The following is a 68,132-nucleotide window of genomic DNA, read 5'->3' as shown; positions in this document are numbered from 1 at the left end:
GGGTATCTGACACCTCTGGCCTCCATGGGTACCAGTACTCATGTGCACATACCCACACGTAGACACATACAACCATACATACATAAAAATGTCTCAATGTGTATATAACACAACATGTAATTAGTCTTAAAATGTTAACGAAATAGTTTGTGTTCCGTCTCTCATGTCTTTCAAATTGAGTATGTACTTTATACACACAGCACATTGCAATTCAGATAAGCCCCACTGGACCGGTGAGACAGCTCAGTGGGTAAAGGTGCTTGCTACCAAGACTCACGACCTGAATTCCATCCCCGGGCCCCACACCGTGGAGGAAGAAAACTGACTCTACAAGTTGTCATTCGACCTTCACAAATGCACCAAGGCACACACACACCTCCCCACACACAAACACACAAATAAACATTAGAATATTAAACAGAGACAGATACACCCCTTTTCAGGTACTCCAGAGCTATATGTAGCTAGTGACTGCCACACCAGGCGATCTAGACACACACCCCTGCCCCCTTTTAACCGGAAGCTCAGAGAGCAACCCTGTCTTTCATTCTAATTTCAATTCTCACAAGTTCAAAGTTATAAGTCAGCGATATCTGTGGGGCTTTGGGGGGGTTGTCTTTGTAACCTATTACTAATGACTGTAACGGTCCTGTGTCATCCCTGTGCATACAAAGATGCCAGTCTCCCATGATCTAGCAGTCATTCAATCATGAAACTTCCAATAACACGTGCGCGTTTCCCTTCAGGTGCTGACGATGGCACATCCCTTTAAAGAGAGAATTTCCTGCCCTTTCTGCGCACGTTATCTGGAAATGCCTGTGTACTTGAAATGTGGATATATGTGCTGCCTCCAATGCACTGACTCCCTAGAGAAAAATCCAGAGGGGGAGGGCATACTGTGCCCCAATTGCTCTATTGTCTCTTTGAAGGAAGACATTCTACCTGCTGCCCAAATGGAGCGCCTGACTACCAAGATCAGAAGATTAGAGCCGCTGCTGAATTGTATTCTAAAAATGAACTCCAGAATGAAGCTATTTCAAGGTAAGAAGTCTTAAGAAACAACTCCAGACCCATAAGGCACTCTGGGGAAATCAACTTTCCAATATCTCCCCATTAAATTTTGAACATTAACTAAGGCCAGGAATTTCAAATTTCATTCTTTCCCAAAACACAGCAGGCTCTCACTTCTTATGGGTCGAGATTAGAGCTAAGTGGGAAAATTGTCTACCTCTGCCTCCCAAATGCTGAGATTAAATACTGTGCTCCTAAGAGTTTTATAGGTGTGTGTATCTACATCTGTATATGCATATATGTGTACATACACACATATAAATATGTACATGAGTGTTTGCCTGCATGTATGTATGTTCATCACATTCATGCAGTGCTCATGGAAACCAGAAGAGGACGCTGGGTTCCCTGAACCTGGAGTTACAGGTGATTGTGAGCTGGCATCTGGGTGCTCAAAACTGAATATGGGTCCTCTGAAGAGCAACAACTGCTCTTTACCAGCCCATCCTTCTGGATTGTTTGTTTGATTGACTGACTGACTGACTGACTGACTGACTGACTGACTGATTCAGAGTTTCTCTGTGTTAACAGCTCTGGTTCTCTTAGAATTCGCTTTGTAGACCGGGCTGGCCTCGAACTCACAGAGATCCGCCTGCCTCTGCCTCCCGCTCGAGTGCTGGGAATAAAGGCGTGCGCCACCAACGCCCGGCTGGAAGATAGCTTTTCAAATTTGATAATCTATAAATTTACCTGACCATCCGGCTCAAGGCAGATTTTGCTTCTGGAGCAGCAGATTTTCCTGAGATTGTCAACAGGGACACAATACAGGTGGTGTTGATTGGCAAAAGCCCGAGTCAGGAAGGAAATAGGGCCTCTGTCTGACCTCGAGACCCAGGATTTGAGGTGCTCAAAAGCCCCCAGGTGAGTCTGATGTATAGAGCACTGTAGGCAACCACTGTGATGGATAAATCATCTTGGCACTCAGAGCCCCCCAGGAGAGTGATGAAAGTCGTCTGATGATAGCTCAAGCAGATTTAGGTCCAGTTACATAGGGACTCCAGACCTCATGGCTATACCATGTGCTTTCAACCCCAGAGCTGCAGGAAGTATTGCCTGGTTCCACATCACAAGTTAGCTCTGCATTATCGATGTTACCTGGTTTTGTTTCCTTTTTTGGTTGTTTGGGGTTTTTTTTTTTTGTCTTATTTTTTCTTTTATGTAAATAACATTTTTTCACTTGTTTTTACATACCCACTGCAGTTTCCCCTCCCTCCTCTCCCTCCTCCTATCCCTCCCTTCCCATCTACGCATCTGCCCCCTCCCCTACCTTTCAGAAAGGAGCAGGCCTCCCATGGGCTTGAACAAAGCTAGCTAAACTGGCCAGCAAGCCCTGAAGAAATCTGGCTGTCTTCACCTACCTGGATTATGAAAGTGCAGCAGCTGCCACACCTGGCATTTTTATATTCTGGGACTTTAATTCAAGTCCTTGGGGTTGGGCTTGCAAGGCAAAAACGTTATCAACTGTAGCCATATTTATATACATGTATGTATGTATGTATACATTCTAGACATATTTTTTCATATATATATATGGAAAAATGTCTAGAATGCAACTACCAGGGCTGGTGAGGTACCTCAGCAGATAAGAGCTCTTGTGTCAAGCCTGATAACCTGAGTTTGATTCTCCAACACCCACCTGGTAGAAAGAGAGAGCCAGCTCCTTCAAGATGTCCTCTGACCTCCACATACATCGTTTTGGTACGCATACACACACATGAATAATGTAAAACAAAATTTAAAGAATCCGATTAAATAGATGACTGCAAGGAAAAGATTAGTATTCTCCTATTCTACAATAAGTATTGTATCTTCTACCCTTCCAATATTAATTCAACAAGTGCGGTGTTGGTGGCGCACGCCTTTGATCCCAGCACTCGGGAGGTAGAGGCAGGAGGATCTCTGTGATTGAGGCCAGCTTGGTCTGCAGGGTGAGTTCCAAAACAGTCTCCAAAGCTACACAGAGAAACCCTATCACGAAAAAACAATCAATTAAACAAAGTAAATATTATACAAGTCCAGTACTCAACAGTGTAGAAATTTCCTATTGTGATTTAGAGAAACATTTTGTGGCAACTGCTTTTGCTCTACATCACCTAATTAGGGAGGTCTTAAATTTTTCCACAAAAGGTGATCTTTTTTAGAGTGGAGTTAAATAAAAGTGAGGTATATGAGTCTCAACAATAAATGTGAAAGGCAGAGTCCATGTTGCGTGTTTACTGAACTACTGGATTTTCTCTACACAGTGAATATGACCTTGGATACGGACACAGCCCACAAGCACCTCATCATCTCTGATGATCTGAGGAGTGTCTACTGTGGGTCTAAGAAGCAGAACCGGAAAAAATCTGCAGAGAGATTCAAAATCTCCACCTGCGTCCTGGGCTCCTCACGGTTCACTTCCGGCCGCCATTACTGGGAGGTAGTGGTGGGAACCAGCAAAGAATGGGATATAGGCGTTTGCAAAGAGTCAGTTAATCGGAAAAAGCCAATTAACCTGACGGAAAAACACGGATTCTGGACTGTGGGTGTGAGAGATGGAGAGGTCTATGCTGCCTGCACTGAACCCTTGACCCAGCTCATCGTGAACGCTCGGTTGCACAGGGTGGGGATTTTCCTTGACCTAGTAAGGAAGAGCATTTCCTTCTGGGACCTCAGCGATGGGTCCCACATCTTTACATTCTTTCAAATTCCTGACACGGATCCACTTCGCCCATTTTTTGCTCCAGCAAACTCGTATCCAGATGATCAAGAAGAAGTCCTCACTATCTGCCCTGTGTCGAATCCAGGCATTTTTAGGCGTCCAGTTAACCCCTAACAAGGAAAATGACCCTCGAATATGAAAGCTCCTATGGGAAAGTGCTGTCAACTCACAACCATGGCTGAGAATTGTTGTGTTTAGTACACACAGGGCACAAAGGCATCATGTATTCAAATTAGTTAGAGACATTTTCATCTTTTTAATATAAAGTATCATCATGGTTGTTTGGTTTGGAATTTGCTTAAATTGCTGTTCCCATTCATATATTGTGAACTTTTAGATGAACCTTGAATGTTTTTCTTTTTATTTGCTATAACAATAGTGTTGTGGAATAAATAATTAAAATTTTAGATTTGACCAACCAAGCAGGCTGATTGATTTTTCTGAAGAACAAGGAAATAAGACTGATACATCAGCAGCAAAAAAGAAATATTTATATATGCTGCCTCACCCAATAGCTTTTAACATCACAAATTCATCTCGCATACACATTTAATATTCGCTACGGGTAAAGATATGTATTTATAAAAATGCTAATTTTAAAATCATTTGCCCTCGGGGCTGGAATGGATTATGTGCTTGCCAATCATGAGTTAAATCCCCGGAGCTCACATAAAGGAGATCATAGGGTGGAGGGGCGACACTGAGGGTTGATGGCTCAGTGGTTAAGAGCACTTGCTGCTCTTCCAGAGGACCCAAGTTCAGTTTCCAAAACCCACATCAGGCAGCTCACAACTGCCTGTAGCTCCAGCTCCAGGGAACCCAACGCCCCTTGCTGGCCCCCATACACACTTGCACACGTGTGCACATTCTTACACAGACATACCACATATACACATAAAAATAACAATCTTTCCGGTGTTGGTGGTGCGCGCCTTTAAACCCAGCACTCGGGAAGCAGAAGCGGGAGGATCTCTTGAGTTTGAGGCCAGCCCAGTCTACAAAGTGAGTTCAAGGACAGCCAAGGCTACACAGAGAAACCCCACCTGGAAAAACCAAACACTAAAAGATGTCAACCTTAAGTTCAACATAGTACTTCAGCCTCAGTAAATAACAGAGGGGTACCATGAGTATGGCAATTGGAAGCAAAACGCAAATTGGCCAGAAAATAGTGACTGATGGTCTCTAACTCCAGCACTTGGAAAGAGTAACCAGGAGGACTACAAGTCCAAGCAGGACCAGCCTGGGTTTTAGAGTGAGTTCAAGGCCAGCGTGGGAAACTTAGTGAGACCTTGTCTCAAAAGCAAGAGTTGGAACTGTAGCTCAGCGAACAAGCATTTGCCTAGTGTGGGGATAAATAAGTGTGGCCCCCATAGACTCCTGTGTTTGAATGCTCGGCCCATAGGGAGTGACCCATTGGGAGGCGTGGCCTTGATAGAGGATGTGTGTCACTATGGGGGCAGGCTCTGCGGTCTCATCTATGTTCAGGCTGCACCCAGGACTCACCCTCCTTCTGCTACCTAGGGATCACGATGTAACACACTCAAATCCTCCTGCAACGCCATCTCTGAAACTGTAAGCCAGCCCAATTAGTTTCCCTTTATAAGAATTGCTGTGGTCGCCGGGCGTGGTGGCGCACGCCTTTAATCCCAGCACTCGGGAGGCAGAGGCAGGTGGATCTCTGTGAGTTCGAGACCAGCCTGGTCTACAAAGTGAGTTCCAGGACAGCCTCCAAAGCCACAGAGAAACCCTGTCTTGAAAAACCAAAAAAAAAAAAATTGCTGTGGTTGTGGTGTCTCTTTACAGCAATAGAAACCCTGACTAAACCATCTATTAAGCATGAGACCATGTGTTCAATCCTCAGCCCCAAACAAAAAGTGAGGGCAGGGCCGGGTATACAGTTCTATGGTAGAGCGTTTGCCTAGCATTTGTGAGGTCCTCAGTTCAAATCCTAGCATAGATGGAGAGATAGAGAAATAGATAGATAGATAGATAGATAGATGGATGGATGGATGGATGGATGGATGGATGGATATTAGATGTTAGATAGATGATAGATTATAGACAGATATAAATAGATGATAGATGATAGATATAGATACATAGACGATAGATGTTAGATACATAGATAGATGATAGATAGTATTTGGTACACACCTATATTCACAGAACTTGAGAGGTGGAGGTGGGAGAACCGGAGTTTCAATGTCATCTTTGGCAACCTAGAGAGGCCAGCCTAGGCTATGGGAAACCCTGTTTCAAAAAGCCAAAGAGGGGGCTGACTTGTAGAACACACCTTTTATCCCAGCACTCAGGAGGCAGGAACAGGTGGATCTCTGAGTTTGAGAGCAGCCTGGTCTACACAGTGAGTTCCTGCGCAGCCAGGACTATGTTGAGAGACCCCTTCTTAACAAAATTTAAAGAGGGTCAGTGAGATGGCTCTGCAGGTAAAGGTGTTTGTTTCCAAGCCTCCTGGTTACCTGGGTTGATCCCTGAGTTCCACATGGTAGAAGAAAACCAATCCCCTCAAGGTGCCTTCTGAATCACATACACACACACACACACACACACACACACACACACACACACGCACGCACGCGCGCTCAAAATGTGATTGAATCTGTCATTACATGGCATCTAATTTCTAGCCCCATAATTTCCACCTGACTTCGTGTTTGCTTTTTTGTTTTTCATTGGGAAGGGGAACCTGTCACAGTGCGCACATGCAAACAATAACCTTTGGGAGTGAGTTTTCTCCTTCCACCATGTAGATCCCAGTCTGAACGCGGGTTATCAGGATGGGCAGCACTTGCCTTTACCCACGACAGGCCACCAGAAAGTAGGATAAGGTCGATGACACTCCAAAGACAAGTCTGAGCTGGGTGATGGAGAGTGAGGTATGTGAGCGTGTGAACACGTACAAGCCTATGGACAATGAGCGTGACGGGACTCATTTACATATACATGCACACTATTTCATATGTAGACACTTATATGTTAGTTTAGTTACCATACAGAGTTATGAGTTTCATTATGACTTTCTTTTAAAGGTGTTTTTCATTTTTATTTGTGTGTGTGTGTGCAGGAGCCAAAGGGGACCAGAAAAGAACATCAGATCCCCTGGAATTCAGAGTTACAAATGAGCCGGGCGTTGGTGGCGCACGCCTTTAATCCCAGCACTCGGGAGGCAGAGGAAGGCGGATCTCTGTGAGTTCGAGACCAGCCTGGTCTACAAAAGCTAGTTCCAGGACAGCCTCCAAAGCCACAGAGAAACCCTGTCTCGAAAAACCAAAAAAAAAAAAAAAAAAAAAAGAGTTACAAATGAGCCAGGACCAGCAGACGCCTTTAATCCCAACGCTCAGGAGGCAGAGGCAGGAGGATCTCTGTGAGTTGGAAGCCAGCCTGGTCTACAGAGTGAGTAACAGGACAGCCAGGGCTACACAGAGAAACTTTGTTACAAGTGAGTGAGCCACCTGACACGGGTGCCGGGAATTGAACTCCGGTCTTCTACAAATGCCCTTAAACTGCTGAGCCAAGCCTCCTACCCCACATTAGTTTTTTAAAAAATGTTTTTAGTGTGTATGCTTGCCCACTGCACGCTCGTGTGTATGCTCCAATGAACATTTGGAGGTCAACAAGCAAACAACTTGTGGGAGTCAGTGCTCTCCTCCTTTCCCCTTGTGGGCTCTGGGGATCAAACTCGGGTCACCAAGCTTACAGAAAGCACTTGAGCCTGCTGTACCATGGATCTGGCCCTCATAACATTCGCATATGTACTTTTTGTTGGCTCCCGGTACTCAATCTGTTACCCAACCTCTTGTCTCTGCTCCTATTGGGTCCCTTTCCTCCCCAGATAGAGTGTCCTGATGTCTTTTAGCGAGGGTACGTGACCTAAAGGATTAGTCTGTAACAGCCTGGCATCAGTCCCTTTCTCAGGTGTCTATCGGGATGACAGAGGGCCCTGGGGATGGAGGAGTGAGACATTAGCATAAGGATCAGCGTGCACGTGTCCGGCTGGGGGCCAGGTGGGCAAGACCATCGGACAACAGGAGGCAGAGCAAAGGCGTTTCTGCAAAGTGAGTTCCTGTCTGGGTATGTTACCCTGGGTCCCTGCGGGTTTTCTAAGAAATCCTTGTCTGCGCCAGCCCCTGCACCGTCGTGCTCTCTGGCGCCCTCTGCTGCACAAGAAAGCCAAAACTCAATCCCACGGAGTACTGGTTTACTCCGGAGTTTGGTGAGGCTGGGGTTTGTTGAGATTCAATAGGAATGGGTCTCGATACTGTTGGAATCAGAGGCATGCTTCCTACCCACACCAGGCATGAAACCCTGGTACTCTGAGGGGACTGATACCCAGGACAAAGAATGCCACTCTCTCTCAATTGTGGATCCTAGGTCTGAAGCTTTGGATGTGAGTATATACCAGGAGCAACGGCAGAAACCAGCAAATAAAAGGAGACCACGGGAGAGCGGAGCTCTACAGAGAGCATAGGGCACAGGCGACAGTCTACATAACGAGTTCTAGGCTAGCAAAGAGGGCCGGTGGCTCCCAAAACAAAGCTATTGCTCTTGCCCTTGGGTCTTATAGCAATTCTTGTTATAATTAGTCTTTTGTAAAGAATTAGTTTTTCTTTATTTATTTTAATTTTAAATAGCTTGTTTTACATGTCAATCCCAGTTCCCTCTCCCTCCCCTCCTCCCGCACACCCCCACCATCCCCCCCCCCCACCCTCCCACCCTATTGCCAATTCCTTCCGCATAGGGGATATCTAGAGTCTATCATTTCACTCAGGGTAGGGTCCAGGCACTTCCCTAAGAGTCCAGGCAGAGAGAGCATCCCTCTTTGAGTTATGGACACACGATGTCTGTTAGTATTCGAGGGATAAACACTGATCCACTGCTCAGGGCCCCATAGGTTGCCCAGGCCTCCTCATTGACTCTCACATTCGGGGGGTCTGGATTGGTCCCATGCTGGCCAGGCAATATATAATCCCACTTTACATAACACCAAAAGAAAAAGGGAAGAGAACCTACACAAAATAACTTCACTACCAATAAATCAAGCACAAACAAGGATCATCAATCAATGGTCATTGATATCCCTCAATGTCAACGGCCTTAACTTGCCTATAAAAAGACACAGACTAGCAGAATGGATACAAAGACAGAACCCTTCCTTCTGCTGCATACAAGAAACACATCTCAACATCAAAGACAGATGGTAAAGGGTTGGGAAAAGATTTTCCAATCAAACGGACCCAAGAAACAAGCTGGTGTAGCAATCCTAATATCTAACAAACTAGAATAAGAATTGGTTTTTTTGGGGGGGGGTTGTTTTGGTTGTGAGGTAGGGTCTCTATGTAGCCCTGGTTGGCCTCGAACTCACATTGATCTGCCTGCCTCTGCCTCCCTGGGATTAAAAGTGTGCACCACTACACCTTGCTCCTATAAAGAATTGATGAGCCCAGAAGCCTCTGGAACAATAAACACCAAGTCCTAGGTGTTCCTGAGCCAAGCGGTGATGGCGCACACCTTTAATCCCAGCACTCGGGAGGCAGATGCAGGTGGATCTCTGTGAGTTCGAGGCCAGCCTGGTCTACAGAGCAAGTTCCAGGACAGCCTCCAAAGCTACACAGAGAAACCCTGCCAAAACTAAAACCAAAACAAACAAAAAGCATTTTTGATATGAAGAAAAAAAAGGGGGGGAAGAACTCAAATGCAGAACAAATAGCATTCCTAGCTTTTTTTTTTTTTTTTTTTTTTGGTTTTTCGAAACAGGGTTTCTCTGGTTTTGGAGGCTGTCCTGGAACTAGTTCTCATAGACCAGGCTGGTCTCGAACTCACAGAGATCCGCCTGCCTCTGCCTCAAGTGCTGGGATTAAAGGCATGCGCCACCACCGCACGGCTCCTAGATCTTTTTCATGTAGCTACTCTTATGTTCTTTCTTTTTGCAAATGTGACAGTCTCTGACTTAACTGAATTCAGAAGACTTGGGACATCTTATTACCTTCTTCTGCTGCTTCTTCTAAAAGAAATTAAATAAACTCAGAGACTTATGGGGGGAAAGGGTCTAGGGCCAGGGAGATGGCCTGACAATCTGAGTTTGATAGCCAAGACCCATGTAAAAAGTTTGATTCAACTGGAGAGATGGCTCAGAGGTTGGGAGCATTGGCTGCTCTTCCAGAGGTCCTGAGTTCAAGTCCCAGCAACCACATGGTAGCTCATAACCATCTATGATGAGATCTGGTAACACTGTATACATAAATAAATCTTTAAAAAAAAAAAAGCCGGGCGTTAGTGGCACACGCCTTTAATCCCAGCACTCGGGAGGGAGGCAGAGGCAGGTGGATCTCTTCGAGTTCGAGGCCAGCCTGGTCTACAAAGATCTAGTTCCAGGACAGCCTCCAAAGCCATAGAGAAACCCTGCTTTGGAGAAAAAAAAAAAACTTGATTCTGTGGGAGATGTACGTAATTCCAGCAATCCTACGGAGACGCAGAGACAGAACAGTCATGCAGAAGTCTTTGGGCCAGCTAGTCTGGAGTACACAGTGACAGAAACAAGACTGACTGTCTCAACAAGGTGGAAGGCCAGAACCAGCTCCAGAGATTGCCCTCTGATCTCCACACGTGCACCAGGGCATGCGCACACTGACGCTCACACACATAAACAAAAAATAAAGTTAAGCCAGGCAGCGGTGGCACACGCCTTTAACCCAGCACTTGGGAAGCAGAGGTAGGTGGATCTCAGGGAGTTCCAGGCCAGCCTAGTCTACAGAACCTGGTTGAGACAAAAATGTGTTTAAAAAAAAAAAAAACCTTTACACTCTGAATAAGACCCAGATGTCCCTGGGGGCTTTAGTTTCACACTTCTATTGTAAGCCTACACATGGCCATCTTGGAGTAGGCCACACCTACCTATGGCATCATCCTCTATGACATCAGGAGCCCAACTCCTCCGGACATGGATGAAGTTCAATTCTTTTTTTTTTTTTTTTTTTTTTTTTTTTTTTTGGTTTTTCGAGACAACGTTTCTCTGTGGCTTTGGAGGCTGTCCTGGAACTCACTCTGTAGACCAGGCTGGCCTCGAACTCACAGAGATCCGCCTGCCTCTGCCTCCCGAGTGCTGGGATTAATGGCGTGCGCCACCAACGCCCAGAGTTCAATTCTTAACTAGGGTTAATGGAAGGCTAGTCCTGGATAATTGACTGGGCTGGTCAGAGCATTCCACTACACAGAATCTGTTCTGCAAGTCACTCCAGCTGCTTCCTCTCTACTGACCTTTTCCTTTGAATTCTAGAACTAGAGATTAAATCTAGGACCTCAGGCATGCTAGACTCTATTGTTGAAATTTGACACACACACACACACACACACACACACACACACACACCGCTCTTTCGTTTTGGAAGCCTCACTCACAAAGTTCCCAGGGCTGGCCTTGAACTCCTGCCTCTCTACACAGCTGGGATTACAGTAGGGTACCATTCAGCCTGGCAACATTGGGTTGAGTGGGGTTAACTCATGAGTACTTTGCTATTGCAGCTCTTTTGTTAAGCTGTGTGTGTATAGCGTTTTGTCTGCATCTGTATCTCTGTGCCCCCTGCGTGCTGGTGCCAAGGGGGGGGCGGAGGGGAGGCTGGAATCGGAACCACAGATGCTAAATCGATCCCCAATCCTCTCCAAGAGCGGCAAGTGCTCTTAATAACTGAGCCCTCTCTCTATTCCAATAGTTACAGCCCTTAACAGTAACACCTGAAAGGCCACTAGGGACCATAATGACTAGCTTAAAAAGAAACTCTCCAGAATGGAGCTGCACAAGAAACAAGGCTGGTCCAGTATAAACTCTGGGAAGAAACCAGGTCCGGCCATAGCCGGGCTGTTCGCACATTAAACGTGTTGTTACTCTATGGTACCATAGACTACACCCAGGACCTACGCATGCCAAGCAAGTACTCTCCCGAATGCGTAGCTCACTGCGCTCCAGTGGTTGTGCGCGTGCGTGGCATGTAAAGGGACCCTGCACTGGATGAGGTGTATGCACGGCCACCGCCGCCACCGCCACTGCCACCACCACCGCAAGCACCCTTCAGTTTGTACTTTTCGGTAGAGTTACCCGGTGGTTGCCAGGCAAGATGTGCCCACTGTTGTATAACAGTAGCATGAAGGTTGTAACTGCTCTGATTAGAAGCCTGGTCGATCTGAATGGGCAGGGAAGCTCGGGAGCCGGCATGGGACAGACCTAGGCCCTCTACATCTGGGTGACAGTTATGCAACTTGGTCTTTTGTGGGGCCCCTAGCAGTGGGACCGGGACCTGTTCCTGACTCAAGAGCTGGCTCTTTGGAACCTATTCCCAGTGGTGGGATGCCTCGTCCAGCCTTGACGCAGAGGGGAGGAGCTTGGTCCTGCCTCAATTTGGCATGCTATGCTTTGCTGACTCCCAGGGGAGGCCTTATCCCATCTGAATGGAGATAAAGGAGTAGAGAATGGGGAGCGGGGGGGGGCCTGTGGTGATGTATGCAAAATAAATAAATGAAATGATTAATAAAATAATTTAAAATTTTATAAAAAAGAAACCTGGGGCCAGGCGTTGGTGGCGCACGCCTTTACTCCCAGCACTCGGGAGGCAGAGGCGGGCGGATCTCTGAGTTCGAGGCCAGCCTGGTCTACAGAGCGAGTTCCAGGACAGCCTCCAAAACAATACAGAGAAACCATGTCTCGAAAAACCAAAATAAATAAAATAAAAAGAGACCTGGTCAAAGCCTAAGACTCTGAAGATCATAGGACTTAGAGGGGAACACACCTCTGTTTTCTTGCTATATGAGCATTTCAACTACTTTCAACCTTAGAGAGAAAAGCCTTTTTCTGCAGACTGGCCAGTGCTCTGAGAATAAGCGGCTTGTGATTGCTCAGCCCTAAATGGGACATCTCTCTCTGTCCCCACCCCACCAAGGACACAGGGAACAATGCCCAGTGGAGAAGAGTGACTAGAATGTGAGACTTAGACGTTGGGGAGGAGTACTGTGAAATGCTGTTTTCCAGATGCTGCGCTCTTGAACTCACGGGAGCTAGCTAGCCACGGCCACCTGCACACAGCCAAGCAACAGGCACAGGCAGCATTCAGCATTCCGGCAGGCAGCACTAAAACACAAAACAAGCCGGGCGTTGGTGGCGCACGCCATTAATCCCAGCACTCGGGAGGCAGAGGCAGGTGGATCTCTGTGAGTTGGAGACCAGCCTGGACTACCAAGTGAGTTCCAGGACAGCCTCCAAAGCCACAGAGAAACCCTGTCTTGAAAAACCAAAAACAAAAAAAAAAAAAAAAACACACACACACAAAACAAACAGGAGGCGATCGAGGTGGGGAGGACGTGTTGGGAGGACCCAGTGTGTGGAAGAGAAGGGGTAGATTGATCAAGATACGTTTTGGGGGGTTGTTTTGCTTTCTTTATTCAAGACAGGATTTCTCTGTGTAGCCCTGGCTGTCCTGGAACTCGATTTGTAGACCAGGCTGGCCTCGAACTCACAGAGATCCACCTGCCTCTGCCTCCCTCCTGCTGGGATTAAAGGCGCGTGCCACCAATGCCCAGCTAAGTCACAATTTTAAAAGCGCTCTTTAAATTTTGCCGATTAAAATGCTGACTAAAGCACTTATCCACCTAAAAATAAAAACAGAAATTGAAGACACACCCCCCCACACCAGAACCAAAAGATAATATAACAATTTCTATGTGGAAAGTACGTCAGAAACCTACAGGAAATGAGGATTTCCCAGGGGGATTGGGGCACTTGGCAGGCGTAGGGGGGGTGACTGCCTGGAACCTCGGCAAAATACCAGTAGCTACAGGGAACTACAAACCTTCCTAAGAGCTATGTGGTGAGCTCCGCAGCCAGCTGGCCTGCCAGAACTTTCACTGGGTTGCAATGCCACCAGAGGCTTGTGCCAGCAAATCTGGCTACAAGAACCTGTGGCCAGAAAAAGCAGCAGTGCCCCGCTAACTGGAAACGTGGGTTCCTGTTTTGTGCTCAGACAGCAGAGGGTCTGTCTGTGTCTCAGTAACGGAGTTCCCCAGAGAGAAGCTGCTTCGGTAGAGCGGCGAAGGGCCCGCATGCCCCATGCGTGGTGATATGCTGGGAGACCGCAGGAAACCATTGGTGGTGGCAGAGTCCCTGGAAGCCACTTAGAGCTTCCAAGTGAGGCAGCTGATAAACCGACCAAGCCCATCAATCTCCCGTGTCAACCAGAGAGCCGGGGAGGATCCAGCTAGGCACTGATCTGTGGATCAAATGTAGGAGTCCCTCTCGCCAACTCTACTACCCAGGAGAGTTCTGCCATGGGATCTGCTCATCCAGCCCCGCTGCACGGATACCCAGGTCAGAGAGATACCCACACACCCCTTCCCAACATATAGGTCAACCCTGAGCGTGAGTTCAGTTCAGCAGGAGCCCCTCACCCCTTATGACCCTTAAGGCAACCACCCCACCCCCACCCCACGTGTTATCTAGTCCCCATTCAACAAGAATCAACCCCAAGGAGCTGGAGACATCGCTCAGTGGTTAAGAACACTGGCTGTTCTTCCAGAGGACCTGGGTTCAATTCCCAGCAACCACATGGCAGCTCACAATTGTTGGAATTCTTGTTCCAGGGGATCTGACACCCTCACACAGACATACATGCAGGCAAAACACCAATGTACATAAAATGCAAATAGTTTTTTTAAAAACTCAATCCCAGCACTCGGGAGGCAGAGGCAGGTGGACCTCCATGAGTTTGAGGCCAGCCTGGCCTACAGAGTGAGTTCCAGGGCAGGCTCAGAAGCTATACAGAAAAACGGCCTTGAAAAACAAACCAATCCCAAGCCCTGTTACTTCCTTAGTCATCTTCCAGCCACAGACCCACCTGCTCGTCTCCGCCAAGTCTCTTGGTCCCAGTGTAAGGCCCAGTCATAAAGGCCCCTGACCGTAGTAATCTTCTGTGTGCGTACACAATACACACAGATCGGATGCCCACGTGCCTGAGCACCAGGTGGGTGTCCCCCCCCAGCCACCATCTGCTTCTTTCAATCTGTTGGCCTGCGCATGCTCAGAACACGACCTTGGGTGTCAGTCCTTACCTTCTACCTTGTTGAGAGAGATGAGCTGACCTAAGCCTGAAGTTTCAGGGCTTCTCCTGCCTGGCCCCCATCTCTCAGTAGCACTGGAGTCCAGATGCCCGGCTGCCTCTCCTTAGGGGAGTTCCAGGCATCTGAACACAGGTCTCCCCACTTGCATGGCCAGTGCCTTACTTACAGAGCCGGCTCCCCAGCCTCCACCATCATTTTTGAGAAAGGGTCTCTCACTGAACCTGGAACTTACTGAGTCTCCAGGATACACCATCTGTGCCCCCACCCACCCGATTCCCCTCATTAGCCAGATGGGATTACAGGCTGCACCAAGCTTTTTTTTTTTTTAGGTGGGTGCTGGAGGTCTGAAGCCTTGCTTGCACCCAGCCTGATCTCCAGACCCCGAACACGATGCCTAGAGCTGAGCCGGGGCTTAAGAGTCCTCTCACTACTAGGAGCCGACTCATTCCGTATCCAGTCATGGGGATCCCTCCACAATCAAGTGCTGAGAGCCTCACAGAGGCTTCTTTTAATGGCAGCACCTGCTAAAACAATGGAATATTCTGGAAAGGGGCATAAATGAGATGTGCTCTCTGGTGTTGCTTCCCACTCCGGACTGTAAGGGATGAGAGGATGGGAAGGGGACACACAAAGGGTTGAGTGGTGGCTTCCAGGTCATGCTGCTTTCCCGTTTTCTTGTTAAGAGATGGTGGAGAAAGTATCAAACCTTAGCCTCCACCAGGCTGGGCAGGGAATGGACTGGAACCCTCTTCCTCCGGCGCCTGATGAACTGAAACCAGTGGAAAGCTCAAAGACACAAAAATCACCAAATACACTTCCTTCCAGGTGAAGGGTTGGAAGGGCCCTCCTGCCTCGAGGCAAAACTGAACTGTCCCCGTACCCCCAACTCCCAGAGCAGAGGGGCTTCGGGAAGCTCCCAGCACATCCAGAGCTCTCAAGTGGACTGCTCAGCCAGGCAGACATCTACCAAACCTACCTGACCCCGACGGAGCACCGGGGCCCCTGGGGACAGCCTCGTATCTGTGGAGTGGCAGCCACTTCTGCCATCCATTCAACCTTGCCAACACCCTTGGCCTAGAGGAGGGAACCAAAGGGGACCAGTGTGCTCCCTGTTGTCAGCGCCAGTAACCACCCCACAGCCAGTAACACTTCCTAACCAAATAACTTGCATTGTGACACTTTTGCTCTACAGCCTATAGAGGGCACCGCCCGGAGTCGTTCCCAAAGCCCTTGACTATGGTCTCCCAGGTACATCCTCTCTAGACACTATTTAGGGTACCTTACCTGGCCTGGGAATGGCAGCGCTAGGCTCCAGCATGGTAACAAGAGTCACGGTGATGCGGCTATCCATCTCACCCCGAGCCTCCCTCCACACAAGGAGAGAGAAGTCTACACCTGCGCTGGCCTGCCTCCCACCCAGCCTTCCATCAATGGAACTGTTGTTAAGATGACCTCGGCAGTCAACGCGAGACTCACTCCAGCTAGGAGGAAAGGCCAGGAAACACGGACCAACACTGCCGGCAAATGTCTATCTGTGTATCAAGTTGGCAGGAGCATAGTTACCAAATGTGGCCCAGCCCATGACAAGAACACAGCAGTGGCCACTGGATTTGGCCAGCAGAGGCTAACAAGGCCTCCAAAGAGTGCTGGGGTGAATTAGTGTTCCCTGTGCAAGACTCAGTGACACCAGTGACACGTGTGCAGTATTACTAGTTCTTGGCAAGAATGCTTAGTGCCATCACCATCTTCACCGAGCCCTGAGTGTCTGTGTGCGTGTGACACTCACCAGAGGCTGTGTGCTCCTACAAAGAGCCACAGCCTGGCCATGGCCCAGGTCCCTCCCCGCCCTCACGCAGACCACCCCAGCTCCGGGAACTGAATCGGGGAATTCAATGCTTCAGGAAGGTTAGCTCCCAGATGGTGTCAAGAGGTGACTCAGTCCCAATTCCGAGCCTGCCCTGGAAGACAAGCTTCTCGGGGACACATGAATAGCGGATGGGAATTTGGGAGAGCCACACCCATGAGAATTGCCATTTATTCCCGAAGTTGCCAAAATCATCACCAAGGATTCACCAAGGGGTGCCAAGGGAACGAGGAGGCTCAAACACTGATTGGGGGTTGTCGGAGTTTGGAGGAAAGTGGAATGGGTGGGGGAACCCCAGCTGTCCCTCCCCATCTAATGCCACAGAAAAAGTCCTCCTCTGGCCAGCTCCCCTCCCAGTCCCCCAGGTCCAGTTTTTCTCAGGAGGAGGTGGGTTGGGGACTAGGGAAGAGGGTGTAGTGTGAGTGGGCCCCAGGAGGGGGAGGGCACTGAGGGGAGGGCCCCCCATTTCACATGCACTCACAACACTGATCTCCCAGGGAGCAGACATTAGGGAAGCCAGCTGAACCAGGCCTCCCTCCTACCCTGGATTATAGGAGGAAGGGATTAGTGTTGGGGGCTGGGGGTCCCGGGGGCATCATGGGAGGCAGGCCAGGGCCTCCACCAAGAGGAGAAATGTAGGTGGGTGGCGCTCCAGGACCTGGGGGCACAGGACTGAGACGGAGCTGGTTCAGAGTGAGCGTTGCAGGGGGTGCTGGCTGGAAAGGATTGGTGACGGAGGGGCCGGTGGCCGGAGCTCCTGCAACGAGAAAACAGATAGACACAGGAAGCAGTTAGCTAGTGATACAGCCCCGGTGGAGAGAAACAAGCCTGCCTCACGACACTTCTCTGGAGAGACCAGAGGCAGCACCAAGGCTGCAGGAGCTCCACACTCCATACTCACCGCTTGGCAGGAATGGGTTGGAAGCCTTGGCTCCTGGCGCCGTGGGGCCTGGCCGGCTCACCAGCGAGTCCAGGTCCACGAGGGCTGCATTGGGGCCTAGGAATGACTCCGGAGTCTTCCGTGTGGGGGGGGTAGGAGTTGGGGTCGCAGCAGGTGGGGGACTCCCCACAGCCTCAGCCAGAGAGCCCCCGACCCCACTCATGTCGAATGCACCTGGGCTGCGGGCGGGCACCTCTCCTGCGAGCAGCTCCAGTTCCCCTGCAAGAAGCCAGAGCACTGCTCGCAGACTGCAGGCCCACCCTGAGTTGGGATGGGGCGGGTGGAGAGCTCGGGAGGAACAGAATTACACAGTGGCAGGCTGAGCTGAGCCTGCACTCCAAACTATGAGGGTCTCACTGTTGTGAGCAGTTAGAGGGAATCAAGATGTCAATTTCAGGAAGGACAGTCTCTGATGGCTGCCTAGGGGACACCACCAGTCTCAAAGGAGCGACTCCCCCAAGGGAGTACTCCAGCTACAAAGCCCATATGAAATTTTACAGTGTAGAAACCTGGCAGATACCCATGACCCTGGGACAATTCATGACATCTACGGGATACAGGGCAGACGTCTTCCCTCTGGGGATTAACAAATGGAAACACTTTCTACACCACAGCCAGCATTTAAATTAGTGCAAGCTGGCTCAAATACAGGAAATACAGCCAACCCCGGGGGTGCAAGCCTGTAATCCCAGGGCTTGGGAGGATTAGGTGGAAGGATCGAACGTTCAAGGCCAGCCTAAGCTATGGAATAAATACAGCAAGAGCCTGTCAAAATACATTCATACATACATACATACATGCATACATACATACATACATACATACATAGATCCATAAGACTGAACCGAGAGCTCAAGGGTAAGGCACGTACTTGCCTAGCATGAGCAACAAGGGTTCAATCCCAGTGTCCCAAGGAAAGAAAAAGATGGGGAATACGTCTATAATTGCAGGTATCGGGGCTGAGGCAGGAGGATCACAGGTTGAAGGACAGACTGGGTAACCAGCCCCCATCAGCGGCTATGGGTAACACCCAGGCAGGCCCAGGCCCACACTTGACTCTGCCCTCAGCTACCAAGCAAGGTGGCTGTGCTAGTCTGCTCCAAGGCCTCAGAGACGCACGGCTAAGCAAAAGACAGCCAGGGAGAAGGAAGTGAGGAGCACCGGGCAGAGGGCGCAACACTGCGACTGAGGCCGTTTCTCCAAGTCCTGTCCCCATTCAAGGAATGACCGGAGGCAGAAACAGGTCAGACAGGAGCGCGCGGATGGGTTTCCATAGTTACACCTCTCTGTGACGAGGGGTGGCTGGATCTGACTCACTCTATCATGTGCATCCCACACCCTCAAGCACAGCAGGCACCACCCGAGCAAAGCAGAGACAAGGAAGCACCAGGTGGGGGGTACTGAGGAGGGGTGAGGAGGGGTGAGGAGGGGTGACTCACCCGTGCTGCTCCCAGAGGTCGGCAGGGTAGCGCGGAGCCGGTCAAAGTCTGAGAACTCATCGGGCTCCGTGTCAAAGCCCCCGACGGCTGTGGAGGCCAAGATGCGAGAGGCTCAGCACCTGCCCGGGGACTCCACCTCAGCCTCCTCCCCCCTCGGGGCCCACGTCGGGCCAGCCCCCGCCTGGACGGCCGCTAGCCCAGCACGGGCAGTCAGTACCTGCAGTGCCGTTGCTGCTGGGCTTGGCAGGGGAGCCTCCCCAGGGATCTGAGAAGGCCGGGGCAGGTGCCCAAGGGTCAGAAGATGAGGGTCCACTGACGGGGGCCCCACCTAGACGACGAAGGGGACATCTCGATGAGCAGCCCCTCCTGTTTGGACAGCTGCTTCTCAATCGGTGGCAAACCACACAAATGACTAGCCCCCGTTCAGGCCCATCTGCCCACACACGTGCGCTTTAACCAGCCAGGGTCAGGCCCACCCACGGGACCCTCGCCCTCCCCACCCCTTGTCCCTTTACAGCCCTCCTTACTCAACTTCACAGAGCCAACGTGCCCCAGCCCGCTCTCTGCCCTGTCCTTCTAAAGGCCTGCACCGTGCCCAGGGCATCCCTTCCTAAAGGGACAGACAGCTGGCCGTGCTCACCATCGGAGGTTCCCCATGGGTCAGGTGTGGATCCCTCTCCAGCTGCGGGAGCCGGGGTCCCACCCCAAGGGTCTACAGAGGGCCCTGTAGGGGCTGCAGGCCTCCAGGGATCCCCAGAGGCCGGTGTGGGGGCTGGACCGCCCCAAGGATCAGCAGCTGGAGGGGCGGCGGGTCCCCCCCAGGGGTCTGAGGCAGAAGCAGCCGGAGGGACGGCAGGAGCCACAGGGGCTGGGCCCCCCCAGGGGTCTGAGGCCTGTGCAGGGGCTGGGGTTGTGAAGACGTCAGCAAGATCCATGAGAGAGGACTGTGGGAAGAGAAGAGAAGGGACGAGGAAAGAGAGCTAGAAACAGTGAGGAGGCCACCACAGGAAGCGCCGCCCCCTCTCAACTCCCGGTCTGCCCACCATCTATCTCCCCCACCGCCCTACCCCGGTCCTCCTCCAAAAGGCACCTGGGTCCTCCAGTGAAGATGGGGTGAAGCCCTCCCTCCTCCCTGGGGCCGGCAGAGCTGCAAGCCCTCCCTCATGCACTGTGTGCCTGGGTCAGATTTCTAAACTGCGCTAGCCCAGTCCCCCCCACAGCCTTCCCTGGACTCCCACCAGGTCACCCTGACCATATGTCCTGCAGTGACCACCATGCAGGGCTGCCTGTCTACAGCTGCCTGTCGGTGTGCAGACACCGAAGCAATGCCCCGGTGATCAGAGGGCAGGCATGTAAAGCTGTCCATTAAAGGCCTCATCTGAAGGTGGAGATGCCCCGCATATGCTCACACGCGCACCCCCATCGGAGCCCATGAGGCAGCCAGGCTCAGACAGAGGCCAGTCAAGCCAGCTTTCCCCAAGTGGCCGCACTTACACTCAGGGTGTAAAGGGCAGAGGCAGAAACAAGTGAGTCTCCCACAGCCAGATGCAGGACCTCCAAGGCCTAAAGCCAGCCTGAGCAGACACCACTGCCTACCAAGAAAGCCACACTGGACTGGAGCCTGGAGCTGGCAGCGTCCTTGTCTAGGATGCACAAAGCCCAGGCCGGGTTCAATCCCCAGCCAGGTAGAAAATCATGCATGGTAACGCACGCATATAAACCCCAGCACTTGGGGGGGGGGGTGGGGGGGGGGAGCAAGGATCAGAAATCCAAGGTCGTTCCGGCTACACCGAGTTAAAGGCCAGCCTGGGCTACATGAAACACTGACTCAAAAATAAAATTAATAAAAGTCTCGTTGGCTAATCACACGGCGACAAACCTACTCTTTAAGCCCTGATCTGGGAGCAGGTTAGGCTGAGGGCACGCAGAGTTACAAAGGCACTCAGGACAGAAGCCTGACGGGAGCAGCTACAACGCTGGTGCTGTTGCCTCGGCTGCGGCTGCTGTCGCCAGGCTCAGCCCCCAGGGCAGCCGGTCCTCACAGAAAGATCGGAAAGACTGCCTGGCCTAACCCTGTCTACTCAGAACCATGAGAAAACAGCTGCCCGTGGCCAGGAAGGGAGCGGGCTCTAGACAGTCTACCACACAGCTGTGAGCACAGGGTGACAGACCAACCACTCTGTGCCTTGGTCGGGGGAGGCTCAGGCGGCGGACAGGGTCTCCGGATGGCATCCGGCAAAACGGTCTGTATGAACAGGGGAGTCCGCCCTGCCTCAGCTGCCCGTCTGCTGTTGTGGCCCCCGGGAGGCAATGGGCGGGCAGAGCAGGTGTGCACCCGGCTAAGCACTTTGCAGGGCAGGAGCTGGGGACCCAGGGGCACAGCACACGCGCACTCACCTCCTCCTTGCCCCCCGTCTCCCTCTTGCTCTCTTCTATGGCCATCTGCAGCCTCAGGTCATCCCCACGACGGATCCGTTCTTCCTACGGGAGGCAGAAGCAGCCGGACAAGGCAGGGTTCAGAACAGGAGCCGGGGCGGGGCAGCTGGCCCGGCCTGCAGCCCCCACCCAGCCGCCCTCTCTCCCACTCGGAAAACAAAACAGGGAAAGTTAACACGGCATGAGGACGACGTATGGAATGTGGATGGGAACGGGACACCTGGGGCAAGGGTCGGGCAGAGGAACTGGGGTGATCTACGGCGGGAGGGAAGGGGATTGCGTCGGGCGCTACCTGGTTGTGAAAACAGCTCAGCAAACACTGGGACCCAGGAAGAGCGAGTGACCCTCTCTCTCATCCTGGTCTCCTGCTTGAGGTTCAGGACTTAGGGATACCTGGGCCCCCGGCAGCTGCGGCAGATCTACCCAGGGTCCTGGGCGCCCACCCTGCCGTCTGTCTGGACCACAGTTTCTACAGCTGAAGCTGCTGGACTGAGGGCTGAAAGCGAGTGCACCCGTGTCTGGGGAGGCGCTGCAGGGAGCGAGTGCACCCGTGTCTGGGGGAGGCGCTGCAGGAAGGGGCAGGGAGGCCACTCTGACCTTATCGTGCTCCTCTCGGCTCAAACTAAGGGCCAGCTGGAGCTGGACGTCATCCTCGGGCACGCAGGACGGGGGCTGGCGGAGAGAAAGTATGAGGGGCAGGGCAGGGGAAGCCAGAGCCAGAGTAACAGGCAGAGAGGCAGGCCGACCGAGGGACAGCGGGCCAGGGCTGAGCGACATCAAGAAAGAAGGGACAGCGGTTCTCTCAAACAGGTGAGCACGGGCAGAGAAGGAACTGGGCACCTGGTGCCAGAGTGCAGAGACCCAGGGGCTGGAGGAGCAGGAAACACCAGAGAAGAGACAGGGCGGAGCCGGGAGAGGGAGTGAGGCGATGCGGGAGAGGCATGAGGACAAGATGGCGGGACAGAAGTCAGCCCCTCTCCCTCTGCAGCGCCCTGTACCTGGTCAGCCTCCTCCTTGCTCATGGCCAGGGCCAGCTGGAGCTGCAGCTCCTCCTCCCCGCTGCTCTGCGGCCAGGCCTGCTCCGCCTCGGGGGGTGCTCCAGAACCCACAGCTGCTGAGGAGGCTGGAGACAGGGAGACATTCAGACACAGGTCACCCAGAGCTGCGAAAGCACTGACAGCACTGACAGACCCCAGCACGGCGCCCCTCCCCAGGCCTCTGAGGGCCAGGCGGGAAGGGAAACGAATGGAGCCAGCGTCTGGGGCAGCCCCACCCTTAGAACAGCAAGCAGCTCAGACCAAGGGGAAGACCAGGGTGCTGACGGGCAGCAGGGCCCAGGCCTCCAGAGGGATCCTCCCTAGTTTCCCAGGCTAGAACGCCAAGAGAGCAGACTAGACCCTTGTTTCCGAGCAGAACTGCAGCCCCGGCAGGAACAGCTGGAATTTAGGAGGGAAGGCAACACCTGTCCAGACTGTGGAGCCCAACAAAAGGAACAAGAACCCTTGGTGTCAGGAGGACAAGGAGACAGGAGGCACAGGCCGCATCTAGGTCAAGAGGGACTCCAAGGCCAGCAGAGGACAGGAGAGGTCAAGGGTGTACTCCCAAGCGGAAACAAGACCCCAGGCCGTACAATCGGCATCTTCCCTCATTTCTCCAGGCCTGCCGCCAGGCACTGGTACAGTCTGCAGGCTCGGTGGAGGCTCCCGATTCTCAGACAAGAGGCCAGGCTCTCTAAACCTGCCCCAGCAGGGCTTCAGGGCAGATCCACACACCACAGGAAGCTGACTGCTCCTGCCCCGGAAGCACTTTCACCCTAGGAGAGATCCTGCATGCCACCCTCGGGAGGTGGCCAAACCTTTGCTGTGCAAACACCTGAAGGCTCCTGCCCGCTGGAGGCCCACCTCACGCCTTCCCGCCTCAAGAGGCGATGGACATCACCCAGCAACACGAGAGCTTCCCACACCAACCAGCCAGCTCCATGCTCCCTGTGGTGGCCCAACCCTTTCCAGCCCGCGGAGCAGTGCTCCTTCCGCTCCAAGCAGCTGGCTCTGGGACATGGGTCAGCAGCCTATGGCCCGTGGCCAAAGCCGGCTTTTTAAATAGTTGAGAAAGAAAATGAAAGAGCACGTCAAGACATACAAAAATCGCTGAGAAATTCCAACTTAAGCCAGGGGGTAGTGGCGCACCCCTTTAATCCCAGCACTCGGGAGGCAGAGGCAGGCGGATCTCTGTGAGTTGAGGCCAGCCTGGTCTACAGAGCGAGTTCTAAGACAGCCAGGGCTACACAGAGAAACCCTGTCTCAAAAAACAACAACCAAACAAGCAAATAAAAAACTCAATCCCAATTTCGGAGTCCATGACGGGAGAGCAGGGAGCACGTAGCCCGGCCCATTATTGACATGTGGGCCAGGAGAAGCACGCGCCTCAGGCTGCTCGTCGCCTGGTCCCTCAGGAGCCTGGCCACATCTAGGAACTAGGAAGATAGCTTAGTGGTTAAAAACTTGCCTCACAAGCATGAGGACCAGAGTTCAGATCCCCAGAAGCCACCTAAATGCTAGGTAGACTTGACGGTTCACTAGTAATTGCAGCCTAGGGAGACGGACAGCCGGGCTCTCCAGGTCTAGCCGGCTCACAAGACTAGCTAGCATACTGGTGAGCTCTGGGTTTGACTGGGTCCATGCATCAAAAAGAGCAGGGTGCAGAGGGACCAACGCCAGCCGGTCTCCACGCACATGTGGGTCTAAGTGCAGTCATTTACCCACATGTGCAACCCATACGTACATACGCATGCACACCGCACGCCTTCCATGAAGCCAACCAGGCATGCTCCTTGCTACAGACAAGCCTCCTCCACCCAGCCCGGTCCTGCGTTAGAGCTGCCTTCCTCCACTCCCTACCCCTGCTGGCCACTCCTGGTCCTCCCTGTTCCTTCCCTCCGAGGCACCCCCTGCTTTACATCCTGGCTGAGCGCATCCCGAGGAGTAAGTGTCCCCACAGCATCTCTGAGTGGGAGAAAACACTGACCCCAAATGCGACGCTGCACCAGACAGGAGGCCTCCAGCCAGAACCGAGGTCGCAGGCCCCTGGCTCCATCTGCCACGGAAGGTTCAACTCAGCTCACCCCCATCCCCACAAGCGCATGCCAACTCCGTGTCCACAGCAGCCCTCCAGTCTCCCTAATGTTCCACCCTGCTCCCTCAGCACGATAAAAAAGAAACCTCACACCTGCCCCTGAGCACGTCACTACACAGACCCCAGCCTCGAGACACAGGACAAACCACCTCCTTACGCCACTTGTGTTTCTCTTTAAATGTTCATCACCACCCAAGCACCTGAACTCGCCACCTGCAAACACCATTCTAAGATCTCCAAAAGTAGACTCTCAGGCCTTGCCATGACCCTGGCTGTCCCCTCACCCACGGGGCTGACCTCCTTCCTGTGACACTGCCCTTTAGCTAGAAGGCCAATCTACAGAAGACCGGACTGGCAGCCCCATCAGGCATGATGAACGTGACTGTCCCCATCAGGGGCTGACCTACCCCTGCACCTGGGGAGCCCCGAGCCCCAAGCAACCTGCAAAGATGCACGTGCCTGAACGCCCCGAGGACCACGGCAGGGGTCAGGGACTCTGCAGGCTGCCCTCGGGGTCTGGACACACCTGGGTCCAAAGGAGGCATTCAACAGAACTGCAGGCAAGCTGAACAAAATGCCCAGAGTCTGAGGCCACCGCACGAGGGAGGAAAGGGGTGGGTCAGCGGGGATGGGCCCACAGGAACAGAGGACAGAGCCGAGCTGTCAGGGACGGCCGGCAGTGGGAGAGAAGCCTCACCCGTGGCAGTCTGTGCCAGCTTCTCCTTGGTCTTGAGCGCGTGGGCGCGCTCCTCCCGAAGCCGGTCCTCATCCCGCAGCAGAGCCACCAGCTGCTTGGCCTTCTCGCGCACATTCACACCCTGGTCCTTGCCATCACGGTCCACATACTGGAAGTCCTTCAGCGTCTGCACCGCGTACATGTTCTCCTTGCACTGCTGGGACACACGCTCAGAGCCCGTCTTGATGAGGTACTCCATCAGCGTCATGGCCTGCAAGGCGCAGGCACACCAGTCACCGACGCGGAACTCCACTGGGAAGGGACTAAAGGCGGGGGAGGGGGGGCGGCAGCATTCGGGCCGGGGGCAGCTGCCCACACAGCAGAGTGTGGGGCAGACCTAAGAAGGGGAGAAGCGGGCACACAGGCCACCAAGAGCTACATCGCACTGTGCCCCCTGAGAGGCCAGGCACGAAGGTCACACCGTGTGTGGTCCCGCGGGTATGAAGTCCAGAAGGCACTACTGCAGACAGACAGAGATGGCGGGGGCCGTGAGATGAGTGGGGGATCTTCAGCGGGGTCATCTACCTACCAGCCAGGGGTGTGGCTGCCAGCGCTCAACACACCCGATGCCACTGAACGGGCCACTCCAAAAAGCTAACCGCTGTGCATAGGCTCTATGCAGTTCACTTAGCAACGACACAGAAGACAGGGCGGCAGCCACCAATGCAGCCAAGCTGGGCACCACTTAGGACCACAAAACATGCCCCACGACCTGAAGGCCAAATCTGGAGCAACAGAGCCAAACCAAACCAAAGTGCAGGCGTCTCAAGGATGAAGAGACGGCCTGCTCCTAAAGGAGTGACATGTTACATGAGCCTTCTAGTTCTAGAAAGGATAAGCCCCCAAGCCAGACACACCACCGGGAATGACAGACGGAGCGGACGCACCGTCGCTCAGCTGCATCCTTTGGTACCTTTCCCATTTTGCAATATGCAAACAAATTCCCTTTTCAGCAAAATGAAATGACGTACTTAAGAGAGAAAGAGCACTAATAGCCGGGGCTGGAGAGATGGCCGGGCGGTTAAAAGCACTTGCTCTCGCAGAGGACCCCTGTTCCATTCCCAGCACTCACCAGGTGACTCGCAACCATATGTACTCCAGCTGCGGGGGTCTAAGGCTCTCTCTGACCTCTGCAAGCACTTGGCACATAAGCGGTCCACACACATAGATACAGGCAAACCACTCATCCACATAAGGTAAAATTAAATGAACTTAAGACACTGAAGCGAATAAGCAACCTGAGGAGAGGTCTGACTCCAGGCCTGTCTCCTGAGCAATGGCAGGGTCAGGGTCCCTATGAGACTCTGAAAAAGGCTTAGTCACTGTGCAAGGAGAAAAGCAGGTGACCACAGAGACTTCCCCGGAGTCCCCTAAACTCAGGTGTAGAAAGGAATGGGAAGAAATGTGGCAGAGGAGGAGGGAGGCAGCCACAGGAGCTAAGCACTGTCTAAACGGTGAAAACTGCCACAGACAAGGCTGCACCTCATTAGAGCTGGGGGGGGGGGGGGGGGCGGGCAGACAGTTACAGTGATTTGCTACGTCGTCGACTACGCACGCTGGCCTCAAGCTCCTGAGAACTGGGATTGCGGATATAGGCCACCACCCAGCTGTGGAAAGGCTCTCTGGGGAGTATTTACATCTGATTAGTCCCCGACTGGCCCTGGTGGGAGTGTTTACTCTCAGAGGAGAAAGATTTCCATGCACGGTTACACCCCAAGGGGAAAGGCAGAGAGGCAGGCCTGGGGCCCTTGTGCTTTGGAATCCAGAACCTTCCTGATTGGGACTAGAAAGCCACTGCACGGGGCACACCTACGAATTTTGTCAGAGGGGAGCTCTGTCAACAGCCAGGCAAACTGGGACTGGAGCACGGCATATAAACGACTTCACTTCAGTGGACATCGCCCCTTGTGCCACACGGGTGTGAGACACCTTCACCTGGCAGCCCTCTGGACTTTGGAACTGCAGCTGAAGGCTACAAAGCAGGAAACCACCCAAATGCCCAGGCGCAGTGCCGCCCACAAGCAAACTGTTGCAAATGCCCCGGGGCTACCCAGCGATACAGAGTATCAGTCTATCAGCGACACAACTGCTACATGCAACAGACAAGCAGAGACCATCACCCCAGCCCCGGGGAGCAAAGGAAGAGACCCCAAAGCACACCTGCTGGTCCCGTACCTAACAAGTTCCAGGACAAACCTCACAGACAGCACAGTGCCCCTGGGGAGGGATGTCACGAGGATGCCTCCTAGGAAACCAAACAGGTCCTCTCTCTCCCTCGGGGAGGAGGCTCCACAGGTGTGCACATTCGCACAAGCTCATCGGGTTCTGCACTCATGATTTAGCTGATCTGCTACACGTCAATGAAAAGCTCCGGGTTTTTCTGAGTGCTGGCAACTGGATGATCCCAAATAGATAACCCACGGAGCTTGCTAAGTGCTAAATCCGTTCCACCAGAACGGAAGTCCTCCTATATTACAACAAACATTTAAAACAGGGTCAGCACCTTTCTCTATAAAGGTCCTGGTGATAAATCATTCTCTTTTCACACCACACAGTCTCTGTCCAACTATTCCACAATGGTGGCTGCAGGGGCCTGGCCCTGTTCCAATAAAACTTTACTTACAAAGCAGGTAGTGCACATAGGATTGGCCCCGTCTACACTCTGCTGACTTCGAGCTGGTGTAAGATAAAGCCTGGGGAGACTGATTCCCGAGATCATAGGACGAAGCAGGGGACCACAGTTCTCCACTCCCAAACTGCCAGCCCCCTACACACATCTTCCTTCTCCACAAGGCGACTAGACCCACAGTGTCACCACAAGCAGTGGACCACAGTTCTCTACTCTCAAACTGCCAGGCCCCTACACACATCTTCCTTCTCCACAAGGCGACTAGACCCACAGTGTCACCACAAGCAGCATAAGGAACCAGAGATTCAAAGCAAGCAGGACACCAACATAGCCGCATGGGATGGGTCTTTGCAAGTACTCAGAGCCACGCCCAGCACCCCAGGAGCCCTGCCACGGGGACCACACAATCAGAACTCAGAGGCAAAGCGGCTGTCTAGACCGGAGAATAGCTATAAAATGTACATTTGTCAGCACCCAGAGGACTGTGCCTAGAGAGCGGAGACTTTTCTGTACAGGAGTCATAGTTTTGGTAAATCTAGAGCCGGGCGTTGGCGGCGCATGCCTTTAATCCCAGCACTCGGGAGGCAGAGGCAGGCGGATCTCTGTGAGTTCGAGACCAGCCTGGACTACCAAGCGAGTTCCAGGACAGCCTCCAAAGCCACAGAGAAACCCTGTCTCGAAAAAACCAAAAAAAAAAAAAAAAAAAAAAAAAAGAATCTTTTAAAGCCAGGCATCGTGGCACACCCCTTTTTCCTGGGGAACTCAGGAGGCAGAGGCAGGCGGATCTCTGTGAGTTTGAAGTCAGCCTGGTCTACAGAGTGAGTTCCAGGACAGCCAGGGCTATATTCAAAAATAATAATAATAATAATGATCGGGACCTGTGAGCAGCCTGGCAGCCTCTTCCAGGAAGTCTTCTCTGACTGCTGGAGGCTATAGGGTCCTCAACTGGTCCCTCCAACTCCAACAGGCCACCCTCTACTTGCCCGAGAGCTGCCTAAGGGCTGGAGCCACAGCAAGGCCAGAAGCAGAAATGAACACGGGAATCAGACTCGGCCCCTCCTGGACTCCCACCACCTCAGGAAGCAGCTGACTTCAGAAGCCCATGCACAGCCCCTGAACTCCCCTCCCCTCTGGGCACTGGAACAGCATACTCTGGGCCCCTCCACCCCCACTAAAGCCCTGCAGCCCCACCCCTCCCTCCTCACCCTGCAAGGGCTTGCTTGTGACACTGGGCTTTTTATAAAACCCCAGACTCCAGCAGAGTAAATGCCACCTAGGATTTCACTGCATGTTCAGGAAGGAACTGCTCAATGATTAAACGCAAGCTATGACCAGTCTTGGTGTGTTGTGATGGGGATGAAACGGGCCTCAATTCTCTGCTTCACTGTGTAGACGGCACTATGTCTCCTCATCCTGAAGCAGAGAAAACCATCCTGCCTTGACAGGAAGTCTGCCAGATAGTCCAGGACATGCGGACTTTAAACTGGGGCCATGAGAGCTAGTACCTCAGTCTGTAATGGAGAGTCGACCCTCCAAAGCAGAGACATCAGGCACTAATGCTCGCCATCTGGGGCTGGCTCAGAACAGTGACTCCGAGACCCATTCCACGGAGGTAGCCCAGCCGCTGGGCTGAGGTCCCGTGACCTGAGGTCCCTGATCACTGGCATGATCCACACTGTAATTCGGGCAGCTGGCCCCAGCCCATGCCCTCAGCTCCAGACAGAAGGGACAAGGTGTGAGAAGCAGGAGCAGGCACCCCACTTCCCAGGAGGAGTGGTCAAACCTGAAACCCACTTGCTCAGCACTGCCCTGGATGCATTTCCTGCTAACCCTGAAACCCACTTGCTCAGCACTGCCCTGGATGCATTTCCTGCTAAAAAGAAGCCTGAGATCTGGGTACCTGACCCCTCACACACAAAACCAGACCACATTTACCAACCTTACGTACCCATGTGCCCTCTGACCCAAGCAACTCCAGCACCAGAAAAAAGCAAGTGCATCAGGGTATTAACAGCAGTTTTGCTTTAAAAAAGCAAACTACCACCGCAGCCTGGAAGTGTAGGCCTGTAACTCCAGCTATTTGGGAGACCGAGGAAGTTCACACAAGTTCAAGGCCTACTTGGACTACAGAGCAAGTCGACAGCCAGCCAAGGCAATTCAGCAAAACTTTATCTCAGAGTAGCAAGTAAAAACTGGTTGAGTGTGCAAATAAATGATAAAGCATTTGCCTAATGGATGTGAAGCCCTAGATTCAAAACCAGTATCACCAGCAACAAAAACACACAGTGGTCTCTATCACCCCAAAGGTCCCCTGGGCTCCACTTTACCGCCCGCGCCATGCTTGACAAGCCTGGAACCTGGCCCTGACACTCTCCGCCTTTCACGGCAGGTCAAGGAATACCAGCGGCCCTGACACCCATGTAATCTTCCAGGGAAGGCACCTGAGATCGAATGTGCTGGTCCCACATGCTCACAGCCCCAGGCCATCTGTGTAGCAAGTACACACCTCAGAACGCGGACAAAGACGGCCTTCAGAACCAAACAGACCAAACCAAACACGGAAGGATCAGGAGCTCACACTCAGCAACAGAGTTCAAAGCCAGCCTGGGCTCTGTAAGACCCCATCTCAAAATAAATAAATAAATAAAATAAAAGCCTAACTAAATGAATAAGTATGTATGTCTGCTTGGTGACACATGCCTGCAATCCCAAACTCATCAGAAGGCAGAAGGATCATTGCAAATTCTAGGCCAGCCTGAGCCACACAGAAAGACCAAAGGAAACAGGTTTAGAGAAAAACCTGGCTGTACAGAATGCACCTGCTTTCATTATTCCCTTAACGACACAGTGCAACAGCATATTTACTACACAATGTTTGCATTGCACTGGGTGCTATCAGCCACCCAGAGACACTTGAAAGACATCATCCGGTCATTCACAAAGCCAGCACCATTTTACAGAAGATGCTTGACCATCAGACTCTGGTCAAATGGGGAGGAGCTAGGAACCAGCGCCCCAGGGACACTGAGGAGGGCTCGTCTGTCGCCAAGAGATTCAACATGAAAGGACAGTCTTCAAGCGGTGCCCCTCTTGAGCAGTGGGGGCGGTGCTTGGCCAGGCACACCCTGCCGCGCCCGTGGCCCAGCCCCGAGGAACCACACCCAGGTGCTGACCTTGTAGACATGCCTCCAGTTCTTGCCGTGGTCGTTGAGCCGCTTCCAGATCATGCTCATGATCTCAGAGAAGGCCACGACATTGTAGGTGAGGTCAGCAATCTCGGACATGAGGGAGCTGGACGGGCCCCAGGGGTCATTGCTCGTGGCTTCCCGGACCTTGATCTCAGCCTCTGAGTAGTTGTGGACGATGTTCTTCATCTGACGCCGAAGCGACGAGGTCGACATTGTGCCCGGTGGTGGTGTCAAGGGGCACCAGCCCCCTGGGGCATGGAGAGGTGAGGCGACTCACAGAGGGAGACCGCAATGGATGCTGGCAGATCACCACATCTGAGGGGGAGAGGATCTTTGGAAGCACAAAGGAGACACAGGCTAACCAGCACCCAAGCTGTCCCTGAGCCTCCCACTCGGGAGGTTTCCTAGGACTCGGGGGGGGGGGGGGGCAGGATGCTAAGTGGCTGAAATGGCTCTCTCCCCTCTTAGCCTCTCTCTTAAAGTTAGCCCATGCTCCTTTCGGTTCCTCAAACAAGCCCAGCTTCTTCCTGCCTGGGGCCCAGACCAGCTGAGGCAGAACATGTCAGTCAGACACCCTTGACCCCAAGCCCCAGTTCGGCCTAAGAGGGCAGGCCTCAGACTTTGGACTTTAGTCCCCCTGCCTCCCCCCCGTACAAAATGAAGTTCTGTGCGATAAGGGTCGTACTAAACTGAAGGTTTCAGTCAAGGCTGGCCGGCTCTCAGCACCCCCACCCCACCCCCATCCTGCTAATGACTTCTCCCCCTTCCTCAGAGACTGCCTGCCACACACACACGCCCTCACCCGACCTCCAATGTCATTATCACAGTTCCCAAAGGGATTCTTATGAGGGAATTCTTGTGACTTTAAACCTATTTGTCTGGTTCTGAAACTATGGTGACCTAAGACCCATAGTGGTGGAAATATTTATTTGTACATGGTTTTTCCCTACAAAGAAATGGGGCGGGGGCGGGGGGCGGGGGGCACGACACATGGACAGACATTCAATAAACAGTTCCGGAAGGAAATGGAGAAAGAGGGAAGCAAAGGCCTCTAGGACATGAGTCACGACAGAAGAGGCCAGCGATGGGATTAAAGAAATGGCAGGGAGCCAGGGGAGGTGTCCCAGGGACTAGATGTCCCCAAGGGCAGGGAGGAAAACTCAAAGCTTACGGGAGGAGAGATAAGGAATGTAGGAGTCCCCACTAGTGAGGACCAACTGTACCATAAGGCACATATTATCTCATTTAATGCTGAATGCAGACAATGGCCTTAGGAAGTTAAATAGCTCAGCCAAGGTTGGACAGTAAACGCCAAAGAACACAACTGTGCAACAAACCCATTTCTCCTCCATACAGTCATACTTCGGGGAGGGGGTGGGGATGGCACAGCATCTCTCTACATAGCCCTGGCTGCCCCGGAACTCGCTCTGTAGACCAGGCTGGCCTGGAACTCACAGAGATCTGCCCGCCCCTCCCTCCCGAGTGCTGCCATTAAAAGTGTGTGCCCCTAAAGCTTTCAGATTAACCTAAGTAAATCGACCTGTGCTGTGTCCGGCTGGCGAGGATAGGAACCGAGCAAATGAGGGTGATGCTAGCAAGCACGTCTACAAGCCTTACACCCTCCCAGGCTCCCATTAAGTGTCGGACACTATCAACTCCACCCTTACAAACCTGTGAGTCACTGCCACTTTCCACGGGAGGGGACACGAGCAAGGTAAGGCCTTGCCCGGGGACACACACCTCACAGTTGGAGCAGCCTGGGTCCAGAGTAGTAGGCTCCGATCACCAGTCTATGCCTCTCCAACAAGCCATGGAGGGAGAGTTACTGAGCCCTACCATGATCCAACCTGAAGGGAGACATAGGTGAATGGGAGAGGCTGCTCTCTACCCCGAGCTCAGGCCAGAGGACAGAGCACCTGCAGACAGGCATAACTAGGCCAAAAAAAAAAAAAAAAAAAAAAAACCACAGTGGCTAGGTCCCAAGACAGGCCCAGACCCAGACAGACACAGCAAGACAAATATGACAAACATGAAAGAGAGTGACAAGAGGCACACAGAAACCCGGGCAAAAAAAAAAAAAAAAAAAAAAAAAGCAACAGTAAGGCAGGAAAACAGGGACCCTGAAATAAAACACAGGTTTCCACAAATAAATGGATGGACGGACGGACAGATGCACGGACAGATAAGCAAGCACACAGAGGCTGACTAATGAAATAAATAAACAGATTCCCAGCATACAATTAGGGAGGGATGCTACCTGGCAGGCTTGCTGATTAAATAAAATGGGCATATAAAGGGCTTGGTTCTATGCCCCACAGATAGTAGGCACTCGGTACACCTGCCTGCTAGTATTATCAGAGAAAGCCATTTCCAAAAGGGTAGCATCCAAAGATGGGCTAGCCTAACACCAACCTACTTCAAGCATACACGAAAAAAAAAAATATATATATATATATGTATATATACATATACACACACATATATATACTAGATCTCACAGATGCTGCTGAGAATATTTCCAAATTTAATTTATTTAGAAATGCTTGTTAAACAGTGCAAACACAGCGAAATTCTCCCAAGGGAAACTCAAATAACTGGTCTCAAACACTAAGCAAAACAAAAACCTCTAATAATAATAATACCCAGAGCCCCTAGTAATCACACACTTAACTCCCGGCCAGACACTATTAGGCACTTTACAAGTGTGGTGCCGGGAACTGTGAAGGAACGCTTCCATTTAGAAGACTAGGAAATAGGTCTGGAGTCGGAGGCAAGCAGCAGGGGTCTGGATTCCACAGCCAGAGCTCCTACCCACACCACCTGGGAGAAGGGAGCGAGCGCATCCTCAGCCAAAGCAAAAGGCTCCTGGAAAGGAGCTTGGGGCCTGGGGACCATAGCAATGGTGACAAAGATGACACGTGAAGACCGGGGGAGAAACATGCAGCAGAGGGAGACAGGTCTGGGGAAAGGAAGACACAGAAACCCAGAAAAGACACGGACGGTGCCCTGACAGGACCACGGAGCCTCCGATCCGGGACACAGACACACGGCACTGGGATCTCCAAAGCCTTTTGCACAAACGCCGAAACACACAGACAGGGCAACACAAGCAACAGGGCCGCGCGGGACGGGGACGCTGACAATCCCAGGAGAGACACACACCGGCAGGCAGACCCGACCCGGGCAGAGCGGCAAAAATGCAGCCACAAGCCCTCAGCGGCTGGAACACCGGCTCCGAGGCTGGCCGGACCCGCGCGTGGCGGCCCAGGCCGGGACAGCGGACTCGCCGCGACGGAGGCCAGCATTGCGCCCTCTCTCACCTCGGCCCGCTCACACCGGGATCCCGGGGGTCATGACGGTCAGCCCTCTGCCCCCGCTCGGCCTCGGTGTCGCGGGACGCGCGCCGGGCTGCGGGAGGCAGAGGTGCGCACGGGCGCACGCGCAGACGCACGGACGGCCGCACGGCCACGGCTCCGCCGCCCCGGCGCCCGGGAGGGGCGCGGAGAGCCGGGCGGGGGGAGGGGAGCCGCCGAGCAGACGGGAAGCAACCGAAGGTGGCGGCGGACCGGAAACGGAAGTGACCCCGCGCACCCCGCCCTCTGCACCTCGCCCGGCGGCCTCTGCTTCCGCGACCAAACCCGCCCTGGCATCACTTCCGGCGCACGGCCCTGCGTCCGCATAGGCTTGCGTCACTTCCGCATCAACACATTCAGCTGTGCAGCCGCGGGAACCCTCGTTACCACCGAGCCCTGCACGGGGGCGCCCACAGGGGACCCCAGGCCTCCCTCCCTCCCTCCCTCCCTGGGGCACCCTCCGCACCCACGGGCAGACACAGCGGACACAGAAGGGCTCCACAAAGCAAATACAATAAAATGTTTAATGAGCAAATTCGTCTTAGCAAATATGAAACTGCCACAGAGGGGAGGGGAGGGGCGGGGCAGACCGCGGGCCGAGGGCGGGGAAAGACTAGAGAACCAACTACTTAAGAACCCAGGGGAGAACAGGGAGGACCAGAAGCCAGAGGACGGGAGCTGTGGTCCTGCGAAGGAGAAGGCAGGGCACGGAGGGCCAGACAACAAAATTCAAAATAGTTTGGCCATAAAATATAAACACGCTATGTTCCTACCATGGGTCAGGGAGGAGGAAGGGGCGCAGGAGTAAGAGGCGGCTGTTTGGGACGGCCGGGAGCGTGGGGTCCTACGGCCCTGCTGTGCACACAGTCCCCATCCCAGCCCCTCCCTCTGTGTCTGTGTGGGTGCATGTGTCTGTGTGGGCCTGTGTGCAGTCCAGTCCCCTTCCTGCCCTACCCCGCCCCCACCCCCTAACTGCTGCCATTCCAGTTGCTGCCGGCTGTCATTCGGCTGTCACTCCTCTGCCCATCATCTTCAGAGGGGAGAAAGGAGGGGGGGGACAGGTGGGGGACAAGTCCCCAGCCAGCCCTGCCCCCGCCCTCCCCCAGCCACCTCTACCAGAAGTCCCGGCGGTGGTAAGAGTCAGGGTCACAGTATTTCGTGACCACCACTCTGTTGGCGAACTTGCGGCCGGTTAGGCCCTGCATGGCTTTCTGGCAGTCAAACACAGAGGTGAACTCCACAAAGATCTGTAGGAACAAGAGGCAGATCTGTGAGCGAGGCTGGCTCCCATCAACTGGTCGGCATTTATGGGGGTCCAGAATCAGCACAAGAAGTGAGGATACCACACCACAGACTGATAATGTTAGCCCACATTCTCCAGACCCCAACACAGCAAAGAACAGAGACATCACAGGAATGGAGAGAGGCAGGCCTGAGTCACCCAGTACACTGGGCAGGTGGCCCGTGGTACAATCCCAGAGGGCTCGCTTCCACAAGGTGCCCCCCCACCGGGAGCCACTGACTCCAGTGTACTCCTGCTTACAGGAGAGGAATACAATGAAGCTACTCTAACAGGGGAGACTGCTCCAACAACCAGCCTGACTTTACGGAGGCAGGTGGGGACATGAGATAAAACTGGTAAGAGAAACTATGTGGGGCTAAACGCTTGCTCAACACTCTGACAGCCTGAGTTCAAGCCCCTCAACCAATTTTGGAAAGACCTGAATTCCTGAATGAAACTTGTTTCATGTTTTCACAAACACAAAAATAAGTGAGCTAAAACAAACAACCAAATTTGGAGTTTGGACCTTACTGAAACAAGATATTCTAGAGACAGAACAAAACTTAGGTAGATTAGACACCAAGAAATTAATGAAGACTATTTTGCTGTAGTAACAACATTCTTCGGGCATTTTTTTTTTAACTAAGGTGGCTTTGTTTTGTTTTGTTTTTTGAGACAGGGTTTCTCTGTATTGCTTTAGAGCCTGTCCTGGAACTGTAGATCAGGCTGGCCTCAAACTCCCAAGTGCTGGAATTAACGATGTGCACCACCAACACTGTTTTCTTTTTAAACTGAGGTTATCTAGTTACAGCATTGGTGCTCAGCTAGGGACAGAACATGTCCCCAGGAGATAATGAGCAATGTCTGTTGTCACAACCAGGGTGTGGCACCTACCTACAGATGGCCAAGTCACAAAGCATTTATCTATCCCAAAAATGTCAATAATTGAGAAATATAGCTAAATTTCTAAGATGAAATATAAATATAAACCAGGTTTGATTATCTACACCTGCAATCCCAGCACCAGGGAGGCTAAGGCAGGATCACAGGCCCAAGGCTACACAAGACCTGTCCCCAAAGGCAGAAACAAAATCACTTCCAAAAGTATCAGTAACTTAGAGCTGAGTGATAAATACTATAAACATCTGCATGAGCCTGTTACAGTTTTTTTGGTTTTTTTCTTATGTTTTGTTTTGTTTTTGAGACTGGGTTTCTCTGTGTGTGGTCCTGGAACTCCCTCTGTAGACCAGGCTGGCCTGGAACTCACAGAGATCCACCTGCCTCTGCCTCCCCACTGCTGGGACTAAGGTGTGCGCCACCACTCCCCAGCTCTTAGACAGTGTTTTTTTTTTTTTTAAAGATTTTATTTATTTGTTAGGAATACAACATCCTGCCTCTACATATGTCTGCATGCCAGGAGAGGGCACCAGATCTCATTACGGATGGTTGTGAGCCACCATGTGGTTGCTGGGAATTGAACTCAGGACCTCTAGAAGAGCAGTCAGTGCTCTTAACCGCTGAGCCATCTCTCCAGCCCCCAGTGTTTTTAAACCCATAAACAGAGCAAAAGTAAGGCGAATATGCTAGCGCATGCTTCTAGTGCCAAAAGCTTGAGGTCAAAGCCAGCCAGCCTAGGTAACACAGCAAGACCCCATCTCAAATGAAAATTAAAGTCAGCTACTCAAGAAGCCCGTCTCTCCATTCACGCTCTCCTGTATTTACTCAATCCCCACAAGTTAGGTTTCCATGCGGTGCCAGACTGAATCAGACCAAGAGTGGCATATCAAACAATGGCACAGAAGCGGAAGGGGCTTCTCAGTCACAGTCTGCGTCCTTTTGCGTCCTGCTCGCCACCCCACCCCTGCACACCCCTGCTGCATTCCCTCAAGGTGCACCTGAAACCTGCCAGCCTCCCCTTACCAATCCCACACTTGAGTTTCTACCCATCCTCATTCTTGGAGCTCCCATTTGCCAGCTGCTTCCTGGCAGTCTCTGTTAGGACACTAAGCAACTCTAAGGCAGCTGGCCCAAAGCTGACTGTTACCCTCCACCTCACCTGGCACTCTCAGTCTCTTGGGCCTTTCTCCGTCTCCGTCTCCACACCCCCATACCAATCACCAAGATATGGGCAGTTAAAGGCTCAGGCTTGCCAACTCATCCATTCCTCTCATCCGTATTACAGTCAGCAACATACCACTTAGGGACACTGAAGGGCAGCTTCAAACTCCATGCGGACACAAACAAACACGTATCACAGATGACGCCACCTTACAGGACCAGAGCCACTATGTCCTTGACTAAAACTCAATCCTCCAGCACAGGCCATGCTTTAAAGCAGGCCAATACAAGAGATTTCAGGATCGCCTGAGCCCTCTCCACACACCTGCCAGAGCAGCTGGCACCGCATCGGCCCTCCTCTCTCCCTGAAGCCCATAAGGCCCTCCCTCCCCTCCCCAGCCCTTCCTGCAAAGCTGGCATCTTCTCCCACAAACCCTGCCCATGCTCCTTTCCACCAACCAAGGCTGACACCCAGTCCCCTCTCACACCTTCACACGCCTGCCGTACAGCAAGCAGCTCTACAGGGACACACCAAGCTCCTACTTAGCCTGTCGGTAGTGACGCATACCCTTACTCCCAGCACTTGAGAGCCACAGTTGGGGCCAGCCTGGTCTACAGAGCAAGTTCCAGGACAGCCAGCCAAGGCTACACAAAGAAACCCTATCTCGGGGGTAGAGGGGGATTCCCTACTTGGAATGTACACCACCATAACTAACTACACACAAGCACAAATCAAATCATATCTGAGGACAGCCTGCCTGGCAAGATAACCTCACCTCACTGAAACTTACTGTTACCGTTCAACTACCACCACCTACCTACCTAAACCAGAACCTGGGGCTGTGTCCGTGACTCAGTAGGAAAGCACTTGCCTCGATGGTATATGAGAGGTCCTGGACCCCATCTCCAGCACCAGGAAGAAAGTAAAGCAATGGGGCAACTCTGATTCCTACCCCTCCTGCTACTGCCCAACACAGCAACCTGGCAAAAGCGTCTGTTTGTGGGAAAGAGCCAGAATGCCACCAACCCTCAGCAGCGCCTTCCAAGGTGGGCATGCAGAGCTGGTAACGCAGGGGCCTCTGAAACCAAGACTGCAGACTCCTAGCTGTATGGTTTGTCTGTCACCTCTGTGCCACACCACACAGAGCACAGACGCAGCTTCAAGGAGCGCCTGGCACCTGAGACACCTAAGCAGTGACTGTGTGTGGTAGCTTTCTCTTCAGCTCACAGACAAGGAAGGCAAAGCTACTTGCAATAGTATCCCAAGTTTTGAACCAAGTTCCATTAACATAGAGACCAAATTCTCCCACCAGGCCTTGATTCTCCCTCCTCTCTGGAACCCCTGCCTCACCCTTGGCAGAACCAGGGGTGCTGAGGGGTGCAGAGAGTGCTCGGGGTGGCACACAGAACCGAGAGGCAGCGCACCTTTCCACAGCCGGGCACCTCGACGCCGTCCACGGGCCGGGGAATCTCAATGGACTTGACCAGGCCATACTTGCTGCACTCGTCTCGCACATCCTCCACGATCTCCTCGTACTCCTCATCGTCCAGCAGCTCCTCGGGCAGCACCATGTTCATGAGGCACAACACCTCAGTCGGGTGACCGCCCATCTGCACCTGAGAGCTCATCAGGCCGGGGACCTGAAGGGTCACAGGCGTCTGATTGATGGTGCTCTGTGGGGTCAGGGAGAATAGACGTCACAAAAGGGCTCCGACTAGCCTCCCTCCACTCAGGCCTGTGCCTCTCACACCCAGCTAGGGGGAGCATTCCTCTACTTAAGCACTTATGAACCCAGTGCCCAAACCCCTCCCATGAAAACTGGGGCAGAGCTTACGAAAACCTTCCCGTCCAACCCTCCCCACCCCCAGGGTCCCTCTAGCCAATGGAAGATGACGTGCCGGGAGGCTCACCAGCGTGGCATTCTTGGCTCCCACACTCGCCCTCTGGACAAGCAGCTTCTTGTCCCCTAGCTGCATCCCATTCAGCCCGGCAATGGCCTACGGTCAGAGGACGAAGGGTGGAAGGGGTGCGGGAGAGGCATAGGTCAGGAACCAGGGACCCAGCACTTCCCCCAAAGGACCAGGCATCGGTGGGGAGACAGTAAAGGCAAAGGGCATTTAGTTTGCAAAGAGGCGAAACCAAGGGAAAGAACTAAGGCCCCCAAGGCCTTGTTTCAGACCACCCACCTCCCGCCCCAGACTGGGGAGGAGACTTGGGCTTGGAGACAGCGAAGTTAAGAGGCCATGGAGCAAGCAAGCCGGGCTCTCCAGACTCACCTGATCTGTGACGTTGATGTCCACGTACTCACAGAAGGCATAGCCCTTGGAGAGCCCTGTGGCACTATCCTTGACCAGGTTGAAGGCTTTCAGAGGCCCGAAGGATGTCAGCAGTTCCTTCACCTGCAGGAGGCCAACAATGCATCAGGGTTTGGCCAGACTGAGGGGTGGCTAGCAAGGGGGCAGAGGATTTACCTGGTCGTCATTCAGGTAGTTGGGCAAGCCCCCGATGAACAGTTTGTGGGCAGAGTCTGGGACTACAGTGGACACAACGCCTAAAGACAAAATGTATGAAGAGTTCAATTCCAGAGCAGTGCTTTCCCAACATGAGAAAGCTGGGAGAGCTAACATACATGCTTGTGTCTCAGTCTCAAAATAACATCTACAACGAGCCCCTTCACAAGCCCTAGCCTACCTAAGACACACTATACACACTTCCCACACCATACACCCCACACTCTGACCAATATGCAAGCACAGAACCGGCAACTGGGTGTGAAAGGTCCTCTAAGAGTCCACAACCACCCAGGACCATCTCCTTCACTTGTCGGGCCTTTGCCCTCAGGGTCCTGCAGGGGCAGACTGTTTCTGAGGTCATGTGACGAGGGAAGGCTACTGTTAAAATCTCAGCGTTGGCTGCCACTTGAGTGGTGACTAGTGGCCAACTCTGGGGAGCTTTGCTCAGGAGTCATTAAAGCTTCAATACACCTATGGTGCTGTCAGCCGAGGGAGCTGTGCTCGCCTTCTCTACTCAACTCTGGACCCGTGCGTTAAGTAATGTTGCTCAGACGGTTCTGTGGGGCACCATGCAAGTTCTTATACTATCACTTAGTCTCAGAGCCATCATCAGGCCCCAGCGTCAATCCAACCCGACTGCTCAGTTCAAAAGGCCCATTACACAGCCTCCCTCCCCCTTCTCAGCTTTCCCCATGCCAAGTGCAGCGGGCCACCCTAATCCACAAGAGTCTCGGGTAAGACATTAGATGGACATCCCCCTAGATCCTCAGCCATTGTGCCCTACCCATCTTCCGGGCTCTCAGGTGCCCCACTATAACTCTATAACTATAATCTAGCCCCAGAGAACTGCGGGCATTGATCCAGGTACTTCTACCCACCAGAGCTGGACCTAGCTCAAGAGACATCGTGACAAGCAGAAGCATGGAGAGCCAGGCCATATCCAGTGCTGCCATTGCCACAAACAACTACTTTAAAAATATAGCATCTGGGACCAGAGAGACAGCTCGCCAGCTAAGAACACTTACTGCTCTTGCAACAGACACAGGTTCAGTTTCCCAGAAACCACATGATGGCTCATAACCATCCCTAATTCCAGTTCTGGTGGTCAGATTCTCTTCTGACCTCCTTGGGCACCAGCATGTATATGGTACACAGACATGTACGTAGGCAAAAACACTCATACACATAAAATGAAACAAAAAAAAAAAAAAACTTAAATGTACCCCAGTAGGTGCAAAGTTCCCACTATATATAACACTAAAGGAGTAAAGTCCTAATAGGAAAAAGGCGGTTTCTGGAGCCTAACTCCACGGTGTCTTTCACAGGCGGCTCAGCAGGCTTGGCTCTGCACCACTCTTTGACAAGGGAGCAGCAAGGCAGGCCATGGCCAACCCCTGGACCCCAAGCTCAATGTGGTAATCACTGGGCCATATCTCAATCAAGCCAAGGCAGGTCAACTAGATGCTGTCTAGACCAGCGTAAGCAGGGAGAACATCACACTACACACACGGGCACAGACACAGGCACTCTGAGCCACTAATCAATCCCAGGGACACGAGGTGCTAGCAAAGGTGGCCGAGAAGAGCTTCATTCACTTTTGTGGAAACACAGCTCAGGCTTCCACTGCAGGTGATGCCAATATAAAGTTCCCAGCACACTCCTCACAAGGGAGGACATCAGTCTTCCAGTTGCAGATTGCTGTTTAACCCAACGATCAAGACGTCTATAAGATTTCATCAAATCTTTCTCTTCAGTCTATATAGTGACGTTTTCCTCCTTTGTAAGTTCAGAAAATAGGGATGTAAAGGTAAATCCCACTTGCTGCTGCCTTCTTCAAAGTGGCAGCAATGTACCAAGTCACAGGCAAGTGAAAGCCAAGCCTCTTCAGCTAGGCACATCTCAGAGAGACTCGGACTGACCTTCCTATTGTGGAATCACAGCAGAGACAGACAGACTCCCTGTGAAGAGGGGCGTCACTTAGCATGATCCAAAGCAACTGTGCCTGCATCTGCCTGTTTCAGCACAAAGGTTGACATGGAAGAATACAGAGAAAAGCTGAGCAGACTCCAGGGCCAACCTGTGCAGCCCAGGATACCCATAAATTTATGACCATAACAAAAAAACTAACCACCTTCTACAGAATATGTCACGTCAAACTGTAACACTCCAAAGGCAGGTGTTCTGTGGCACACGCCTGTGATCCCAACACAGAAGGCAATGAGTCAGGTTGGGAGACCAGTCTGGAATACATAGTTACAGCATATACAAAAACCTCTACGGCCAGATCCACTGGTACAAGACCACAATCCCAACTATAAGGGAGGCTGAACGCAGAAAGACAGAAAGGCCTCGCTGGGCAACAGAGACCCTGCCTCAAAATACTAGTAAAAAGGTTGAGAATATCTTACTCGCTTAATATACGCAAAGGCACTGAGTACAATTCCTAGCACCACAACGACAACAACAGTAATAAAAATAGGTAACATAAAACGCCCGACCGTGGGGCTGGAGAGATGGCTCAGAGGTTAAGAGCACTGGCTGCTCTTCCAGAGGTCCTGAGTTCAATTCCCAGCGACCACATGGTGACTCACAACCATCTACAATTCAATCTGGTGCCCTCTTCTGGCGTGTAGACAGAACACTGTATATGTAATAAATAAATAAATCTTTAAAAAAACGCCCGACCGTATGCCAAAATTTATTTGTAAACACAAGCAATGGGTCACCACTGACTACAAATCCTAATTTTCTGATTGAAGACTAAAGGTCCAGGGACAGGAAGCACCTACATACCAGGCAGCAAGACCAGCAGGTGACTAAGTAATTAAAGAGCAATCCAAACAGTGAATTTGGAGAACAAGACGTTCTATAGCTTCATCTGAGAGACATACAAGTCATCGAGCAAGCCGGACCTAGTGGCAAGGGCATATAATCCCAATTACTCCAGCTAGGGGCAGGAAGACCCAAGCTCCAGGCCTGTCTAAGCAAACTTATTGCGGCCCTACTGTGGTGATCCCTTGTTTGTACAAATAAAATGTGTTTCAAGAGCAGAGGGCAGAACTTGCCACTAGCTAACCATAGAGACGTGGAGGTCTGTCTGTATAGACAGACAGGAAGTGAGATGGCTGGGTGGAGAAAGAATATAGACAGGAGGAAATGGGAATTTGGGTGTCTTTTCTGCTGGGAAGCTCAAGGTAAAGGTGACTGTGGCTTGCTCCGTCTTCTCTCCGATCCTCAGACACGCTGTTTGTCCGCACGCCCTATCTCAAGGTAAGAACTTGGAGGCCGGGGTTCAGGTCAGAGAGAATGCTCTCCTATCAAGCACAAGGCTTCAGTCCCAGCACCACAGCGCCTCTTCTTCAAGCAGTACATTGAGGGCATGCTAGTTTTAGACCTAGGTAGCAAGTGGACCGTCGCTAACCTCACCAGGTCTCACCGTGATCGTCAGAGCCCTGACCCCAGTCCTCCACTGCCAGAAATGTTAGCCTGCTCTGAAGTGGGCATCCTCCAATGCTGAGCACCAGCCAGCAAGACCCCACATGCTGAAAGGCACCGTCAGCCTCAGACCCGGGCCTCACTCACTTAGCCAGAGCCCTGACACCACTGCCTCCTGCAGCCCAGCGGAGCCGGAGCCAACAGCCTACATTGTCTGCACTTATACCCCATCTCATCTGCCAAACGACAGATCAGATGACACACATGCAGGGCCTTTAGTCCCAAACATTAGTATCTTTTTCCAATGACCCTGTCTGAAGGTTTCACACTGGAGATCCACTGTGACCTGCCAATCAGAGAGGATAGTAAATACAACTACAGGAGACAGCCCAGAACACAGGGCAGACAGATGCCCAGACTCGGGAGCTTGACATGCTAGGACCACACACCAGGACCATACAGAAGTCTACTGATAGGTGTGCGCACGTGCACACACCCCACACACCAGGACCATACAGAAGTCTACTGATAGCCACACGTGCGCGCGCACACACACCATACACCAGGACCATACAGAAGTCTATTGATAGGCGCGCGCGCACGCACACACACCCCTCAAATCCCAGGGCCAAGGGACCAAGGCAGGCAGGAACAATGCCCAGACTGCAAGGCCCACCCTTCCCAACACCTCGGGTCTGAGCCTGGCTGACATTTACAAACTGCACTCTGGGATCACAGCTCCACACCTCAGAGGTCCAGAACACCTGCCAAGCTGGAAGGATATCCACAGGGTCCAAAGCACACACAGTATCTCTAAGCAACTCTAGCTTAGCTAAATACAGGAACCGGGACTGAGGGGAGAGTAAATCCAATCCCCATCCCCAACAAATTCCCACTCACCAGGCACATAAACAGAGGGATTCTCTGACATGCCAGGCAGTGGCTGGTAGTCATGAGGCCTTCGAATCTTCAATGACTGGCCCTGGAAGATGATGCCATCAAAGGCCATGGCTTGGGTCGTCTCATCCACTGAACGGAACTGAAGGAAAAAGGAGAACAGTAGAATTAAGGGGTAGGCAGGGACTGGACTAGCCTAGACCAGTGCCCAAGACTGTAACTTTCCTCCTGTTGCATAAACAAAAATCATGTACCAAATCCTGGACTGGCCCATGGGAGAACAGCCATGAGTGTGCTTCTAGAAGCTCACTCTAAAAAGTACTCTGGTAAGGACTTAAACACAAGCTGTGACAGCCACCGTTACATGTGCCTCCCCCCCCCCCAGAGCTCTGACAGCCAGTGCGGGAAAGGGACCAAGTGCTGAGGGAAGTCAGCATGGGGAAGTCAGGTGGCAACGACAGCCCAGGCTCTGATGAAGTGACACTGGAGCTGGTGACAACAGTACAAATCAAAGTGGACTCTGGTGGGCAGTGCAGACTGAGAGAAGGAGCACTCAAAACTGCAGCAGCCACATCAGCACCCCCACTGGGTCCTGTGGGCAGGGCCACACTGAAAGCTACGTCTTCATAGACAATAAAATAGGTGACATAAGCATCTGGGGTGAACTGCATCAGCCTAAGCCCCAAATAGAAAGGATGGGGACTGCAGAGCAGGCAGGCAGAGGGCAGCGCACGCCATCCCCACTACCCCTTACCCCACGTCAATGGAAAGCTCACCTCCAAAAACGCAAAGTTCTTGTCTTGATTTATCTGCACAGCCAAGACTGGGTTGCCAGGGGCCTGAGTCAACCCCCCCAAGCGCATCTGGGCATTGAAGAAGTCCATCATAGCCTCCTGCAGAGGGAATAGGAGACAGGGGAGGGCGGGGAGGGAGGTGGAGAGAGGAGGGGAAGGGTGAGAGAGGGAGACACAGAGGGGTTTGGGGGTAAGGGGAGAGGGAGGAGGGAGGGAGGAGGGAGGGAGAGGGACAGCGGAATATGGGTCAGGGGTGTAGAGGTCAATAGTAGGACAAATGCAGGAGGAAATGAGAAACAGGAAGCAACACCAAAGGAGAGACAGGAGACAGGAGCAGACAGGCCACACAGGCCAGTGTGAGGGGTGAGCATGGAGCCCCATCAGGAGAGTTATCCAAGAGAAGATGGAGACAGCCGTGAGAGCAGAGAAAGAAAGGCAGCAGGAGGGGACACGGGGAGGGACGGGTGCAGGCGCGGCGGGGAGGAGGAGACAACAGGCAGAGAAAGGAGCAGGGGCAGAGGGAGCCCAGAGACAGGCAGAGCAGAGGAGTACAGAGGCAGGGAGGGGTGGAGGAGCGGGGAGGAGGGGGACGGGAGGGGAGGAGAAAAGAGTGATGTGGAGGGATCTGGCCCTGGAGTCCGGGGGCTGGTTTATCAAATGTAGCAAAGTGCAGGTTGAGAAAGTCAGAATGGACCTTACTTGCCTTCGACGATGGTAGCAAACTTTTTGTTGCTACGAGGGATCTCAGCCCCACAATATTTCACTTTAAAGAGAAATGGAAACAACTCTTTGATCTCGGGATTCTCAGGGGGTGCCACGGGAAGGGGAGGGGGAGAGGGATGGGGGAGAGGAGCGATGGGGCAGGTGGGGGACAGCGACCATGGGAGGGATGTGGGGAGAAGGATGTGGGTAGACGGCAGAAAGGAGAGCATGTCAGAAAAACTGCAGGGACGTGCGTCTGTGTGTATGTGTGTCGAGTCTCCCTCTCTGTCTCTCTCCAACACGTAGTACAATATGTAGGTAGGTACGTTATGTGTGTGTTTGATCCCTGGGCTGCTGGAGGAGGTTGGGGAAAGGGAGACGGAGAGGGGAAGAGGAGGGAGGGAGGGGCCACCCCCAGCCCGGCCCCTGGCTGGCTCAACTCCATCCGTCCGTCTGGGAGGGGGCCGGGGGGTCTTGCAGGAACAGAGTCTGACCCGTGCAGGTTGGGGAAAGGGAATGGAGGGAAGGGAGGAACAGGGTGGGGGAACAGGGGAGAGGGCAGGGGCAGGGGCAGGAGGAGGGCAGTACCTCAGTGATGCCAAAAGGGATGTTGCCCACGTAGAGGCGTCTGGCCTGTCTGGTCATCTGGCTCCCAACCACAGGCACCGGCGTTGGGGTCACAGCCAGACCATCAGGAGTCATGGTGGGGAGAAGGGCAGTGGCTGGAATCTGACCCGCAGCTTCAAGATGGAAGTAAACAGAATAAATTCCATTAGAGCAACCCTAAAACCGGCACATAACCCCACCTACCCACCCTCTAGCCCACTTCATTTAGAGGCTCTTCAATCAGCCAAGTCAATTCAGCAGCAGGGCCCCAAGCTAAGAAGCGCCCAGCGTGGAAGACTTCAATTCCCTCCTCCAGCAGGGCTACCCTCGGGTGAGATCCTCAGCCTCACCAAGCACGCGCACACACAACAGCCCATGGGGAGGGGGGTCCTACCTTGCATGGCCTTGTACTGCATTGGGGTGATGTGCTCAAAGCCAGGCGGTGGCACGTCCCAGTATTTACGCACCTTCTTCTTCTTCTCATGGCGGGGGGACCGACTGGGAAGGGGAGGGAGAGCGGGGAGGGGCACCCTCAGTCTGACCAACAGGCCTCCTGGGCCTGTGACCCTGCCAGGAGCCCCCCTCCAGCCCCCCCCCACATAAGCTCCAGGACGGGGAGCTGGGCCAGGGTGGGACGCAAGGCAGGCAAGATGCACGGGTGAGGAAGGAGACGGGAGGACCACGGGGCAGAAGGGAAGAAGAGAAGCTCACATCAATCCACCGTGCTCCTCTTTAGCGCCTCTGGTCAAAGGTTTGCTGGGGGTGGGAGGGAAAGGTATGGGGAGGAGTGACTGGGGACCTTCGTCTTCCCCAAACAATACACCCCGCCCAAGGTCACTGAACCCCAGGACTGAGGCAGGACCAAGGAGAACAAGTAGCATGCAGGCCCCCTCAGCCCTGCCAACCACCCCCCAACTCTGCTCCTCCCAGGAAAGAGGAAGGAAGAAGGAACAGGAAGAGAGTAGGGCACTCTATGGAGAAACTGAGGTAAGAGAGGAGACTCTTCAGATATCCCTCACCCCCTTACCTAGGAAGAACAGAGAGAATGGGGAGAGGAGAGGACTCTGAATAACTAGACCAACAGGCCTCAGAGACCGCCCTACTCTAGAACTCCTAGGAAGCAGGAAAGGAACAAGACCAGTGCTCTCCAAGACAGCCCAAACAGAGCCAGAGAGCAACAAGAAACATTGGGTCCTCAAAGACAGAGACAGCCTTTCCCTTAGACAGAAAAACAAAAACGCACAAAACTCATTCCCTGTCCCCAGGAACTATTGCCCCCAGCAACCCACTGGTACTGCCAGGGGAGAAACTCAAAGAAACCCCAGGAACAGGGGAAACGGGAGTTCAAACCAGACCAAACAGCACCCATAGAGAGAACAGTCACACAGACCAGACAGGGTGCCCAGCCAGAGGTTCCAGAGCTCTAGTACCTTCTCCTTCGCCTGTCCCGAGAGGCACTGCGCTGGTCACGGTTGCGCCGATCTCGGCTTCGGCTCCTGCGTTTACGGTCCCGGCTTCTGGAGCGGCTGTGGCTACGCTTCCGGTGCCGGTTCTCCTTGTCCCGTTCTGGACAAGGGTGAGAAGAGACAGGATGAATGGAGAGAAAGCACAGGCCCAGCCCACCCTGCGTGCTGGTGGCTATGCCAAGACCCAGGGAGGCCACCCCCAGGGAAGGGATATAATGGGGGAGACAACAGGCTTCCTAGGTCCACACCTGAGTCCCTAAGGACTCTGGAGGGACCAAAGGGACAGGGCCTGGAAATGCCCCGGGGGTGTAAGATACCTGCAGATTCTCAAGAGGAGCTGAGGAGCCAGAGAAGACAGAGGAGGCTGGCTCCTGGTCCCCCTCGAGGGCTGAGGGGCCTGACCCCAGGGTCGTCCCTGAGAGGGGCAGGGCTAGAGGCTGGGGAATCAAGAGACCCAATGATGTTTTCCTGAAGAAACTCGGCAACCCCTCAGGAAAAACCTCTGCAACCAGCTGGCACCCACAGTCCCACCATCAGGCCCAAGGGTCAAGTGCCAGGCAGGATCTAGTAACCCTAAGAAGTGAGGAAACTCAACTCCATCCCTTCCCAACCGGGTGAATAATGCAAGAGCAAGGTGCTCTGAAAGGGAGGGCGAGGGCTCCTACACAAAGTAAGGGAGAGATTCCTCTCCAGCACTTCAACTGGTGGCCCAGAGCAGCCTCATCCAAACTCGAAGCCCAAAACAGCAGACCCCCCCCCTCTGCCCACCCGCTCGCTCCCTGAAGGCAAAGGCAGGGTGAGCGAGACAGAGCAAGGACTGTGTCTTCACTTCTGCCTGTTCTGCTCTTAGCTTCCTTGCCTCAGAGACCACGGCTACTACAGAGCACAGGCTTCCAAGAAAAACTGCAGAACCTCAGAATGCAAAGGCAGGCAAATGCACCTCTGTGGCTTCCAGGCCAGCTTCATAGAGAGGCTCCAACTTAAACAAAACACAACTGGATAACCCCAATTTTGAAGACTGGCCCTTGAAGGCAAACACTACACCAGGATCACTCAATGTATTTCCTTGGTTCCCAGGTCCCACTAGTTTCTCAACCACTAAGACCTACGCATGCATGCACACACACACACACACACACACACACACACACACGCACGCACACACACACACACACAGACAAGAGTAATAATTAATAAGCACAATCATAGTCCCAGCATGGGGAAGGCTGAGACAGGAAGATAAAAAGAATTGGAGGCTAGGAAGTTAAAGGAGACCTTGTCTCAAAAACAAACACACTTGAAAACTCTAACAGGTGTATCCTAAAAAGACTGACTTCTAAGACTAGTAGCAGGAAAAAGCAATGAAAAATGTCTCAAAGTAGATTTTCTAACTCACCAGACATTTGCATTATGTATTTTTCTGATAGAGTAAGTAGGAAAATTTGAAATCTGTTTTAACTACATAGCTACTAATACTGAGGAAAGTACCCAGGAAAAAAATCATAACCAATCTTGAGACACCTCTATCAGAATCTATACAGACGGAATACCTTCACTTGTGTCTAATTATCACTTACTGCTTTGGCAAAACTTTGTCAGAAGCTCATACAGCAGAAAAGGAAACGGAGGCATGAGGAGAACATGACTTGTAAACAGTGACGTTCAAACTCAAATTGTAATGCAATGATAAGTAAGTTAGGCACCAGGCTGTACTTTGAAGATGAGGCAGGACATTCACTCCAGAGTCTGGCTACCACTACTAGTGACAAAAGATGTTATTATTTGCATTCACAAATGCAAAGAATAAAACAATCAAGAATTATACAGAGGCAATCATGTGGAACATTGGGACAGACACAACATTATGCAGCTCTGGCTCCACACCTGAAGTGGGGTCACTTATAAATCATAAATGTATTTCCTTCTGCTAACCCTCAAACACAAGCAAAGACCTGCAGAGAGGAGGCAATGGCCACACTGTGTGCCTAGGACACTCCAGGAAAACTCCATGTAGAGTTACACACTGAAAAGGGGCTGAAGCTGAGAAACCCAAGGAGCCTGGGTCACAGACAGTATCTACGGGCAAAGTCACAAGACGCTAAACTTTCTTTAGCAAGGCAAGAATCTTCCACACGACACTGGACAGTTGAAAAATCTAACTTCATTCGCTCAAAATGCTACCCTACAGTTGTCTTACACGCACAGTTCCACCAAGCAGCCCTGAAGTGTCAGGTCTCGGGTCATTTCCAACTCCGGCAGGGACACTCTGTCTACCACAGCCTCAAAGGCCAGCTGAAGCAGTAGTCCCACCTGCAGTCAGAGCTCAACACAAAAGCAAAACTTAGCCTTAACACTGGGTTCTCTTCCTCCAATGAAGGTCACATCTACACCACTCAGGTCTCATGAGGTCTTACAGGAGTATCCACTTTCTGTAACTCCAACACTAGGTCTGCCTGAGCCGAAGACCACCTGGTCACAATAACAAGTGTGGCTACTAAGGACTTAGTGCAATCCAAGCCACATACTCTACATGCACACATCGCTCCATTTAATCTCAGCTCCTAACAGAAAAGAACATTTAAAAAAACGTTATGAGCCTCAAGTTTTCCCGCCCAAAGAACAAGGAATTATTTTGTCCTCAGAAGTCTGCTACAAATGACTCACTTAAGAAAACTATTTAGCGCAGGGCGGTGGTGGCGCACGCCTTTAATCCCAGCACTCGGGAGGCAGAGGCAGGCGGATCTCTGTGAGTTCGAGGCCGGGCTGGACGACAGCCTCCAAAACAATACAGAGAAACCCTGTCTCGTAAAACCAAAAAAAAAAAAGTTTGTTATTAACAAATTGCCTTGTCTGGACAAATGGTAAGCCCTGAGTTTAATTACAACTCTAATTAATATGTACCACCATTACTAATCTCAAAAACCCTGTAACTATTCAGGGGTAGCATACAAGTAACAGCTACAAAGGTACTAGAGCATCCATCCACCAACAATGCAGGTATTGAACTCAGGTATAAGAAAACTCCTAAGCAGTGCACTACTCAAAGAAAACACACCGATGGCTATCAGAAAATTACATTTTCCACATGCATTGTTTTCAAAGAATTCGGAATGCCTCATGCAGTCCTTCCAACTCCAGCCAGGAACACAAGACAGCTTGCACCCCAATCCTCAGGAAACTTGAGCCCGTCTTCAGTCTCAAACCAGAACAGAAAGAAAAGGTTGTAGGGATGTCCTCGGAATCCCTAAACTCATCAGCGCCGACACGGCCTTGCCTTTCTTTCCGACCCAAATTCCCAGGACAGACTGCTACCCCGGCGTACCTGCCGCCTCCGCCAACCCGTTAACGCCAACTGGGCAAGATCCCTTCCCACATGTCTATGTTACCCCCACAGTGAGCCTGGGCTCGAAGCACCCGAGTTTGGAACGATGCGGGACTTGGGGTTTTGCCTAAAATCAGGGATATTGCAGGCACTCACAGAACCTGTCGGCCGCCAAAAGACCAAGCTTGGAGCACACGATTTACGCGTGTAAGGACACAAAGAATGCAGAGGCTCCCCCCCTTTGACGGGCAAACAGGTGTCGGGCACACTTAATATCTATGGCTCCGTGCGGCGGCTGGGACACAAATACCCTGGGCGGGAGAGTTCGGAGACATCGGGAAAAACGTGAACGGGCTGGAAACGTGCAAGCCCCGGGAGTTTGCAGCGCCCGTCCACGTGAAGGAAAGGTTGGGGGGGGAGATGGATGGTTCGCCTCGCCACCGCCATTTTGGAAACAAAGGGGGCGTGGAGAAGGGAAAAGTCCGCCCGAGCGGAAGCGGAAGCGCCGAGACAGCAAGGGGAAGAGAAAGACGGGATTGAGAGACCCAAATTCATCTTTCTCAAATAAAGAGTGAAAAGACTTAAAAAAACAAAACGAACAAAATAACAACCCTCGCGTAGGAGAACCCGGCGCGCTCTCCCCGCGCCAACGCGACGCAGCACGCCGCCTCCGCCGGGACCACGTGGGCGCGGGACGGGGCCGCGCGCACGCGCCCTGAGCCTCGGCCGCGGCGCCTTCCCTCGGCTCGGAGGGGGGGGTCACGTGAGCGAGGCGCGCGCGGCGCGGACGGAGGGGGGGGAGAGAATCATGCGGCCCCGGGGAGGGGAACAAGAGGAGGAAATGGCGGGGTGGGGTGGGGAGGGCACGGAGCTAAGCAAGAAGTCACCCCACGGCCCCGGCGCCCTCACCTTGTTTATTCTCGTTGAGCTGCCGCTCGAACTCGTCGAAGTCCGACATGCTTAGGCGGCCGCGCAGGGCCCTGTGCAGCTCTCGCCTCGCCTTGCCGCCCGCCCGCTCCGGCTACTTCCGCCGCTGGCTTCGGCTACTTCCGGCCCCCCCGCCGGCCCTCCGTCGCCTACCTAATCAAGCCCCGCCCCGACTCCGCCCCCCTCTCGCCCCGCCCCGCCCCTCCCTCCCCTCTCGAACGGCCCCCGCTCCCGAGCCCGGCTCCGAAGCCGGTCGGCTCTTCTCGGACCGCGGGCCGAGGAGCCTGCAGGCGGCTGCGGCTAACCCTCGAAATCACCCGGTGCGAGGGTTTCTGCAGGCTGCCCGACTTTCGGCAACTTTTCGGGAGACTGGCGTCTCAACGTTCGGAGGATTCCGTAGGTCCCCGCGTTCCCCTACGCCAGCCCCTTGTAAAAAATAAAAAAATTTAAAAAAGGGGTTCGGGTCTTTTCCTACAACTCAAACCGTCTCAGTCTCTGGCTTCCTCTGGAGATGCGTCCCACCCCTTGCTGGCTCTGTTCAAGCAGTCGGTCCCTTCCAACAATCCTAACCGTCCAGACCCTCGGCTCTTTCCGAAGCTTTCCAGCGCTCGCTCTCGGCCCCTTAAGAGAGTAACCCGAGTCTAATCTTCGGCTCTTTCCGGAGATTCCACTGGGTCACTCCGCCCCTTCCGGAGAATTTCGTTCCCTTCCGCCACTGCTTCGGGAAGGCCTCCCGCTCAAGGTGGGGGGGGGGAAGCTTCGGCTTTTTCCGCCGCGGCTTCGGCTCCTTTCGGCTTCGAGGACCGAAAAGGGAGGGAGGACAGCTAAAGAGGTGGGTCGGGGAGCTCCAGGAGAGGGGGCGGGGCGGGGGAGGTCTCCTCACTTGGGCTCGCGGCTCTCCCAGCGAGGAGAACGGAAAAGGAAAGAGGCCGGCCTCGCGGAAGGCCCGAGGAGGTGTGCGAGACAATTGCACCCAGTGCTGCATGGGCGCTCGAGGCCTCTGCGGAGGTTTTAGCGCGGCCTGGGGCGCCTGCGCGCGGTGACTAAGGAGATGGCGAGGGGGGAGGGGTCTGCGCCTGCGTGGCCGTCGGTCGGAGGCGCGTTTTTTTTTTCCCTCGGGTGGATCCGCCATGCTAAGTCCACATTGCGCGTGCGCTTGGGGTTCCCCCCCCCCCTCCCCGCCCGTATGCACTAACTCCGGGACCGTTAAACTAGACAGCGCTCTCCCGGTTGCCTTGGCGATCGCGTTAGCTCCCCACCCCGCCGCGCAAGCGCGGGACTTGCCGCCTTCGGGCCGGCCATCTCCTGACCCCTGGCGGACGGGCAGAAAAGCGTCCGCACAGCGCCCCCTGGTCCCCTAAAAGGTCATCGAATCAACGCCCCAGCCGCCGCGCTCTAGAGTCGGCGCCCCTCCCGGCCCCTCTGGGGAGGAGCTGCTGCTCCCCCTTCCCACTCCTGCCTCCTGGGCATGGAGAATTAGTTACACGCCGTCCTTCCTCCCCAACCTCTCTCTAGAGGCTCCTCTGCCTGCTGAGCGCGCCCGTCCCGGTCTCCCGTGGCGACGGCCACCCCCCTCCCGGCCCATCCCCTCCCCTAGGAAGACCTGGGGCCCAGTTTATTGAAAATGTTCGACGTCTCTTTAATTTTAAACTCTCTGAATAATGCTCTGTCTTGGTGAAAGATGCAGATGGGCTGCTCCTGGCCTAGGGAGGCCGAGCCGGGCGCCCTGGCGGAGTGGGATGGCGATGACGTGCCCCGGCGCGGGCGAGCGAGAAGGGCGGCATCTGGTGGCCCTGGCGGTGCCCCGGCCAGCCCTGCCTAGCGGGCGTGCGGGGCGGGGGCGGCGGCATCACCGCTTGAAGCGGTAGGTGATGGGCAGAAGCAGCTTGCTCTTTTTGAGAGCCTGCACCTTCTTGAGGGTCTCGTCGTCCAGCGCCAGGAAGCAGCGGCGGGAGTACTCCAGCAGGCGCTCCTTGGACGGGTCGAACTCTCCCACCTCCGCCAGCTTTTCCGGAGCCACGATGAGCAGCTCCGCGATGGGCGTGGTGAGCGCCACCGTGTTCCGGTCCACACGGTGGTGCTCGAAGGCTCGAGACATGCTCTTCAGCTTCTGGAAGGTGCCCAGGATCTTCTTGTAGCGGCAGAGGACCCCATCGGCGTCTTTCACTGCACGGGCCAAACGGGCAGAAAGAGGAGAACGGGAAAGACAGCCGTGTGGGGCCAGAGACGTGGGGGGCGGGGGACCCAGGTAGAAGCGGGAGGGCAGGCATGCGGGGGAGACCGGGTGAAAGGGTAAAGAAACGAAGGAATCGGGCGAGCCCCGTGCAGGAAGAGAAGGGAAAACAAAACGGAGAACAGGAGAAGGACCAGGCGGAAACTGAAGAGGGTGCGCATGTGCCCACCTATGAGTGTGCCCGGAGGCCTCCTCTGATGAGGAAACAGGCTTGACTCTGCTGGTTAGTGTAGACCCGAAATTTAAAATTAACTCAGGACCGTATAGAAGGGCTGCGAGCTGAAGCTGGGTCTGATTGCTTTGTATCTGTCTAAGTTAGGGCATCGCTGCAGAACTCACGCCTTGATTCTGGGTGGACACCCCTCAACACATCATCACGTGCACCCACTCACCCCGCTGTCTCTCTCGAGCCTTGGGCTTCCCAAATCGCCTCCGGCCAGAACTTCCCTTCAGCTTCAGGCGCTTCCTTTCACCGGCACCGCCCTCCTCTGATGCCCCGCTGAAGGAGGAGGCTGCTGACTCGGGGTCTGAGGCTTCTCCCCCAACCCCAGTCCGGCTGTCCCCATCAACCCTCCGTGGCCCAGGCTTCATCCGGCAGTGATCCTCTGAAGAGAGACAAGAGTGAACTGTGACACAATGTCTTCTCACCCTGAGGAGGCCAGGTCCTCAGGATGAGGACGGGGAAGCCCCCCAAGGATGAATGGCGTAGACCTAGCTGGGATCCAGGGAACACTGGGAGAATTGGCCTGAAACAGGCCCAGGGAGCTCAGGGGGATCTGTGACTCTTCGGGGAGTAGAGTCTAAATCCTAGAGGCAGGCAAGGCCTCTGGGTGAGAGGGTTGGATATCAGAGTTCAGTTTGGGTACTGGGGAAGGCTAACTACCTTCACCTGGACATGCAGCCACCCGGGGCTCAGACTCAGATCTTCCAAAGGATGGACTCCTGAGGAGAACTGAAGTCAGAGGGATCTGTGCCCCGCCACACCAAGGAAAGAGTGGAGTCACCCGGGAGAGAGTTCTCAGTGTAGGGAGAGGGTACATACATGCTGCCCATCCCAATGCTGGGCTTCTGACGTCACCAGCTAGAAAGTCCGCCAGCAGCTCAGTTGGATATAGAGGATGAGGTTATGGCCTGAATAAAGATTAAGTTCTCCAATAACTGAGCTAAAGCCGGGCGTTGCTGGTGCATGCCTTTAATCTTTAATACCAGCACTCTTTAATCCCAGCACTCGGAAGGCAAAGGCAGGCGGATCTCTGTGAGTTCCAGGCCAGCCTGGTCTACAGCGCGATTGCCAGGATAGGCTGCAAAGCTACACAGAGAAACCCTGTCTCAAAAAAAAAAAAAAAAAAGACCTGAGCTAAAGATGTAGGGAAGGGCAGCCTAGGCTGGGGGATGTGGCAGGAATAGATAACACAGATTAATAGACAGGATTGTGCCTACAAAAGGGGTGACACCGCCATGCTGTTAGTCATAAAGCAAAGCAAAGCCGTGGAATGTGCCAACGACCATGCAGCAGAGTTTGGGGGACAACAGGTCCTGAAGTCCCACAGTCTTTGAGGGATAAAAAACACTAGTTAAGATATATAGACCAAGCCGGGCGTTGGTGGCGCTTGCCTTTAATCCCAGCACTCGGGAGGCAGAGGCAGGCGGGATCTCTGTGAGTTCGAGGCCAGTCTGGTCTACAAAAAGTGAGTTCCAGGACAGGCTCCAAAACAATACAGAGAAACCCTGTCTCGAAAAAACAAAACAAAACAAAAAATATATATATAAACCAGAGTAGTGGGAAAACAAGACCCTGATTGCTATTCCAGGGCACCTGCATTGAAAGGATGGACAGACAGATAGATGGATAGATGAATGGGTGGGTGAGTGGACGGATGGACGGATGGATAGGTCATTCAGGGCCCTCTGAGGAGTTCAACAGACTGCAGTGGGCAGACTGGCAAGGTGTTAAGGGATATTTCCCCTAAGATGAGGAACCTGGGTTAGAAATCCAGACTCAGGGAGACAGTTATGCCAAGTGCTTGAGGCTGATGGGTTATGGGACAGGCAGTACAGGGAAGGAAATGGCTGGGGAAGTGGCTAAAGAATTGGCACGATCCTTAGTGGGAAGATAAAACTGCAAGTCCCCAGTCAGGTCGACCCAACAGTGGGTTTTGAATTCTGCGGGTCCTGGGAGGGAACTCTGTGCCCCCACCGCCACCTGCATCCATCCGGGCTGAGGAAATGAACTTGTCCAGCTGACACCGCAAAAAGTCCCTCTCCTCCTCCAGATCCTCAATGCGCTTCTGCAACCACGAGTTCCTCTCCAGGGCCATGTGCAGCTGGGCCTTAACGCTGTTCATCAGGGCCAGGGCTGGGGAGGTGGCCTCGGGAGGCTCTAAGGAGAGCAGGGGCGGTCATGCCCCCAGGATGAGGCAGGCACCCCACCTGCTTCACCCAGTCCCTCCGCTCCGTCTCAGCTCACCCTCAAAATTTCTCCGAGGGGGACTCAGACTGTAGAAAATCTGTGAGTCTAAGTGGGGTGCCTCTTCCAAGGGGATGGGGATCTCAAAGGTCTCTTCGTCCTTCACTGGAGAGAGGCCAGTGCAGGTCACCCCCGAAGCGGCCTGAGCCTTTCAGACCACCCCCAACCATTAACTGCCCCGTGGATACAGGGGACCAGAACGTCGGGCCAAGGATGGGGAAAGGGTCCCCAAGTGCCTCACTTGTCCGCCTACGGTTGCTTCGGTCATTCATAGCGAGGCTTCCTGCAGACCCAGCACTGGACAGAAACAGGTCACCAAAGGCAATCAGTTCCTGGAGAGGTGGAGTCCTCGGGAGTAAGGAGGGATTCACCGGCCTGGAGCCGTGGTCTAAAGGAGGAAAGAACCATACTCCTGGACAGAGATACTGAGGTTTCCAAATCGTGTATCCACAGCGAGGGGGGGCTCGGCTAGAGGACTCGTGGTTGTGAAGGAGCTCGGCCCTTGGGTTCTTTGGCTTCTCATGGGGTCAACACCACAGGGACACTTTGGCCTGAACAGGAAGGCCTCTCATCATGGGCCATCTATCTCCGGACCCAAAGCCATACATGGAAGGGAGAAACAACCCCTAGCTTCCACGCATAGGGTGGGGGTCCATTCTGCAAGCTTCCCCCTGTCCCAGCCTCCCATTCCTCCTGCACTCGAGCAAGCGAGCAAAGCCCCTCCCCTGGATGGGGGCTGGGCGCGTGCGCAGTGCGGGGGAGGTCACGCGTGGGGATGCGCCCCCGCCCTTTGTCCCACAAGTGGGAGGGGGCGACCGTGGCAAAGGCAAAGGGTCCCAGAAAGGGCAAGCGGCAGGGAAGGCCGTAGGCACCACTCCCCGCCCTTGGGTGCTCAGGGTTCAAGGGGCCAGGGCCCCGCTCTCACCCACCCGCGCAAGGACTCCAGCCCCGGGACCGACGGTGGTAGCGGCGCCCATGCCCATCGCTAGGGAGCGTCTGCAAAGTGTCGCGGAGAGAAGCGCCCACCCACCAGTAAGCGGGCGCGGCGGCAGAGGAGGGGGGAGTCTCGGAATTAGATGGAGGAGCGCGCAGAGACGCAGGCACTTGCGGGCTCCGGCCTGCCAGGCCTGGCGCGCCTCTGGGAGCCCAGGTGGGGCCCGCTGTTTGCGCGGAGGTCGGGGCCGCACTTGCGCGATAGCCCCTTGCAACCCACCGACCCCCCCCCACCCCCGCCCTTCCCGAAGCCCAGGCAGGGATCCTCATGAAATTCTCATCCTGCACGGCTGACGCGGCTCCGGGGGTCCTCCGGGTGAGTGGCTATGTGCCCAGTGGGCCAAGAAAAGTCAGAAGGTATGAGGCAGCAAGGAAAATTACAGCGAAACTTGAGTCCCTTTTAATGATCCCTGAGCAGCTGGCTAATACGCACACCTCTGGATCTATACGCCCCAGAGCCTGCCATAACCCCCCCAAGCCCATCCACGAGAAGGTTTAAAGGAATAAGAGAACCAGATGTGCGAATGGGTTGTGGGGTGGTTACATCTCTGCAAAGTGTGGGTCAGGAATAGCCCCCTCAACAGCCGCCAGTGGAGCCTCTACACTCCAGTCCCTGCAGCCTCATTCCTGCAGAGCCTCAGTTTCCTTACCTGTTAAGTGGGAAGTTACTCTCCAAGGTCTTTGCGAGGACGCAGCGGTGTGACACCACCAAAGGCTCAGCCCAAAGCGGGACCACTCTTGAGGCTTGAGATCCAAGCGCTGTTGGTGTTATTTGAAGTCAGACGGTTGGAGTAGAGGCACAGCCTTAAGACACTCCCACCCTCCCCTCCGCCCCCAAAAGAAGTCGTGTAAAGAGGCTAACTGCTTCTGGCACAAAACAGGCGTGAAACGGGACGGAGAAGACATGTTTATTAGGTCTAGAGCAAGGTTCCGGCCGCTGAACAAGCTACGCTCTGGGGTTCTGGAGCCCTTGTGCAGACATGGCTTTTAACTAACATTGCAGAGGGAGACTGAACCTGCCAGCCAAGAGACAGAAGCAGCTCCCTCTGGCGCTTCACTTTTACAAATCTACTGCAGCCCGGGTCAGCACGTCCAGGGGGAGCCACCTGCCCTAGATCAGTGTTTCAAACCGCAGAGAGCTGTAGACGGGAAAGTGAAGTCTAGATTTAAAACATATCAGGGTATCTTGTGCACGCTCAAGGTAACTACCGTTAAAACTGTGCCACACACGTTTTGTGCGCTTATGTTCTGGCTTGCTTTATTTATTTATTTATTTATTTATGTCTATTAATAGGTGAAGGGGTGGCGTTGAGACTCACATTTCCAACGGTATTGGGAATGTTTCTCCACCCTGTGCCTAGCATGCAAAAAGCCCTGAGTTCTAGCACTCAGGAAGTGGAGGCAAGATCATAAGTGTGATGTTACCCTGGCCTACACTACAACCTTGTCTCGATAGGTAAATAAGTAGATGGCAGGTTCGGAGGAACTGAAGTAGACCTAACTCCAGAGGAGGACTTTCCCATGCCTCGGTCACGGTCTTTATTCCAGGTGGTGTGTAAACTAAGAGGTCTCAAAAAATGTAAGGACTAATTGAGAACGGGGTGCTTTCTGAATGTCCAGTCTAGGGCCCTACCCTCAGAGGCCATTTCTGACTGCCCACCAGAACGTCCAAGGCAAGAGTTTTCCCAAGCAACATTGTCCTCCATCCCTCCCATTAGGGCTCCCGAGTAATATCCCATGCGTTGAAGATGCAGGGCTGTTCTCTTTGAGGGTCTTTCCCATTACAGCCCCAAAGCACTAGGACACACTGACAGCTCAGACTCTTTCTGCCAGGCTCTCTTCAAAGAGGCTGGCTCGAGTTTGTGTCCAGGGCGCTGAAAGCCAGCCTGAAACACGAGCCAATGTGTGAGATTTAGGAGCCCCCAATCCCTGGGGTCCCCAGGAGCACTTCATGGATGCTTCCACCGAGTATGCTTCTGTTATGTGTTCTGCTCGGTAAAGCGGCGCGGGCAAAGCGGCCACTGGAACAGGCGTGCTGAGTGTCCACGTATGTGCTGGCCCAGCTAGCTCGCCCTCATCCTGGAAGCGGCGAAGGCAGAGCAGCAGCTGTAGGGCTACCCCACCACCTGCCCGGGGAACAGAGTGGTGCCACTCAGGGTGGCTGGCCCCCTTGAATGCCTTCCCACAAGTGTCGCATTTGAAGGACTCCACCTCCAAACGGGTAACGCTGTGTCGCTGAAGGTAAAATGTACTCTAAGGCCCTAAAGCACACTGGACAGCTGTAGCCCTTTTTCCGAACGGAAATCCCATTGGCCCTGGCCTCCCTCTGTGACTCCTCACCCACAAGCACTGTGTAGGGGACATCCTGGATGTCAATGAGAAGATAATGGGTGAGCCTTGGAGGGGATGAGCTCTGGGGAGATCCTGTGGAGGAAGAAGGTCCAGGTCCTGGGGGCCCACCTGTCCGAGAGAGGGGGCCCTCCATGGCCTCAATAGAGGGAAGTGCCAGGGTCTCGGGGCACCAGCATCCACAGATGTCAATGAGGCCTGATGGATAAGGAAGATCGGACCAGAGAAGGGAACAAGTACTGGGTTCTTGCTATGTGCTCTGCCCTAGGTCTTCTGCCTTGTCTCTATAAGGCCCCTGGGGTCTCTCTTCTGGGTCCCACTACTCAGTATATTCATGCAGTCGTTTTCCCTCTATACATTGAGACCCCAGCCCCTTCCTCCGTGTGCCTTCCCCAGGTCACCCAGCAACCATCCTGCAGCATCTCCTGGTCCCCCAGGACTCTGCCGCGACCCTGACCACCACTTAGTCTAAGAGTGGGTCCATCCGCTATGTCTAGGTTCTGCCGTTACACGGCCCACCCGTAGTTCTTTCTAGGGCTGCAGCTCCCGCTTCTGGAGATTTCCCCCACAAGTTCTCCAAAAGCTGCCCTTTGGGACACCACCCTCCTGGGCCCGCCCCCTCCACGGCTGCTCGGGTCTCCATCCCTCCTTCCCTGCCTGGAACCCAGTGCAGCAGCCTCTGGGGTCCGGGCAGCTAGGGACAGCCCCGCGCTGCAGCCACAGGTGTAGGCGGCAGAGGAACCGGGGACCCTTGGCTATAGACAGCACCTAGCAGTACCGGGTTTGGAAAACAGGGACACAGGTAAAGACGAGGGTCCAGGAGAGAACGGGTGGTCTGAGTATCAAACAGCTCCAGTTGGAAACGCACTTCGAGCACAAGGTTCCTAGGTGCTAGCGGTCCGGACCCAATCTCCCTTCTCCCAACACTCAACCCACAGCCAAGTAAGAGCCTGAGAATGAAGTGTGGAATGTTTATTGGGCAAAGAATGAGGGGTTGTGGGCATTAGAGGGCAGTACAGAGATGATCCAGCCCGTGCCTGTGCTTTTGTCATGTCTTCCACGAGGACCTCACCTCTTGGGGAGAGTAGAAAAACCAAGACTCAGGAGAGGTCGCATCACTTGCAAAGGCTTACACACAGCACAGCCAGACCGAAGCCCAGTGGCAACTGACACCCAGGCCCAGCGGGGCAACAACTTTGGTCTACATCACACAGCTAGACGGGAGAAAAGACAAAACGGTGTTTCTCTTTGGGGGATAGTTGGGGAAACTGAGGCCTAGGGTAAGGCAGTAACCTCAGCAGAATTGGGAATGTATGGGAGTGACGCCGCTGTGTGGGTCAGACGTGGTGGCCAGGAGAGGGCAGGGTCGAGCTCAGTGCAGGCGCACGTGCTGAGCCAGCTCGGCGGCGTCCTGGAACCGCCGTGGACAGAGCGGGCAGGTGTGCGGCGGGCCAGCGCGGTGGGTGGCGCGGTGCCGCGACAGGTGGCTGGAGCGCTTAAAAGCTTTACCACAGGCAGCACACGTAAAGGGCTTGAGGTCCGAGTGCGACACGCGGTGGCTCTGCAGCCGTAGAGGGCTGGCAAAGACCCGAGCGCACTCTGGGCAGCTGTAGCCCTTGCGAGGACCTGGCTCTCCCGGGGTGGCCTCCCGCTGCGGAGGGCCCCGAGGCTCCTCCTCCAGCTGCACCGTGTACGTGTAGGGGACCCCGTTGGCGTCGATGAGCAGGTGGCGGCCCAGCCGCGGTGGCCGCGGCCCCGCCACCGAGGAAGAAGTGGAGGAGGGCCCTTCCGCCTTGGGAAAAGGAGGTGTCTTGGGGGGCGGAGGGTCCATGACCTCCGGGGAGGAGGACCGAGGGTGGGGTGGCCGCGGCGGCAGCAGCAGCATCTGGAGCAGCGGCTGGGAGCGGCGGAGGGAAGAGAAGTTAAGATCTGTCTCTTCCTTTCAGGAAAAAAAAATTCCTAAAAAGGAAGGTGTTCCCATTCTCTGCCAGACTCTGCGCTACTGACCTATCTCCCTACAAAGTGAAAACTGACCCCAGCCCCCATCTCTGGGGCTCCTCCACCGGGGCTTGGCAACGCCCAGCTCCACCCGACAGGTCAGAACCTCGGACATCCTCCGGATTCCCTCCGCCCATCCCCACCCACCGCAGTCCGTCTCCTTTTCTCGCCTTTTAGCTTAGGTCCTCTCTGACCTCGCATTCCAGGCCCTGATAGCCTCCGGGATTTTTCCCCCATCTTCCCTCTTTCCCAGAGCTCTCCTCAAGCTCTGGTTTAATCCTCTCCCTCGGGTGCCACAACCCCCGGGGGTTGGGGGGTAATCTCCATCCCACTCGATGCCCCTCAGGGGCCTCCCAAATCTCCAGTTGTGGTGGCCTCAAGTTTCCTCCCTCGATACTTGCCCGGAGTCCCACTAACCCAGTTCCCCACTTTCCACCCAGGGCTCTTTTTGTCATCCCGACACTCGCCGTTCTCTTCCCCGTCATCTCTCCTTCATCTTCACCCGCCTGCCTCCTGCATGCGCCCCCATCTCGATGCGTTTCACGCACCACCGTCCCCAGCCCCCTCCCCGAAAGTATCCTGACATCTTCGTTTCTCCCTGCACCGCCCCGGAGCCTCCTCCCACTTTGCAGCCGGACGCCGGACCTCCTGGCTCCCGCTCCCACCACCAGCTCTCCCTAAGATCGGTCCCTCCCCTCTCCAGATGCAACTGGCGTCTCTTCTTTCTTCACCCCCCGGGCTACCGGATGCACGGCCCTCCCCCGGGGGCGCTCTAGCAACCCTGGTCCCCTGGACCACCCCCGTCCCGTCGTGTCCCCAGGGCCTTCCGACTCCGCTGGCTCCCATCGGGCGCCCCATCTTCCCGACGTCACCCCACCCCCGCCCCGGGCTCCGGGCGTCGCTTTCCTAGTCCCACGGCCACGACCCACACCCAAGAGCCCAGCCGGCCTCGCGCCCAGCCCAAGCCAAGCTCCTCCCTCCATCCCGGCCCCCGTACCCGGTGCAGCAGCCTCTCGGGTCCGGGGGAGAGCGGGGCCGAGGTCCGGGACGGACCCGGGCTGGCCCTGACGAGCGCCGCGGCACAAGCGAGCTTCCGGGTAGTTCCGGGCCGGCGGCGCCGGGGACGCGGGTCGGGGGGCGCAGGGGAGCGAGGGGCGACGGTGTCCCTGGGAAAGAGCGCCGTTCAGGAACGCGCGCGCCACACACACGAAGGTTCCGACGCCGGAGTCGGCCCCTCTAGCGGGAGCGCGGAGTGGGGGGAGAGGAGGGGAGTGGAGAGGGGGGGTTGGCGCGTGGCCAGCGAGGAGGACCTGCGAAAGGACAGTCCCCCCCAGTTACGTGCCCCCGTCCTCGGGAAGAGCCGTTCCTTTGCGTCGAATGGCCAGTAAACTGAAGCCAGGGACTGCGAAGTCTCGCAAACCAGCCATGAAGAATTGGAACGTTCCGATTGTCATCCTTCCACCCTGCCTCCGCTTTCCGCTCAGGCAGAGCCATTCAAGGCCGAGGGTTAGAGAAGGGGGTGTTTCTGTTGGCTGAGCAAATGGAGAGACTGAGGTCCAGAGGCCACATTATTTGCTCGGGTGTGGCAGGGATGCAATCCTGACGTCTCGTAAACGGGGAGACCAATGCCCCCAAGAAGACGTTGCCAGATGAGGCGAGGTACACACTTGCCCCCTGAACATCTGGGGAAACAGATGTAGGGTGTAGGATAAAAAGATGCTACGCTTACGGTAGCTTTGTGTTATCCCTTGGCTCCCGATTGCCAAGGTACCTTTCATGCGAGCTAACGCTTACAGCAGATGTTGACACAGAAAGGGAAACGTGGTGTTTCTTGCTGAGCTATGGGGAAAATGAAACCTGGAGCTTGCTAAGTATGGAAATGGGAGCAGGGATGGAGGTATAGCGGAGTGCTTCCCAAGCGTGCACTCTAGGTTCGACACTAAGCACAGCATAAAACCGGGTCTAGCCGGGCGTTGGTGGCGCACGCCTTTAATCCCAGCACTCCAGAAGTGGAACGAGGAGAAGTAGAAGTTCAAGGTCATCCTCAACAACCTAGGGAGTGGGAGGCCAGCCTGGGCTACATGAAACCCTGTCTCAACACAAAGGGGGGGGGGAGGCTGTGATTCCTGCCAGCGATCGGGTGGGGAAAGTAAAGCCCAGAGGTTGCAGACGCTCCTAGGCACAGACACGGGCAGGTGTATACTTCCCATTGAACACATGGGGAAGCTAAGACTCAGAGAAAGCCCGGCTTTGCCATATATGCAGTCAAGGAAGCTGGTTCTCCGGAATGACGAGGAGTGCTGGCGAAGGCATCGGAGAGCTCTGCCCAGTGTAGATGTGCTCTGGGCCCTTCACAGAGGGTCTGAGCATCTAGTGTTTGTGCTGCCTGGACCAGTGAGGACGATGGATATTTGTAAGAGGCACTCTGGAACCGAGAAGCAGTTAAAGGCATTTCAGACCCATCTATGGCTAAGTTCTAGATCCATGTACTGGGAGTTGGGAGGGAGCAACAATTGGAAATAACGGAGGGAGAGGAATGTTAACTCCAGCACCCAGCCCAAGGACTCCCAAAGGATGGACAAGCCTCCTTGTAGAGTCATCCAACATCTTTCTATGGGTGGCAATGTTATAATACCTGTGTGTAGGAGTGAACCCCACCTGTGTGGTGTGACAGACACTGGTCCATGAAGCTGTTCAGCACTTGAACTGAAGCTAGTGTTTCCGGAGCCCTGAAGTATAGAGTTTATTCATCCCTCAACTTAGATTTACCCTATGGGACTTCTCGATGAACTCTCTCTTTTCTTCTTGAGACAGAATCTCAAGTAGCCTAGTCTGTCTTCCAGTTTGTTGAGTAGCCTAAGATAATCTGTAAGTCTGGTTTTTGTGGGTTTTTTAATGTATATGAGTGTCTTACCTGCATGTGTGCTTGGTGCCCTCAGAGGTCAGAAGAGGGCATCAGAGCTCCTAGAACAGGAGTTAGGGTGGTTGTGGTCGGGGTGCACCATGCATCAAAAGTTGACTGTAGAAAGAAGGCATTCCAGGATAAAACTTTAAGGCCCTTGTGGCAGCGGGAAGGTTCAGCCTCTTCTGATCTACTGAACCCCGAACAACCATGCCAAATCGTATCTATTGATTGTTACACAAAGTATTTACTCATACCAAGGTCCCTAATCTAATTTACACATCATACTGAAGAAGAGCATCACATGCCCCCATGACACTATTATCCTGCATCGTTTGCAATACAATATAATACAAGAACCTCAAGTGTGCCCAAGGCCCCTTGTGACCAAAGTCGTGGAATGGTTGCAATGCCCCTCCAGCAAAACAATCTCTGCTTTCAGCAGGATTCTTCAGGTCAAAGTATTTCTAGAAAACAACTATTCAGATCTCTGTGAGTTCGAAGCCAGCCTGGTCTACAGAGCACATGCCAGGATAGGCTCCAAAGCTACACAGAGAAACCCTGTCTCAAAAAACAAACAAACAAACAAACAAAAAAAGACAGAAAAGAAAGAGAAAACAACTGTGCATTCTTTTTTTTTTTTTTTTTTTTTTTTTGGTTTTTCAAGACAGGGTTTCTCTGTATTGTTTTGGAGGCTGTCCTGAAACTCACTCTGTAGACCAGGCTGGCCTCGAACTCACAGAGATCCGCCTGCCTCTGCCTCCCGAGTGCTGGGATTAAAGGCGTGCGCCACCAACGCCCGGCTACAACTGTGCATTCTTTTGTTTCTTTTTTGTTTTGGTTTTGGGGTTGTCTTGTTTTGGTTTTTGAGACAGGGTTTCTCTGTATAACAGCCTTGGCTGTTCTGGAGCTCACTTTGTAGGATCCACCTTCCTCTGCCTCCCCAGTGCTGGGATCAAAGGTATTCGTTCCCATGCCCAGTACTCCACTCCGAATTTGAAGTCCCCATTTTGACTGGTTCTCACCTGGACCTCAATATCAGCCTTCTCCATTGTACCCCAGCTTCCAGTGGCCTGATAAGATTCTTCAAGCAACTGAACTGAATGTTACATTTACACATCCGAAACCTTGTCAGGGTTGGAGCTGTTAAAGAGTACACCATGCTCTTCCAGATGTCCTGAGTTTGGCACCCAACACCCACATAGGGTGGCTCACTACTACCTGTAACTCCAACTCCAGTGAACTGGCCTCTGATGGCACATGAACACAGGTGGCATAGCTCACACACACACACACACACACACACACACACACGTATGTATGTATGTATGTATATATATCTTTGAAAACAAGGGCCAGGTGGTACACCTTTGCAGCCACATCTTGCCTGTGAACCAGTAGCAGTGGCCACACCCTTTGGGCGTGGTTACAGGTGCAGACATGACCTGTTTAAGGTAAAGGAGCTTGGGACGGAAGCCTCTTGGGTCTCAGAGAGCATCTGAGAGACAGGGTCTGCATCCTTCGAGTAGGTAGGCAACAACAGTTACTTAACTGTTACCTGTGTAGTTCATCCCCAATAAACACCTATTTATCATTCATCTTGGGTTTGGTGAACTGATTATAATTCCTTGCCTTTAATCGGTGCCCAACGTGTGGCACGAACCCATGACCATGGGATTAAGAGTCTCATGCTCTACGGACTGAGCTAGCCAGGCAGGACCTGGTGGGACAAGAGAACTGCCAGAAACACACCGTTAGTCCCAGCACTCAGGAGGCAGATCTCTGAGTTCAAAGCCAGCCTGGTCTACAGGACAGACTCCAAAACTACAGAGAAACCCTGTCTCAAAAAAAGTTTTCATTGTAGAGATCTTTCCTCTCTTTGGTTGGGTTAACTCAGAGTCTGAGATATATTTCTTTTTTAAGCTATTGTGAATGGAATATTTTTCCTAATTTCTTACTGGTGAGACCCATAGGGTCTTCTGAGTCTAGAATCATATTGCCTGTAAAAAGGGACAATTTGGTTTCTTTGCATCCTTTTTCTTTGTGTCTTTTTGCCACAGGTGTGTTACATTTTCATCAGGCATACAAATATTTTTTAAGATTTATTTATTTATTACATATACAGTGTTCTGATGCACCTATCCCTGCACGCCAGCAGAGGGCACCACATCTCGTTGCAGATGATTGTGAGCCACCATGTGGCTGCTGGGAACTGAACTCAGAACCTTTGTTATAACAGCCAGTTCTCTTAACCTCAGAGACATATCTCCAGCTCCCCAAGGATACAAATAATTTTCTACCTCCCAGGGGAAATCGTTGAAATTTGGCAGGCCTGTTACTGGAGTGGCCCCCTTCCAGAGGCCCGTGGGCTGGTGGCATGGGGCAGAGTGCTGGGTTCACACTGCAGCTTGTGGCTCGAGCCCATCTTGCAGGTGGCTTTCCTCCACGTCACCAGATGGTCTCGGAGATGGCAGGGTGGTGGGGGGAAATTCCTGCAGTCTAGACTTCGAGGGTTTCCCTCCTCATTTCCCGCTCAGTGATCTCTTGGGTCGACAGGACCATTCTTCTGCATCTCCGTTTTCT

General features: G+C 53.5%; 6 protein-coding genes across 27 annotated transcripts in view; 1 reads left to right on the top strand and 5 right to left on the bottom strand.

Moving 5' to 3' along the window:
• The window catches only part of LOC121135417 (ret finger protein-like 4A), a 4,956-nt gene extending 762 nt beyond the window's left edge, over positions 1-4,194 (top strand). The window contains exons 2-3 of the mRNA XM_040734173.1: positions 747-1,041; positions 3,315-4,194. Of these exons, the coding sequence (XP_040590107.1) occupies positions 756-1,041; positions 3,315-3,886 (858 nt within the window). The 5' untranslated portion in view covers positions 747-755 and the 3' untranslated portion in view covers positions 3,887-4,194. The remainder of the gene's footprint in view (positions 1-746; positions 1,042-3,314) is intronic.
• A 12,710-nt stretch (positions 4,195-16,904) lies between these two features.
• Epn1 (epsin 1) lies at positions 16,905-34,709 on the bottom strand. Of its 5 annotated transcripts, none has more exons than XM_013123722.3 (12): positions 34,572-34,709; positions 32,923-33,098; positions 31,237-31,566; positions 25,396-25,645; positions 22,565-22,689; positions 22,164-22,238; positions 21,528-21,611; positions 19,771-20,074; positions 19,348-19,458; positions 19,131-19,217; positions 17,653-17,910; positions 16,905-17,508 (listed from the first exon to the last, which is right to left on the bottom strand). In XM_013123722.3, exons 3-12 carry the CDS (start codon positions 31,462-31,464, stop codon positions 17,300-17,302), a joined length of 1,731 nt encoding a protein of 576 aa, XP_012979176.1. In that variant the 5' UTR covers positions 31,465-31,566; positions 32,923-33,098; positions 34,572-34,709; the 3' UTR covers positions 16,905-17,299. The 5 variants fall into 5 exon arrangements, with proteins under 5 accessions (XP_012979176.1, XP_012979177.1, XP_040589793.1 ...); XM_013123723.3 differs by having other exon boundaries at positions 32,992-33,098; XM_040733859.1 differs by lacking the exon at positions 34,572-34,709 and adding an exon at positions 34,414-34,432 and having other exon boundaries at positions 32,992-33,098.
• A 405-nt stretch (positions 34,710-35,114) lies between these two features.
• Positions 35,115-52,757, bottom strand: U2af2 (U2 small nuclear RNA auxiliary factor 2). 3 transcript variants are annotated; one of them, XM_040733861.1, is made up of 12 exons: positions 52,590-52,757; positions 48,323-48,458; positions 47,604-47,648; positions 47,287-47,390; positions 46,875-47,026; positions 45,567-45,683; positions 44,794-44,932; positions 40,417-40,496; positions 40,222-40,344; positions 39,844-39,942; positions 39,370-39,618; positions 35,115-35,851 (listed from the first exon to the last, which is right to left on the bottom strand). In XM_040733861.1, exons 1-12 carry the CDS (start codon positions 52,636-52,638, stop codon positions 35,717-35,719), a joined length of 1,428 nt encoding a protein of 475 aa, XP_040589795.1. In that variant the 5' UTR covers positions 52,639-52,757; the 3' UTR covers positions 35,115-35,716. The 3 variants fall into 3 exon arrangements, with proteins under 3 accessions (XP_040589795.1, XP_040589796.1, XP_040589797.1); XM_040733862.1 differs by having other exon boundaries at positions 39,856-39,942; positions 52,590-52,755; XM_040733863.1 differs by lacking the exon at positions 47,604-47,648 and having other exon boundaries at positions 39,856-39,942.
• Positions 52,758-54,221: 1,464 nt separating this feature from the next.
• Positions 54,222-59,319, bottom strand: Ccdc106 (coiled-coil domain containing 106). Of its 16 annotated transcripts, none has more exons than XM_040733868.1 (7): positions 58,951-59,319; positions 57,549-57,695; positions 57,308-57,407; positions 57,044-57,220; positions 55,233-55,445; positions 55,010-55,060; positions 54,222-54,773 (listed from the first exon to the last, which is right to left on the bottom strand). In XM_040733868.1, the coding sequence occupies exons 2-7, from the start codon at positions 57,573-57,575 to the stop codon at positions 54,457-54,459; spliced, it is 885 nt and encodes a 294-aa protein (XP_040589802.1). In that variant the 5' UTR covers positions 57,576-57,695; positions 58,951-59,319; the 3' UTR covers positions 54,222-54,456. The 16 variants fall into 16 exon arrangements, with proteins under 16 accessions (XP_040589802.1, XP_040589801.1, XP_040589806.1 ...); XM_040733867.1 differs by having other exon boundaries at positions 57,308-57,412; positions 57,549-57,604; XM_040733872.1 differs by having other exon boundaries at positions 57,549-57,604.
• Positions 59,320-60,249: 930 nt separating this feature from the next.
• Positions 60,250-61,292, bottom strand: Znf581 (zinc finger protein 581). The gene is given in 4 exon segments (XM_040733844.1): positions 60,250-60,360; positions 60,362-60,545; positions 60,547-60,847; positions 61,169-61,292. Coding segments are annotated over 4 exon segments (720 nt in total).
• A 314-nt stretch (positions 61,293-61,606) lies between these two features.
• Znf580 (zinc finger protein 580) lies at positions 61,607-63,823 on the bottom strand. Its single transcript, XM_005084112.4, has 2 exons — positions 63,645-63,823; positions 61,607-62,546 (listed from the first exon to the last, which is right to left on the bottom strand). Exon 2 carries the CDS (start codon positions 62,532-62,534, stop codon positions 62,022-62,024), a length of 513 nt encoding a protein of 170 aa, XP_005084169.1. The 5' UTR covers positions 62,535-62,546; positions 63,645-63,823; the 3' UTR covers positions 61,607-62,021.
• Positions 63,824-68,132: the final 4,309 nt, after the last annotated feature.

Source organism: Mesocricetus auratus, unplaced genomic scaffold (genome assembly GCF_017639785.1).
Source record: "Mesocricetus auratus isolate SY011 unplaced genomic scaffold, BCM_Maur_2.0 Super-Scaffold_100037, whole genome shotgun sequence".
Classification (NCBI taxonomy): Eukaryota; Metazoa; Chordata; class Mammalia; order Rodentia; family Cricetidae; genus Mesocricetus; species Mesocricetus auratus.
This window is presented reverse-complemented; position numbering and strand designations above follow the sequence as displayed.

Bases quoted from the DNA above. Each gene is read 5' to 3' on its own strand.
- Ccdc106 (XM_040733867.1), bottom strand. From the start codon at position 57,579: ATGAATGACCGAAGCAACCGTAGGCGGACAA. The intron at 57,221-57,307 runs GTGAGCTGAGAC...TGCTCTCCTTAG, and splicing joins CCCTCGGAGAAATTTTGAGG to AGCCTCCCGAGGCCACCTCC. The intron at 54,774-55,009 runs GTGGGCACATGC...TGGCCCGTGCAG, and splicing joins GCCTCCGGGCACACTCATAG to TGAAAGACGCCGATGGGGTC.
- Znf580 (XM_005084112.4), bottom strand. From the start codon at position 62,534: ATGCTGCTGCTGCCGCCGCGGCCACCCCACCCTCGGTCCTCCTCCCCG.
- Epn1 (XM_013123722.3), bottom strand. From the start codon at position 31,464: ATGTCGACCTCGTCGCTTCGGCGTCAGATGAAGAACATCGTCCACAAC. The intron at 25,646-31,236 runs GTCAGCACCTGG...TGCGCCTTGCAG, and splicing joins ACTGGAGGCATGTCTACAAG to GCCATGACGCTGATGGAGTA. The intron at 17,509-17,652 runs GTGAGTATGGAG...TTCTCGTTGCAG, and splicing joins CAACCCATTCCTGCCAAGCG to GAGCTCCGGCCACCGGCCCC.
- U2af2 (XM_040733861.1), bottom strand. From the start codon at position 52,638: ATGTCGGACTTCGACGAGTTCGAGCGGCAGCTCAACGAGAATAAACAA. The intron at 47,649-48,322 runs GTACTAGAGCTC...TCCCACCCCCAG, and splicing joins CGGGACAGGCGAAGGAGAAG to CAAACCTTTGACCAGAGGCG. The intron at 44,933-45,566 runs GTGAGCTTTCCA...TTTTTCCTTCAG, and splicing joins AGAACTTTGCGTTTTTGGAG to TTCCGTTCAGTGGATGAGAC.